The sequence below is a fragment of the Musca domestica genome, unplaced genomic scaffold (assembly GCF_030504385.1).
Source record: "Musca domestica strain aabys unplaced genomic scaffold, Musca_domestica.polishedcontigs.V.1.1 31, whole genome shotgun sequence".
NCBI lineage: Eukaryota > Metazoa > Arthropoda > Insecta > Diptera > Muscidae > Musca > Musca domestica.
Window position 1 is genome coordinate 6,127,842 of NW_026712309.1, and position 58,107 is coordinate 6,185,948.

Consider the following 58,107-nt stretch of genomic DNA (forward strand, 5'->3'; position numbering starts at 1 on the left):
AGAATTAAATAAAACTAAAATTCATTTGAAAAGTCTTCTAAATCTTACAACCGCACTTATAAACATTTACATCCATTTCCACTTGTTATGCTTTCGTCCAACCTGAACGAAGTAGCATAACCATGTAAGTTGGTTTTGTCTGTTACAACAAAAACCCCTTCGTCGACCGTGCCTTGTCTATTAATAGAACAATGTTGGCTTGTTTGTTCGGGATATCGTAGTATTTTGTTGTTGCAAAAATTGCTTATATCTAAAACGTGTCGTATACAGGGTGAGATAAAAAAAAACTGCAACAAATTCAAACGCCATAATTTTTACATTTTATTTTAATTTTGTTGAATGAAAGCAAAAATATCGGAAAAAGCATCAAATTTTAGAATAAGTTTAGATTTGTTCGAAATGGTCGCCTTTGACATGAATTTGGCCTTCAAACCGCCAATGAAACCGTGAAACGCTGCCCAAATGTTGATCTGTGGTATTTTTGATCATTCCCGGCGAAGCGCTTGCTTGAAGTGATCGACACTTTGGTATTTTTGCTTTCCAAAATGCTCCAGACGCATTTGTCCAACTGATTGGTATCCGGAGATTTTAGTGGCACTGGAAATGACGCGAGGAACCTAATTTTGTAACCATTCTTGAGTGGCGCGTGCTGAGTGCGATGGTGCTGAGTCCTGTTAGAATGTCCAAGTTCTGCGGCCAAATGTTTGCATGGCCAAGGCTTTAATACACTCTCCAGAATATTTTAGCGTTAATATTCGGCATTTATTCTGATGCGCTCATCGCCTGTTATGGCGGCCCACACCATCACAATGGCCGCCGCTTGAGATCTGGTGGCTAACCGAAGGTGTACATTTTCAGCTCACATCTATGGCAAGTAAACACGATCGTTTTGTTTGATTTCAAACTGCTGGACAACGAATGTTTTCTCATCGGAGAAAACCAAATTCGGCAGTTCACCACTTTCGCCCAAGCGAAGCAACTCTTTAGCTCTTTTGAGTCTATTTTCTTTCTGTTGCGGTGTAAGTTCTTGCACTTTTTATACCCTCAACCATACTATGGAGGGTATATTAACTTTGTCATTCCGTTTGTAACTGCTCGAAATACTCATGTCAGACCCAACAATGTATATATATTCTTGATCAGCGTGATCTCTCTGTCCGTCTGTCTGTCTGTTGTAATCAGCTATCTTTCGAAAGAATTGAGATAGAAGGCTAAAATTTTGCACACATTCTTATTTTTCCAGTAGGCAGGTTAAGTTCGTAAATGGGCCATGTAGGTCCACGTTTTCATATAGCCCCCCATATATAAGTACCTCCCGATATATTCGGTATTTTGATGATTTTAGCGACATTATTCACCCGAATTGTTTCAAATTTGGTATTTGAAGTTCGTAATGGATACTACAGCCTATGACAGAAAATTGTCTATGCAGGTCCACTTCTTCGTATAGCCCCCATATAACGGTACCTCCCGATATTCGGTATTTTGATGATTTTATCGTCATTGTTCACCGGAATTGTTTCAAATTACGTTTTTAGAATCCGTAATAGGATCTGTGACAGAAAATTGTCTATGCTGATCCAGGTCTTCGTATAGGCCCCATATGTCAGTACCTCTCTATATTCGGTATTTTGACCAGTTTAGGTACAATACCCACCGAAATTGTTTGAGATGCCGTATTTGACGTTCGCAATGGATGCTATAGCCTGTGACAGAAAATTGTCTATTCTGGTCCAGGTCTTCGCACAGCTCCGATATAATGGTACCTACCTATATACTATATTTTGATGTTTTTAGCTACATTATTCACCGTTTATTTCAGGTTTCGAATTTGAAAATGGTAATGGCTTATGACAAACAAGGCCTATGTAGGTCCACGTCGTATAGACCCCAATATAACGGCTATGCAGGGTTGCCCATATTCGACGGACCCATGACTTTTTGGGCCCATTCCAATCGACGAGGCTTGTCCGCAGGCAAAATTCTTTGCGTCAATTGAATTTTGTACGGGAACAAATGCGAATAATCCGTTGTAAAGTGCACCGAGCCATGCCCAACTGCTGAGAACGGCGTTTTTGGGATGTTCTTGGGGACCTCTCAACACTGGCTCGTACGGCAGCGATATTCTCGGCCGATCGCCTTGGTCGACTTTTATATGACCTCTTCGGATTAGAAAGAGCCTTGCCAGTCGAAAATTGTCCGTATAAACGCTTAATGGTGTTCTTAGAAGGCGCACTTCTCACATTTTTTAATGTTTTAAAAGCACGCTGAGTTTTCACAATTGACTTCTTCTGTTGAATGTAAATTTCAACTATTTCGCGTAGCGTGTATTGGTTCTTGTTAAAACTGCTTGGACTGACGCTTCAAACGCGGTATGTCATTAAGCGATGTGACATCTCTGTCAAAAGTTATGGCGTTGCCAGATGGGTCCGTCGAATATGGACAACCCTGTATTCGATATTTTTAAAATTTTAACAGAATTTTTAAGTACTCTATTTTTTGAAAATTTCCAAATTCGTCCCAAATGGTTGAGGGTATTCAAAGTTCGGCCCGGCCAAACTTACTGCTTTTTAACTTGTTGGAATTTCAATGGCTTTACCCCGAGCTCATTTTTCAATATTTGCCGAATAGAATATTGCATATGTTCTGCTCACGAGCCATTTTTCGGCCACTGGGACGCGGGTTTCGATCAAGTCGCTTCCTTACTTTTCGAACCATTTCCACTTCCTTGACGTCGGATTACGCTACCAGTATCATGGTAATGAGCGATGGTACGAGACACAAAAGATTTAGTCTCATTTAAACGCTGAAGTGCTCTAACGATAGCCACTTGTGATTTTCCAAATATAAAGAAAGCACATTATCACGCTTGAGTTCCATCACTAATAATTTTTTTTTTTTTTTTTTTTTTGGAAAATTCTCACCAAAATGCTCTTATTCGCTTGTGAAAAATATAATGAGCTGTCGGACGAGTGGCTTAAAAATGAAGTTGGTTGCAGTTTTTTCATCTCACCCTGTACTTCAAATAAATCTTCTTAAAGTAGGTAAGCCATACAAGACCCTTATAAGGTATATATATAGATTTAGCGAATTCCGTCTGTCTGCTGAAATTACTGTAGCGTCCAAAAAAATGAATAAGGTTGATAAAATTTTACTATTTTAGGTCTTTAGAACTTTGAAAATGGGACTATAGGTCCACATTTTAGAATAGCCCCCACATAACTGTGCCGGCAGATTAAAGGTCTTTTGGTTGTTTTCGTTTCAATTCTAAACCAAATTTGCTGCAAATTGGCAGTTTGTGTTCCGACTATGTGGAAAACATTCTTGCATAGAATATAGGTCCAAGATTTAAAATTCCAAATTTGAAGTAATTCAGGTGACAAATTTTGGCTAAAATCACTAAAATACCGAATATATGGAGGGGCTACACGAAGACGTGAACATGTGTAGGTCTTTTTCCGTCAAAGGATTTCGAGAAAAAGTGTGACACAATTCATCAAAATACCGAATATTGGACGGAACAGTTATATGAGGACTCATAGAATAGGATAGGACTCATATAACTGTTCATCCCTATATTCGGTATTTTGATGAATTGTGGACGGACATCGTTAGCTCGACTTAGAAATGTATACTGATCATGAATAAATATACTTTATGGGGTCTACGACGAATATTTATGGATGTTCACCTTTTCAAGGTGGAGGATATAAAAACAATTAAAATTATTGCATAGGGTAAGTGTACCAGTAGTCGGCACTTTTAGGATTTTCGCGTTTTTATTCGCTCACCATTCTGAGTGGAACATTTCAATTATTACAAAGTTAATTTATTCAGATTCGAAATTTTGTAAAGTTTTTGCAATAGTAAATAAAGTTTTAATAACTTTTTATTAAATTTCATAAATTTGTAGTTTTATTAAAACAATGCCTTTTTGCCAGTAGTCGGCACCACTTGCCAATTGTCAGTATGGCATTTTCCAACAGTCGGCATACCAATTTTTTTGTAAGAATAGTTAATAATAATAATTAATTAATTCATTAAAATATAATATTTTTGTTTAGTTAAACTGATTCGACGTCTTTATTGTACTTTTCTTAAGAATATGGATTGTTGAGGACCTTCACAGACAAAAATTTAATTTTTATTAGAATAAATCATCTTTTCTTAGCGAAATTGTACACAAAGATAGCTGACAATATATTTGAAGTAAACAAAATACATTTAGTTATAATAGTTTCATTTATTTGGCTTAAAAATAAAAAGTGCGGACTACTGGGACATGCCGAACTTAGGCACACTTACCCTATATCATTAAATTAAACAAGACCTAAAAGCCCAATAAGACTAATGTACTGTTCCAGACCCTGCAAGAATATACTAGTTTTGCAATTTTCTTCGATATCATAAAGGAAAAATCGGTTATCGTAGAAAAAAGTTTTACATTCTTGCAGTTCTGGAACAGACCAAAAGTCTTAAATCATTCATAAAAAACTAATTTTAAAATTGGAAAGTTCAATGTTTCTAATTGTAAAGTCCAACCTAGTCAATACCCTATGACAACCAATATAGGCCACTGCAAAATAAAATCATATGTTTTTGTTATTTGGAAAGCATACCACACATACACACGCATCTTGTGACAGCTGAAATTACTCCTAAAATTCTCTTGTATTTGTCTTTGTGTATTTCATTAATTCTTTGTAATACTTTTTTTAAATTAATTAGTTTGTAGTTAATACTTATCTTTAGTTACATTTTATATAATTTTTGCCGTTAACAATACAAGAAATTCTAATTTTCATATATATTTATACCAATGAACGGTAGGGGAAAAACGCAGAAAAAGAAATAGATCGTTAGCGTTTGACCTTAGTAGAACGTCAATTGCATCTCCAAAACTAAAAAGAAAGGAAAGATGCAAAACGCCAATGTCGCCCCAACTGTTCGAGATTTATCGGGTTCAATTAGTAATCCTTATCCTAGCACTAGTGCTGCCGCTAAATTGCCACCTAACATGCCCCAACCCACTGTCCCAATGCAACCAAAAGAAGTTAACCAACTTCTCAGAAGTTTGGTACAAGACAATTTGAACCATGTCCAGCAAATCTACAGGCAATGGTTGAAAAGAGCGTAAGTAAAGAAATGAAAAGGTTTACACTGTAGTGGATAAATTAAATGATGCGATTGTCCATTAGCAATCAAAGTGCACCACAAATGTCTCAACCAATTCCTACACTAAATCCTGAACCCTCTTCTCCGCCCCATCATAACCCGATTATAAACCATTCTATTACCCCATCCTTCATAAGTTCTTAAAATTGTCAAGATATAAGAATTGAACGATTTGGGATAAACTTCTCTGACAGACCCAATACTTTGTCAGTAGAAGACTTCAAATGCCTGTTAAAACATTTTCAAAAACTGTACAACCTTTCATGGGAAGACATATTGAATTAATACCATGTTTTAGTTTCAAGCCCTGCTAATGAATGGTTCTGGTTAGAATAAATGAATCACAATATGTCTACTTGGAAGTATGTGAAAGGATCAAAACCAAAAGAACATGTTTCGAAGAAATGCGAGATTTGTTAGAGCGAAAGCCAATGGGTCGATAAATTCGTTCTTCCATGACCTAAACGCTATGATCTAAACTAGAAAGGCCAGTTTCGGAAAATGATCTCCCTGACTAAGAAAAATGTGAGAAAGAATATTTCAGGTATTGGGTATTCGATTCGATGTATTATCGCATCATATTGAGAAGACATTCTTTCGACGCTATCCTAACACAATTACTACTCCTACTTACAGAAGTCAATTCAGCAATCAATATTCAATTGGTTTGTTAGAATTGCCAAACTCCCGGCCGCGGATTCAGGCCTTGTCTTTCTACACAAAAGAAACCTATTTTGTTTTAAGTGTGGCAAGCAGAAAACTATTACGCCTAAATGTACAAATTGTCGTTTGGGAAACTCGAGGAAGAACCTAGTTACAGCGGGAAACCACCGTTCTGTCGAGCAGCCCGCAGGCCAAAATACTCAACCGACTTAAAAAAACATAACAAAGAGAAACAAGTTTACCCTAACATACAACGTTACTTACCATTAGAGGTCTGGGAACAATGAAATAAATAAGGTCAAGAATGTTTGGAGAGGAGGTTAGGCTTGTTTGGGTTGTTTGAGGATCTTTAAAATATTAGTGTATTTGGATTAGAGGGTCAAGGATGGGTGGGCATAGTGGGGGAGCATTAAATATGAAGCTCCTGTGTCATAGGTGTATGTTTGTTTTCAGAGACTCTAAAAATATTTTTGTTGAGCCTTAGGCGTTTTATACCTATAAAATGTCAACCTAAGTAAACTACAAGTCTAATATATGTTCTGTTAAGATATTAAAATAAAGATCCTAGAAAGAAGCGGCCCAGGCGGGGAACATTTGAGAAATATTTTTGAAATTTTAGCCAGAAGCTGTTTGTCAATGGGTAATTTGATTTTAAATTTAAATGTAGGCATGGCTCAACCAGAAAGGTTTTGTTTATTTTACATTTTTTTTATTGTTGCAAAATCGTCAGGCAAAATCCCATTATTGTTGTTTTTATAAAAACAATGTTTGTTTATGAAAACAACAATAATGGGATTTTGCCTGACGATTTTGCAACAACAAAATACTATGGTATCCCAAACAAGCAAGCCAAACACTGTTCTATTAATAGACACAGGCACGGTCGACGAAGGGGTTTTTGTTGTAACAGACAAAACAAACTTACATGGTTATGTTACTTCGTTCAGGTTGAACGAAAGCATAACAAGTGGAGAAAGATGTAAATGTTTATAAGTGCGGTTGTAAGATTTAGAAGATTTTCCAAAAGAATTTTAGTTTTATGTAATTCTTTTGTTCCTCTTCTATTGAGCTTACGATCTCGTCACTTGGGTAAAAAATGTTTTTTGTCATAGAAGTTATTTTTTAAAATAACTTCTGGGGAGAATATCCCAGACAAAAAACAAGGGAACTGATGAGGATTGGTGGCTCTTTCCGAAACCTAGGTTTTCCCAGCCTTTCCCCCTGGTAAACATTACCATCGTTCTCCACTCATAAACAAACATTGTTTTTATAAAAACAACAATAATGGGATTTTGCCTGACGATTTTGCAACAATAAAATACTATGGTATCCCAAACAAGCAAGCCAAACACTGTTCTACTTTTTTTTTTAACAAAATTCTTATATTGGAAAAAAACCACAATACATGAATGGAATTTTGGGGTTATATCACAAAACTGAATAACGTAGGACCATATACTTTTTTTTTCCAAAAATGTACAATTTGTTGCGCATTAACGTTGAATATATTTGTTTATCTTGCAACTGAATTTGAAATAATTTCAAATTGTTGTATTTTTAATTCAAAACATACACAAAATGTGTGCATGTTTTTCACAAAATAGGTGCACCGGAGGCCTACACAAGGTCGGCCAAAAAGACTACTTTTGACAATAAGCTTAGTAGTTTTTATACTATTGTGATTTGACTGTCTTCGACGACGTGGACCTGCATAGGCAACTTTTGTCATAAGTTATTACAATATTTTAATGCGAAACTTGAAGAAAAATCTGTTTCGAATGTAGCTAAAATCATCAAAACACCGAATATAGGGGGTACCGTTATATGGGGGCTATACGAAGACGTGGACCTGCACAGACAATTTTCTGGCATGGGCTGAAGTATCCATTACGAACTTCACACGCGAAATTTGAAACAATCCCGGTAAATAATGTCGCTAAAATCATCAAAATACCGACTATCGGGTGGTACGGTATATGGGGGCTATACGAAGACGTGGACCTACATGGCCCATTTTCTGTTTTATGCTGCAGCATCTATTACGAACTTCAAATGCCAACTTTGAAACGATTCCGTTAAATAATGTCGCTAAAATCATCAAAATGCCGAATATCGGGGGGTACCGATATGTAGGGGTTATACGAAGACGTGGACCTACACAGATTATTTTCTGTCTTAGGCTGTAGTATCCATTACGAACTTCAAATGCCAAATTTGAAACAATTCCGGTGAATAATGTCGCTAAAATCATCAAAATACCGAATATCGAGAGGTACCGTTACATAGGGGCTATATGATAACATGGACCTACATGGCCCATTTTCGAACTTAACCTGCCTACTGGCAAAATATACATGTGTGCAAAATTTTAGCCTTCTATCTCAATTTGTTCGAAAGATAGCGTGATTACAACAGACAGACAGACAGACGGACATGGCTAATTCGTCTTAGAATTTTACGCTGATCAAGAATATATATACTTTGTTGGGTCTGACATGAGTATTTCGAGGAGTTACAAACGGAATGACAAAATTAATATACCCTCCATAGTATGGTGGAGGGTATAAAAACTGCAACCAACTTCAGACTGCTGTCATTTCTAAGACACTCGTCCGACAGCTGTTTAAATTAAAGAATAAATCTTTTGTATCTCGTACCATCGCTCCTTACCGTGATACTGGTAGCGCAGCCCGTCGCCAAGGAAGTGGACGGAAGAAAACAGCAACATCAGCAGAAATGGTTCGAACAGTAAAGAGGCGACTTGATCGAAACCCGCGCGTCGCAGTGGCCGAAAAATGGCTCGTGAGCTGAACATATCGCAATGTTCCATTCGGCAAATATTGAAAAATGAACTCGGGGTAAAGCCATTGGAATTCCAACAAGTTAAAAAGCAGTAAGTTCGGCCGGGCCGAAATTTTAATACCCTCCACCATTTGCAACGAATTTGGAAATTTTCAAAAAATAAAATCCTTAAAAAATTCTGTTAAAATTTTAAAAATACCGAATATAGCCGTTATATTGGGGTCTATACGACGTGGACATACATATGCATTGTTTGTCATAAGCCATTACCATATTCAAATTCGAAACTGGACCCGCACCGACAATTTTCTGTCACAGACTGTAGTTCCCATGACGAACTTCAAATACCAAATTTTAAACAATTCCGGTTAATAATGTCGCTAAAATCATCAAAATGCCGAACATAGCGAGGTGCCGTTATATGGGGGCTATACGAAGACGTGGAGCTGCACAGACAATTTTCAGTCTTAGGGTGTAGTATCCATTTGGGACTTCAAATACCAAATTTGAAACAATTCCGGTGAATAACGTCGCTAAAATCATCAAAATACCGAATATAGGGAGGTACCGTTATATTGGGGCTATACGAAGACGTGGACCTGCAAAGACAATTTTCTGTCTTAGGGTGTAGTATCCATTTGGAACTTCAAATACCAAATTTGAAACAATTCCGGTGAATAACGTCGCTAAAATCATCAAAATACCGAATATAGGGGGGTTACCGTTATATGGGAGCTATATGAAAACGTGGACCTACATGGCCCATTTACGAACTTAACCTGTCTACTGGAAAAATAAACATGTGTGCAAAATTTTAGCCATCTATCTCAATTCATTCGAAAGATAGCGTGATTACAACAGACAGACGGACAGACAGACAGACGGACAGACAGACAGACGGACATCGCTAAATCGACTTAGAATTTTACGCTGATCAAGAATATATATACTTTGTTGGGTCTGACATGAGTATTTCGAGGAGTTACAAATGGAATGACAAAGTTAATATACCCTCCATAGTATGGTGGAGGGTATAAAAAGTGCAAGAACTTACACCGCAACCGAAAGAAAAAAGACTCAAAAGAGTTAAAGAGTTGCTTCGCTTGGCCGAAAGTGGTGAACTACTGAATTTGGGTTTCTTCGATGAGAAAACATTCGTTGTCTAGCAGTTCGTAAACAAACAAAATGATCGTGTTTACTTGCCAAAGAGGTCAGCCGAAAATGTACACCTTCGGTTGCAAACCAGAACTCAAGCGCCGGCCATGGTGATGGTGTGGGCCGCCATAACAGCCGATGGTCGCCCTCCGCTCATATTAATCGACCGTGTCATCAGAATAAATGCCGAATATTATCACGAAAATATTCTGGAGGGTGTATTGAATGCCAAATATTATCGTGAAAATATTTACACTATTAAAGCCTTGGGCACTCAAACATTTTGGCCGCAGATCGTGGACATTCCAACAGGACTCAGCACCATCGCACTCAGCACGCGCCACCCAAGAATGTTTACAAAATGAGTTTCCTCGCTTCATTTCCAGCGCACAATGGCCACCAAAATCTTTGGATACCAATCCGTTGGACTATTATGTCTGGAGTATTTTGGTAAAGCAAGGTTGGCACCATGATAGAAGAATATAGGTAGACGCGTCGACACAGCTGCTGGGACAATGAACTGTCAAACCAATTTTGGAATTGAAAATGTTGAATGAAAAATTATTTAAATTTGTAAAAATTGTTGAAAAACGCGAATTATAATAGCCTCCGAATGACGTAGTATAAGAAAACATATAAAAATCTACTTATATTTGAAAAAACATTTAAATTTTTTGACATATCAATGCTCCCAAGTGTTGATGCATCTACCTGTATTCTTCTGCCATGGTTGGCACTAAAAAATATCAAAGTGTCGATCACCTCAAGCAAGCGTTTCGCCGGGAATGGGCCAAAATACCGCAGAGCAACATTCGGGCAGCGTGTGACGGTTTCATTGGCCGTTTGAATGCCATAATTCGTGCCAAAGGTGACCAATTCGAACAAATCCAAACGTATTTGTTGTAACTATTTATGTAGAGATGGCAACCATATCATTATTACACTTTCATATGTCATTGTTATTATTCTTTCATGTCATCTGCATAACATACATACACTCATACATTGTAATTTCATCATTCTCTTTGTACCATCTTCATGTGTACCGATTGACACCATTTTGTATTAGTATGTCTTAAGCTTTTGTTAAATAAAGTAATTCTTAAAATAAGCAAGCGTGCCGCATTTTTAACTCAACCATCGTTCCCACGAATACAACAATTTGGCGACGAGAGTAAAACAAGATTGATCAAATTAAAATTAGCCAAGTGCAAGGTTAATATTTCAACAAAGTATAAGACGATGGATTCCACACAATTCCAAGCCTTTTTGAAAACGCAGGAAGCGTTGGTTGGGCAACTGGCGAGATTAACAACAGGTGGTAGTGCGCCACAGGGAAATCAGGGCAGTAGCAGCAACAACAGCATCAACACAGCGTTAGTACCCAATTTTGATATGTTTGACACAACGAAGGAAACATACCAAAATTACATCGAAAGGTTTTCGAATTACATAACCATGAAAGGTGTGCATGAAAATAAGGCGTACTGTGCAATGTTACTCCTTAATTCAATCGGGTCGAAATATTTTAACATGGTTACTGCGTTGGCGGCACCAAAGCATACATCACAGCTGAAGTACGACGAGCTGCTAAAGATTTTGGGAGATCATTTGGCTCCTAAAAGAAGTGTATTGGTTGCTCAACACAAATTCTTATCGATTTACCAGAGAGAAGGACAGTCTGTAGCCGAATTTGTGGCATCTCTTCGTGCAGAGATTGATGCATGCGAATTTGTCTCCCCGTGCGAATGTGGAATTTCCATTGCTAATGTTTTTCTAAGGGCACAGTTTATCCGAGGTATACACGACAACGGTATTCGGGAACAACTTCTCCAAACAAGTTCTGCGGAATTCGAAGAAATTGTTTTAAAAGCATTGGCATTGGAGGCAGCTAAGGTGGATGCTAGGGAATTGTCACAAGTCAACAGTTCTGTTGACATAAACAAAATTTTCAGCAAAAACAAGCCCCACAAAGCGAAATTCAAAAGGCCTGAAACTGTACGATCAGGTAAAATCAATTATGCGCAATTAGGAATTGCCGGGTTATGTTTACATTGTGGTAAAAATAATCATTATGCGAGAGAATGTCGATCTAGTAAAAATCTTAAATGTAACTTATGCAGTAAACGTGGTCATGTGGCTAAAGTATGCATAGCTACTCTTTTGGCGGATGGTCCTAATGCCGGACAAAATAAAAAGTTTTCGAACACCACAAATCAAGTTCAAAGTGTAGATCCCGAGTACGGAATTTTTAAAATTGTGGATGTGTACCAGAATGAATATACAGATGCACAACGATACTATGCTGATATTTCTATAGAAGGCAAGGTGGTAAGATTCGAAGTCGATTCAGGATCTGGATATTCATTTTTACCCAGAAGCCAATTCGCAAAATTAAATATGGATGACAAAATAACTCCAACAAAAATAGTTTTCCGATCCTATACGCAGAATAAATTCATTCCGGATGGAAAAGTTCGGGTCAATATTAAATTCAAAAACAGTACAATAAATGATGATATTTATATCGTTCCAGATGAGTGTTCTGCTTTAATTGGACGGACGTGGATACGCCGTCTAGGCATCAATTTGAATGAACTAGATGAGTGTGATTCAAATCCTGAAATGATTAATGTCGTGGGAAGCACAAACGATGTGCAAGAATTTGTGACCGAATTTGCTAGTGTTTTTCAACAAAACATTGGGTGCATTCCCAATTATAAAGTCACTCTAAAATTGCGGGATAATGCTACTCCAGTGTACACAAAAGAGCGTCAAATTCCATATGCATTGACAGAGCGTGTCAATAAAGAGCTTGACGAACTGGAGAAAGCTTCTATAATTACAAAAATTGCAAACAGCGATTGGGGATCGCCATTAGTCGTAATTCCTAAGGCGGATGGTGGGGTACGTTTATGCGTCGACTACAAGGTGGGCGTAAATCAACGCCTAGTAGATGCACATTATCCAATTCGGAAAATCGATGAAATTTTCAACAGTCTAAGAGACTCTAAATTCTTTTGTCGTCTAGATTTATACAAGGCATATCTACATGTACCCGTCGATGATATGTCCAGCGAGATACAAACTATATCAACTCATAGAGGCACATATAAAATGAATCGCCTTTCCTTCGGGATTAAAACCGCACCCGCGGAGTTCAATAGAATAATAGATCAAATATTAAGGGAACCTCCTAAAACAGAATCGTACTTTGACGATATCGTTGTTCATGGTGCTACATTGGAAGAGTGCAAGTCCAATTTGAGAGCATGCTTGACACAATTGAGTAAATACGATCTGCATTTAAACATGGCAAAATGTAAATTCTTCGAAGAACAAATCGAGTTTTTGGGACACACCATACGACACAATAAGGTGCAAAAGTCCTTATCAAAAGTACAGGCTATTTTGGAAATGCCTAAACCTGAGTGCGTAGAAGACGTTCGCCGGTTCCTCGGAATGGTGACGTATTACTCAAGATTCATACCAAACTCAGCTACGATTACAACTCCATTACGACACCTATTGCGGAAGAATGCTGTCTTTAAATGGTCATCCAAATGCAATAAATCTTTTGAAACATTAAAAGCAGAAATCGCTAGTGATCGTGTACTAACACTTTTCAACCCCGATTTACCATTGCAGCTTGCATGTGACGCTAGTCCCACAGGGATAGCAGGAGTGTTGTCGCACATCATAAACGATGAAGAAAGACCCATAGCGTTCGCTTCGAGGTCGCTAACGTCGGCGGAGAAAAATTACTCTCAATTAGATAGAGAAGCGTTAGCTATTGTTTACGCTGTACAACACTTCCATGAATACGTCTACGGCAGACTATTCAAATTGATCACGGATAACCAGCCATTGTCAAGAATATTCCACCAACATTCGAAATTGCCTCAAATGACATCTTCGCGACTTCAGCGGTACGCAACATTTTTAACAGGTTATAACTATGAAGTCGTCACTAAGAGGAGCGAGGAAAACGTGAATGCGGATTGCCTATCTAGGGCACCATTGGAAATAGGTACTCAAACTTTAAATTTTCTTGATAATGAAGTGCATTCTATATGCGTATCAACTATTCAACAAATCAATTCTATAAAATTAAACTTCAACGCTCTTCGTGAAGCAACAAAAAGAGATGAAAAACTCTCGAAAATCATCAACACATTGCAAAAATCGGATATTGTTGACTCCGAATTCACAATTGATTGCAACATTTTATTTAGAGGAGCGAGGGTAGTCGTTCCAGCCACACTTCAACAATCTGTTTTGGAAGAACTCCATTACACACATATTGGCATCACAAAGATGAAACAATTGGCAAGACGATATGTGTATTGGACATCAATCGATAGAGATATCGAAAACTTTGTACGGAAATGTTCTGCTTGTGCAGAAGTGAAGAAGAGCCCTCCAAAAGTGGTCCTACACCCCTGGGAAGAACCTGAAACCAATTGGCAGCGTATTCACATTGATTACGCAGGACCGTATCAAGGGTATTTCTTTTTGGTAGTAGTAGATGCCAAATCAAAATGGGCTGAGGTCGGAGTATCTTCTTCTGCACCAACTTCATCATCAACAATTCAAATATTGGAAAATATGTTTTCAAGGAATGGTTTTCCAGATGTAGTCGTTTCTGACAACGCTACAATTTTCAAAAGTGAAGAATTCACAAAATTTTGTAGGCATCGCGGAATTTTCCAAAAATTTATTGCGCCAGGCCATCCTGCGACAAATGGCCTAGCCGAGAGAAACATCCAGACATTAAAACAACGTTTAACATCGATGTCAAATGACCCCGCGACAATGTCGACGAAAATTCGAGAAATTTTATTTAGATATCGGGCCACGCCTCTCCGAAATGGAAAAACCCCTTCAGAAATGTATTTAGGAAGGCAAATAAAGATTCAATTAGATGCACTAAAACCACTGAAATTAACATCAACCAAATCTACAATAACATCGGCAAGAAAATTAAGTGAGGGAGACCGAGTGCAAGCGCGATACTACACAGCCAACAAATCGATTTGGAAATTCGGTGTGGTAGCTAAGAAGCTAGGTAATCTTCATTATATAATCAAGCTTGACAATGGATTTGTCTTCAAACGCCACATAAACCAGCTCCGTTTATCTAATACGCCAATTCCAAAGACTGTGGAAAATTCACCTTCCGATTCGCCTTCAAACAACACTCAACAAATGGGTATACCATTTTTCCAGCAACCAGTAATAAGCTCATACGTACCACCAGATGGAAGCGAAGTTCCTCCAGATTTGGAATGCACAGATCCTACAACATCATCTTCAGCATCGCCCTCAAGGAACGGACAACATACCGAAGAGCTGTCAAACTCCAATGAAGAGTCTGAAGTTGCAGACACCCCAAGTCGTCGAACATCTGCAAGGCAACGTAGACCCCCCCAGTATTTTGGCGATTATATTCGACATTAAAATATGTTCCGTTTAAGTGAGGGAGAACTGTTGTAACTATTTATGTAGAGATGGCAACCATATCATTATTACACTTTCATATGTCATTGTTATTATTCTTTCATGTCATCTGCATAACATACATACACTCATACATTGTAATTTCATCATTCTCTTTGTACCATCTTCATGTGTACCGATTGACACCATTTTGTATTAGTATGTCTTAAGCTTTTGTTAAATAAAGTAATTCTTAAAATAAGCAAGCGTGCCGCATTTTTAACTCAACCATCGTTCCCACGAATACAACAGTATTCTAAAATTTGATACGAAATTCGACATTTTTTTGCTTTCATTCAATAAATATAAAAAAATTATGGCGTTTGACCTTGTTGCGGTTTTTTTATCTCATCCTGGATATCCCTTATCCCGTCCGATATCGGATACTTTGAAGCTTTCCGGCCATACGTTATTCTCAGGTGATATGCATGATACAAAAACCGATACGATTTTGAAGGGGGTTTTCCCATGCTCGATATTAAACAGATCTCAAATCTCGTTACCGTTGTTTTCGAATCGGTCTTTTTTTTCTTGTGTTGAAAGGTAAATAATTTAGTGTGGACGTTAATGGTTGTTAAAGAATATATTATATAAGGAGTTTTGTACTCATAATTTGTTTTTGTGGCTTCCCATCGATTGAGAAGTGTTGGAAGGGTTAAAATAATTTTGTGATAAATTGAAATCTCTTTAACACATGTTTTTTTGAAATAGAATTACAGAAAATGTTACATATTTAAATTGCCATAACTCCGAAAAACATTGATGTACTCCTTTATCAAATGCGGGATGATATCACGACATTTTTAGCGAGGACATCCACTCTCATTCGCACCAATTTGGTCTTCAACCGTACTCGTGGTCTGTTCCAGAACTGCAAGAATGTAAAAGATTCTACTATGATAACCGATTTTCCCCTTATGATATCAAAAAAAATTGCAAAACTTGGAGATTCTTTCGGATTAACCCTGATAATTGACCAATCACAATAAATGTAAGGTATGTTTTTATATTCAAATATATTATGATTAGACAATTATCAGAGATTTCGTATGTGGACGTACTATTGCATTGAAAATTATTATACCATGTTATTACCGCAGAGGAAAATAAATAATCGATTAATCGAAATCTGATCTTTATAGCCCTACACATTTAACCACAAATACGATTCGTCGCCGTTCGTTATTAGTTTTAGAAGCCGTCCGCTTAAAATTCTCGTCGGCTTTGTTCTCTCAAATCCAACAGAAAAAATACCAGCCTCAAATACTGATATTACAAATTATTTCGATATTAAACGAAAAGTTTCATTAAAAACCATGTAAGTAAAACATATTTGGAGCAATGACAACTATATCTTCGGCTTTTCACGGAAAAACGCCCGTGAATTCGTGAAAATTCGATTGATCGCAGAAGGAAAAAAGTTATTGGAAAATATTTGACGTGTGTGTATATAATGTATGACCTGAACTTGCAAGAAACTGAAAGAAAAAAGGTGGATTGTTGCCCCAAAATTATATGCATCTATTATGTGTACACTAGAAATGTTTAATCCGAAAATCAAGAAATTAATGACAATGACAAAACTTTGTTGTGAACTTTTGTGCGTAATTTAACCCTGGCACTGATGCAAGTTTTTGGCCGTTTTACTTGGTTTTCGCGTTACGTTTTTCTCGTTTATTCTTCCAAGATGGCCGTTCGTAACAGTTTATGTGCCTCTGCTCCGAATGCTTGCTTTCTTTAGTTAGAGTACACGGGTCGGTCGTGTTATGTTATGTTGCAATTTGTTTGCAAGAGCAAATTGTCTCCGTGGTGTTTCTTGTCCTCCAAGTTTAACAGATGCATCTTTTCCTACTCTATTCTGTGAACCTTGTATATTTGCTGTATATTTGCAAATATAAAAGAAATCTTATAATTGTTATGTTTGGGAAGTGGTTTGATTGTTTTATTAGTGTCCGTCATCCGTGTATTTGATAAGTTTTTATTATTGTTGTTTTCTCTTATATTGTTGGGGGAATTGATAAAATTCGACTTTTTGCCTTTTTTCTGTCGTAACGACGATGACACATCGCCTCGCGTCAATTTTATATAGACTGTAGGTCTGTCTGTATATTTATATGTGATCTGTTTGTGCAAATACGTATGTACACTAGACTGGGTGAATGTAAGCGAGTGTATGTGTGTTTGCGTACAAGGGTACCACTACGCCGTGTACCCATCATGTTAACAAACGAACTGAAAGCGAGCAACCAAACCAGCCAACAAACAATATGCCAACATCCACTTAGCCATCTATTTTCCGTTGTTATTTACCCCCCAACTTCCCCACCCGGGGACGAAACATCTTTCTCATGGAATGCTGGTTGTTTTGTTTTGATTTGGTTAGCGTCTCTGTTGTCATCGATTTTCCAAGTGATGTTTACGTACAACATTCTGTGTATTGTAATATTTTCATTAGATTCCATGCTATTATTAATTAGCAATACCTCATATCTACAGTGTCAGCAAAAATAACATATTTCCATTGGTAAACCCTCTACAGTGTAATATGGGGGGTATAAAAAGTTTGCCATTACGTATGTAACACCTACAAATATTCGGTAGAAACTCCATAATATTATATATTTTCGTTTTCAGTGTAAATTTTTAAGTCGATATAAGAATGCCCGTTTGCATTTTGTTTAGAATGGTTGGAATTGACAACGTACTATATCGATCCAAGTTTTCGTCTAGTCTCTTTATGGTTTAAAATAAAACTCGTTCGAATATTGTATCCTGATACTGTTATTTATAATATAATATTTATTTTCCATAGTGATGCGAAACTTTTTTGGAAAACAATTTGAAAATAGTAAACAAGTAAAAAAAACCTGTAAGTTCGGACGGGCCGATCTTTGAATACCCTCCACCATATGGTGCTATACGAACACGTGGACCTGTACAGACAATTTTCTGTCATAGGCTGTAGTATCCATTACGAAATTCAGACAACAAATTTGAAACAATACCGGTGAATAAGGTCGCTAAATTCATCAAAATACCGAATATCGGAAGGTACCATTATATGAGGGCTATGCGAAGACGTGGACTTGCACAATTTTCTGTCATAGGCTGTAGTATCCATTACGTACTTCAATCACCAAATTTGAAACAATTCCGTTGAATAATGTCGCTAAAATCATCAAAGTATCGAATATCGGGAGGTACCGTTATATGGGGGCTATATGAGGACGTGGACTTGCACAGACAATTTTCTGTCATAAGCTGTAGCATCCGATACGAACCTTAAATACCAAATTGGAAACAATTCCGTTAATAATGTCGCTAAAATCATCAAAATATCGGGAAGTACCGTTATATGAGGGCTATTCGAAGAAGTGGTCCTGCACAGACAATTTACTGCTGTAGTCTGCTTGTACCCAAATAGCAAATTTGAAACATTTCCGGTGAATATTGTCACTTAAATCACCATAATACCGAACATTTTCAATACTAAAAGTCAATTCGTTATAGTGTTAAGTTCGATTAAAATAACATGAGTAGCAAGTTTTGATTATATTATTTTAGTATATCATTAGATGAAGGGTTATCTTCAGCCACAAATTAAACCCACAATACAACCAATGTTCGTCTTCTATGAGGTTAGACTCTCTATCGATGCATCCTGGTGTTTTTTGTTTTCCTTTTTTAATTCACATAAAACTCCTCAATATTCCATTATGATTGAGGGTATAAAATATATATCGGCCGGCTGAACATAACTCCGTTTTTACTTGTTTTAATCCTACAAGTCATTCTTCACACACAAAGAATTCATCGTAGATTCATGTCAAAGTAAAATTACTAAATTCCAAGAACAAGCGGTGTACAATGTCATTATTTGCACAGTTGAACATAAATGCAAAAGCAGATATTTTCCAATAAGTAATTTCAAAATATTTTTTCTAAAATCAAGTCCGTTGACTAAATCTGTACGATTCTTGCTAATTTCAAAATTCTACTTTCGTGAATGTTCCAAAGATGTTCTGGAGTGAGTGAGGAGGGATTGACATGCCAATTTAGTAGGTGCAGCGTGTTGTGAGGGACTATATCACAACACGGCAGACGTTTCGTTTATCTTCGTCAATTCGTGCCCAACAATTTATGAAAACTGGTTTGTCCAGGCCGGCGACGTTCTTCAGCTCCAATGGATGAGGGGTGGATGCCGAGGACGGCATTCGTACTGTAATTGTTGATGGCATCGTGACTGTATCAGTATGAATGTCACTCAGACCTGTCTGATAGGCTTCTTGATCTAGATGCTCTCTTAGCTCTAGATCATGTATGTCCTTAACACTCCTGGATGGGGGAAATTTATCCACCATATGATGGATGACTCCCGCGATAAAACCCGAGCAGGTACGGCAACGAAAGCCTATGGCTGCGCACGGGGAGGACTTTCGCCTCTTCATGTTGATGTGGACCACTGGTGTCATGAGGAGGCACCCTGTCGTAGTTCTCAGGGCAGAATTTCACACTATCACAAATAACTTTTTTCTGGCAATTTCTCACCAAAATGCTTTTGTACGCTTGTAAACAATATAATGAGCTGTCATTGGTATAATTTTAACAGCTGTCGGACGAGTAGTTTAGAAATGACAGCAGTCTGAAGTTCGTTGCAGTTTTTTCATCTCACCCTGTATATTCGCAGACCTCTCTGGGGATGTATAGCTGACCACAGACCTACCTATCGTGTTATAAGAGACCAGCAAGGTCTCCTCGTCCGTACCCCTTGAGGACCTTGTTCCTACTTTATTTTCATCGCAGATATCTGTGGCTTGCGCGGACGACTTGAACATGCTGTTAAATGTTACTAATAGGGTAGTTCGTGTTCTCATCTCCACAGACCATATGGTAAAGAGTGTGGCCGTTGAATTAGTGGCGGATATGTTCATATTCCAATTTTCGTGTCTCCCCTCGCTGAAAATATTCAGTATAGATTCAGTCTTGGGAGTTCTAATTTGGAAAAATGCATAACAGGGAATTGCGCATAACTGAAATGGCAACACATAACAATATCCGTTCAAAATCAGTCAATTATCTACTATGCATCTTTTGCATTATCAATAAAACTTTTACAACAGTAGATTTTGATTGTCTTATCATTGAAAAGATTTAATAGGGCCAAATAAGTCAGGACGCATTTCAATACTTTAGCCACCATCTAGTAAAGTTGTATTTTTTATCGTATAATTCTAGCTGAGAAGTGAGTGAAACGCAGCCACCGCACCACTATCACTTACGAATGCAATGCGAATATTGTCTGTTCCCTTTTTCCCCATTATTATTTCTCTGTTTTAGTTATTGTTTATACGTCGTCTTCGGAAGTCGACCCTGTTTTTCAAGCGCGCGTGTTGAACATTTCGTATATTATGACTGTATTCACACCCAATTGTTGTTAAAACAGCTTCGAGTATATCGCAAAATATCCATCGAAAAGAAACAGCATAAAAATAATTGTAAATACCTTAAAAAGTGTGGAATGTTGCAAATTTCGTATTGAAATAATGAAGCATTAAATCAAAGTTAAAACCGCTTTGGTCATTACATACTGGTCTTGTTTGTCAATTTATTTTTAAGGAAAACCTCAATTCCATCACATGTTTTCCGTAATCACGCAAAGATAATTTTATGTGCGAAACGAATGAAAAAGTCGGCTTTGTTTTTACCCAAGTGCAAGGTCTCGGTCAATATAATTTAGGTCTCAAAAAAAAAAAAAAAAAAAAAAAGAATACACATATGTGTATGGCGCACGAAATAAATTAATAAGAAATAAATGTTTGGCATTTCTTCTTTAAACAGTTATACCCTAGTCCGTTTTACATTTATTCTTAGATCGATTAAAAAAATTAAACATTTTTTATGATATGCCACAAAATCTAAACTTAGCCATTCTGATTTTTAATAATTATCATAAAACTTTTCGAACATATATTTTAATGTAAATGCGAATTAAATGAATAACTGAATTTACAATTCAAAAATACGCCCACTCATCATACGGAGCGATGCGGCGACAAAAATATATCAATTTTTTTTTGTTTTTTGAATAATCAATGACTGAACTAGATTTTTGCAAAATTTGATTTTGATTGCAAAATAAAGGACATGTGGCATTTCATGGACCATGGTGCAGCATAAAATAACAAATTGAAACCCAAAGGAAGTCTTATAAATCTCTTTTCCCAATAACGCGCATGTCCATTAACCACCCTCCAATAACAGTTGTCGCATTTGTCTACGTCACAGCTTATCGGTATACATATATTCATGCTAATGATTCCTTTTTTAAATCGATTATGAAGTTGTAACATTTTCTCGGCGAAATTGCGAGAAGCTACAGAGAGACATTACCGTTGACTAGGTAATTTAGCTGAACAAACTGTATTACGACTTTAATAAGCCACTTGCATAGTTTTTTTCTGCTTTTTAAAAATGACCACCACCTACTATAGTTGGTTTATACCCATTTAGTTTATTAAAAAGTAAAAACGCTTTCCATTAGTGCTTGCTTTATTATCGCCCATTTACTTTTTTCAACACATTGAGTTGGAGATACTAAGTTAAGTTTTTTTTTTAATCTAATCTCGCTTTGATTCTGAATATAGATTATGTTTGTTTTGTTTTGCTAGCCACATTCATTGCTGGCAGTTTTATTTGTGCTTTTTCTTAATGTTTGGGCAATAAAGTCGGTCCCTACGGTAGTGGTGAACCGACTGGTTGTTTGGTTATTCGTTTCCTGGATGGTGGTTTGGTTTGGTTTGGTTTGTTGGTGGTGTTCATGAGAGAGGGCTAACAAAAGAGAAAAATGTGAACGCAACAACAATAGCAAAGCACGTTCTTATGGTCTAATAGAATGCGCTGTCATTGCTGTATACTTGTACTCTCTGACAATATTTTGGAGATTTTTTCTTATGACTCATTCATTAATCGTCGTCTGCCAGCTGAGCTCAGAGATTAAAACGCCAGTAAATATTTTGCAAAACAAGAATTAAAACACAGTTTTTTTGTTGTCATTTTTTTATTCTGTATCTGTTTCAACCAATATTATTTAGTTTGTGCAGACAGACTGCCTAAATAACTCGTCAGCGCGATATGAAATAATCAAAATTTATTGAAATTCGATTTGTGTATTACGGATGGTCGTGTAAAAATATCTATGTGACATCAGCACCTGTCTCCATAATTTGATTCACCACCACTTAATAAGTTTTCATGGTATTTTTATAGATCCGAAGAGAAAGAAAATAATACAAAATAAAATCACACAAAAGAAAAGAAAAATAAAGTCTGTTTGGTGACAATTTTTTATGGTTGTGTTTTTTAAGCCGCTATGTTTGAAATGAAAAACGACTAAAACAATGAAAAATCAGTTCTCCTACTTCGCATTTGCTGTCGTCTCATGGGAAGAGTAGAGATAGGCGTTTAAATGCTAACAATGCGATAGATCCTATGGTGAAAACGAAAGCAGGCATAAAGTTATAATTTGGCGAATCTAAAAAATAAATTCTGGACAAAAAAAGTTTTTGATTTGTTCATGTACTTTGGTTCCTTCTTTAAATAATTTTAATATAAATGCAAAAATCTTAAACATTTTTACATGGAAGCTTATTACAAGCACTGACTATTCCAAAAAGTTTGTTGAGATAAATGGAACTAAATCGATACGTATTAAATTTATATCGAGATATACAAGAACATATCGGAATATAAGAAAATAAACTGAACTGTGACAACGTGTGTAACACATCGCTTGCTGCTAGAAAGTTTTCATTGGCCAAATTTACCAATTGTAAAGGTAGGTCAGACAAATTGATGACTACCTGTTAATAGCAATTTTTTATACCCTACACCACATAGTGGTAAGGGTATTATGTCTTGTGCATTTGTTTGTAACATGGAGAAGGGAACAAGATAGATCCATAGTTCCTTTTGGTGGAATCACAATTTGAGTCGATTTATTCATGTCCTTCTGTCCATGCATTTTTGCAAAAAATGCAGGTCGCAGTTATTATTCGATTGAGATGAAAATTTCCAAATAACATTGGTATGGCTCAAGGACGAACCCTATTGAAATTGGTGAAAATCGGTACAAATTTGGATATAGCTCCTACGGCCGATTTCAGGTTTATTGTGCCCCAAATGGCTAATATCTGTCCAAATGGAGTGAAATTTGGCATTTCCTACCGAATTCAGCGTACAAGCGTGTACTTTAAACTTTCGGTTTAGATATAGCTATATCTCCCATATATATATGATTCATCCGATTTGGTGTTTAAGTTCCTCAAATTCGTAAAATGCACTATACAAAAATAACATTTGGTACCAGATATCAGATGCAGCCAAGAAATAGCTGTTTTCAATTTTATAAAGATTGGTTCAGATTTGGATATAGCTCCCATATATATCATTATTCGATTTCAGGTTTATTGTGCACCAAATGGCTAATATTAGTCTAAATGGTGTGAATTTTCGCATTTCAACCGAGTTTAGCATATATATTTTTTATCCGATTTGGTGTTTAAGTCTCCTACTTTCGGAATATGCACTCTATCATAATGATATTTTGCACGAGATATGGCATAGAGCTCAAAAATTGCAATATAAACCTTTCTTTTAGGACTGCTCTACTAAATATGCATAGTGGTGTAGGGTATCATATAGTCGGCTCCGCCCGACTTTTGAGCTTCCCTTACTGGTTACATAGTATAATATAAAATCAGGCACTGTGATGAAATGAAGTTCCTAGTGTGGTTTAAGGATGCACAACTAGACTGGAATGGTTGCTAGCTGCTTGACTCAAATGACAACTTTCTCTACTCCTTTATTTAACTAAAAATATTTAATGAGACATTGAGTTCCAGCTCAGCTTTCCCCGTCTTCTGAGAAAGTCGTTCGATCGATCGAACTCTTCTTCCTTCTAAATAAATAAAAATAAGAATAACAATAATGAAATGATAAATATGTTACATTTTCGTTCATATGTTTAATAGACTATATTTACTTTTCTATTGTTATTATTTCAGATATCCCAAAAGTGCTGTGCACTAAGGAATATATACAAAGAATAATTTGACATTTCTAAAATTGTGACATTTATCAGTGAGGAATAACACAACTCCTACTTTAACTGAGAACAGCATGAAAATGGTGTTGTCGCAACGGCAGCGCGAGGAGCTGTAAGTTTTAAACAAATAAACCAATTATACGTGTTTCAATAATAATAATAATATTGACATTGTATAATTTTAGTAACCAAGCGATTGCCGATTATTTAGGCAGTAATGGATATTCAGAGTCTTTGGAAGCTTTCCGCAAAGAAGCCGATCTCAGTGGTGAAACCGAAAAGAAGTTTTGTGGTCTGCTGGAGAAGAAGTGGACATCTGTTATACGTTTACAAAAGAAAGTATTGGACCTTGAGGCTAAACTTGCTGAAACCCAAAAAGAAGTTATAGAGGGTGCTCCAACAAAAGTTGACCGTAAACCAGGCGAATGGATACCCAGACCACCTGAAAAGTTTTCACTATCAGGACATCGTGCCAGCATAACACGAGTAATAGACGTCAGCTAACAATTGCAATCAAATTCTTTGCTAATGTAGTCCCATTTTAGGTAATATTTCATCCAATCTTCAGTCTAATGGTATCAGCATCCGAAGATGCGGTCATTAAAATATGGGACTTCGAAACTGGAGAATATGAACGCAGTCTCAAAGGTCACACAAATTCCGTGCAGGATATAGCATTCGATGCTCAAGGAAAACTGCTTGGTATGTTGCTGAAATACTATGGGTGCATTGTATAGAAAAAATGAATACTATATCTTATATTTCGACAGCATCTTGCAGTGCTGATTTGTCCATAAAATTATGGGATTTCCAGCAGAGTTATGAATGTGTCAAAACAATGCATGGACATGATCACAATGTATCATCTGTAGCTTTTGTGCCAGCTGGTGACTACGTGCTTTCAGCGTCACGTGACAGAACCATTAAAATGTGGGAAGTCGCCACAGGGTACGTCCTAAAGAGAGGTATATCCCTTGGAGCAGTTATAAATTGTTATTACGTTTACATTATAGATATTGTGTTAAAACGTTTGTGGGCCACAGAGAATGGGTACGTATGGTACGCGTTCACATGGAAGGTAACTTGTTTGCGTCATGCTCAATTGATCACACAGTTCGTGTTTGGTCGATAAATTCAAAAGACTGCAAAGTAAGTTTATATCAAGATTTATTCTCTTGGGTTCAGTTTCTTTGAAAATTTTATTTTTTTTTAAAGGTTGAGTTGCGCGACCATGATCACACAGTTGAGTGCATTGCTTGGGCACCAGAGGCTGCTTCGTCTGCAATAAATGAAGCTGCAGGAGCAGACAACAAGAAAGGTCACCATCAAGGACCATTCTTAGCATCTGGATCAAGGGACAAAACCATACGCGTAAGTTACTGATCTTCGCAATATAATTATGTATCATATTATTATTCATACCTTACTACACAATGTGGTGAATGTACCATACACCTCGAAATGTTGGTCTTTGATCACATTCTAATATATCGATTGTCATATCTACACGAGAAGCGACCGATTTAGCATTTTGTAAGGTGATTGCAATATTTTTAGGGGATGAAATAAACCATTGTATAATTTGGAAGATATAATAATTTAAAAAAGCAAGCGTACTGCATTGTCTGTAATTAACATTACCAAATTTAACTGTATAACAAGTTAAAAAGTATCAGTCGGTTTCGCCGATAGATGTATACCCTCAGCCAATGTTCGATGATTTAAATATATTTTGACTTTTGTTGTGATGATCCAATATAAATATTACGACGTGCCAGAATCGGACTATATTGTTTACTTAGTTCACTTTATGGTGATATGTGATAATTTTCAGAAAACCGTAAAATGTCTGGTACCACGACAGATATGGTCGATCCAAGAATTCCATTTTCATACATCATCTAATGCAGATAAAAATATTGGTATGGGCAAAATTACAAGAAAATCTAACATTTAAATCCAATATTAAGCAAAATCATAAATTTCGATAAATGCCATATTCATCGCAGGTTTCCGGTTGAAAGAAATATTTAGATATAGTAAGTTGTAAAGAATCGCTGACTTGTTTCGCAAGTTATATCAGATAAAAGTTATGAAAATTGTGATATGTGGTTGGTACCAGGGATACGCAGATATAGATCATCTTCAAAACAGATCTTTTGTTGGCAAAAATGTTTGTATGTGTGACATGTGAAGAGAGTTGGATGCTTATTTTGCCTTTTTGAGCGTTTTGTTTTTCAAAATCTTGAACCCTGTGTGGGGCAGGTATCAAAAGGAGTGCTCCAATCTCTATCATTTTTATAACAGATCTTGTGTTGATGTACCAAATCTGGAATTGAATTGGCCGTTGTGCTTTATGGATATTCAAAACTTTGAGCCTCTGTGGGGGGGGGGGGGGTTCCAGAGGGAGAGGACCGATATATCCCATCTTCCCAACAGATCTTGTGTTATGTTTGTATGTGTGAAATACAAAGAGGTACCAGAAGGAATGGTCTGATCTCTACCATCTTTATAACAGATCCTGTGTTGATAGATATATTCAGATCTACAAAGTCTAAATGGAACCGAATGTTAAATTCGCGTTTTATGAGCTTAATGGATATTTAAAATGTCGATCTTTTGTGGGGGGAGTTACCAGTAGGAGTGGGCCGACGTACTCCATCTTAACACCAGAGCTTGGGTTAATATAAATATTGAGATGTGTGAAATTTCAAAACAATCGGCCTCTTACATCACATTTTATAAGAGTTGTAACTATTTACAACTCCCTTTGTGGGGGAGGCACTTGATGGAGTGGACCGATATTATCCATTTTTGTACCTGACTTAGAACTTTCGCAAATATTAGGAGTGGCAAAGTTATAGCAAAATCGGATTATCGGATCGGATTTTGAAAATTTCGACCATTTGTGGGGGAGGTACCAGAAGGAGTGGGCCGGTATATTCCACTTTAGCACCAGAGCTTGGGTTAATATAAATATAGGGATGTGTGGAATTTCAAGACAATCGGCCTCTCACAGCACATTTTATAAGAGTTTTAATTATTCAAAATGTTGACCCTTTGTTGGGGAGGAACCGGAAACCGATATTATACACGTTTTCACCTGACCTAGAACTGTGACAAATATTTGGATTTGAAAAGTTTTTCTGTGCAAAAATATATTTCTTTTGAAAATTTCGACCATTTGTGGGGGAGGTACCAGAAGAAGTGGGCTGGTATATTTCACTTTCGCACCAGAGCTTGGGTTAATATAAATATAGGGATGTGTGGAATTTCAAGACAATCGGCCTCTCACAGCACATTTTATAAGAGTTTTAATTATTCAAAATGTTGACCCTTTGTTGGGGAGGAACCGGAAACCGATATTATACACGTTTTCACCTGACCTAGAACTGTGACAAATATTTGGATTTGAAAAGTTGGAGCAAAATCTGATTGTCGCTTCTCTTTCTGTGCAGAAAATATATATTTTTTTTTAATGTCGATCTTTTTTGGGAAATGTACCAGAAGGAGTGGACCGATTTGCCCATCTCCGAACTCGATCTCAGTTTGACAAAAAAATATTACGGTGTTCCAAGTTTAGACCAAATCGGATACTCCCTTCGAGAGTTACCGTGCGCACCAGCCAGACAGGCGGACGGACGGACATCGCTAGATCGACTCCAAATGTTCTGAAACTGATTTGGTCCAAAAAGACCTAGGGTCTAAAACCGTTATTTCGACTAGGCACGTTTTGACCGTATCAAATGGGAATTCGGTAGTTAATGATGTCATCAAGTATTATCGGAAAATGCAAATTTTTATTGTTAGCGACAAGATTAAAGTAGATACAATGTTGTAGCGGAGACAAAATCTTATAAAGTAAAGGCCACAGTTACATAACCCTAACTTTATAAATTTTTGTCAGAAACTTGAAAACAAACATTTAAGCAACAAACAACTGTATAAGATTTCCACATATTCCTGTCACATTTGAACTCTTTGTAATGTTTACTATTTTCCCTATTTCCAGGTCTGGGACGTGAGTGTTGGAATATGCTTATTTGTACTCACTGGACATGACAACTGGGTGCGGGAATTGGCTTTCCATCCTGGTGGTAAATATTTAATATCAGCCAGTGACGACAAAACCATACGAATTTGGGATTTACGCAACAAACGATGCACGAAAACTCTAACCGCGCATCAACATTTCTGCACTTCAGTTGGTAAGTACATGTGCATTTCGCATTACGATTCATAAATGAATCACAATCACTTATTCGCTTTTTGTTTCATTTATTTTTTCAGATTTCCACAAAACACATCCATATGTCATTTCGGGTAGCGTAGATACAACGGTTAAGGTTTGGGAATGTCGTTAAGCCAATAGTAATTAAAATTAATAAAGGGTAAGAGATAGGGACAGATATATTTTTGGCTGATCGGCTGATTTATGTGCTCCCTATGTCAGGAGATGAAAATAAAATAATACATATATTGTTTAAGAGCTACAATTTACTTCAATTAATGCAGATAAAATACACACACACACACAACCTATACATAAATATATATTTATTGATTATACTTTAATTTCAAAAACCAATTTAAGAATCTTGTGATTCATCTCTATTTAATATAGATTACCAACTAAAATTACGTTTAAACAAAGCAACCACAAAAACATGGCAAACGCAATTGTTGCTTTAGAAAGTGCAAAATTCTCACATTTTTCTTTAGGCGTAAAATCTGTTCGTGAGGCAAAAACGACAATTTGCCGACACCCGTTAGAACGTTGATATAGAATATACAGCAATTCTCGACATTTTCGAAATTAGAAAGTGGGAAGTGTCGGCAGATTTGTTTCAAACCATTTTCTCTTATTTTGTAAGTATTGAGTAGAACTCTAATCGAATGTTATGTGTACGCCTTTTAATTGTAATTGTAAACAACACACACTTTAAGTTTCGCTTGCTGGATTATTATTTTTAATTATTATTTCTATATATATGTATACATACACATACAATCATTATTAGAATTATGATTTTATACAAAATGAAAAAAAAAAAAGAAAAGAAAATAAAACTTAATGAAAATGTGTCTCTATAATAAATTCAAGTTCAAGTAGAAGTTTTAAGTTAATCTTAATTTGTACTTTAAACAGTAGGACTTTTTTATTTAAGACGAGTTATATTTACATTACTTATAAAGAGCTAATAATTAAATAACAACAAAGAAAAAGAGAAGAAGCAGAAGAAAAAACTAAATCTTGTGTACACGACAACTGATTTATGTTATATTGTAAAATCGACACTGTATAATTTTTGTGTGTTTTCATCCCAACTTTAATACAAAACTCGCTCACTGCAAGCACATGCAAGTAACTGAACTCCCACAGCCAACCGCAGCCAGTCGACCTGAGATAAACAATGACGTCCGTTCCACGTAGAATCAAATTATGCTCAATGACTATGTGAATACAAATTTGTTTTATATGTTTTTTTTTTTTTTTTTAACAATTGTAGAAATCCAATTACAATAATTCTTTATTTTCTTTCGAATTCTGTGCATCCGATTTAATTTCCCTTGAGAATGTTTTATATTATTTTCTATTTTTTTTTCTTGTGCCCACATTATTTGCATTAAAATTTAGCACAACATAAATATAAATCTCGAAATCATTGAAATTCAAACATGTATTAACAATAGTTATATGTTCTAATTACATAATTAATCTTGAGAATTAAACGGAAACAGTATCAACTACAACAACAACAAAATTGTGAAAATATAATCTTACTTGGCTAAACAAATCTTAACCCTTTTGTAGTTTTATTAATAGACACAGACACATTTTCATATTGTTTGTCGTAAATAATGTAAATTTGTCTACATTATTGGTTATCCAAAAACAAAACAAACAAAAAACTGGATTTATTGATTATTAGCTGCTTTCTTTAGTTGCTGACATTTTGTCATAGTTAAAATATTTATCACAAAAAAGATGAAAAACAAGAAGAAAATCTCAAATGGAAATCATGCACATACATATATTATGAAATGCTTAAGAAAACTATTCCACCAATTCTATTGACCGAAGAAAATAAACAAAACAATTATAAACTACCAAAATGATGAAATTTCAAAAGAAACAGTAATTATGAGGCTTTATTATGGAAATCTATAAATTGTAGTGAAAACAATTACTGTTTCCAAATACATATAATTTTATTTCACACAGAGATATGAGAAAAAAAAAAAACTAAATATGTAGACATTGTCATGGCGTCATTTATCCGAATAAAATATAAACAAATCTTAAATCCATTCTTGATTTCTTTGCGTTCAAAAGTATATATTTAATGTTTGCAATATAAGAACAATATACATTCATTCGAAATAAAAACAAAATTGAGACGAGGGAGTTTTTTTTTTGGTGGGGGGGGGGGGGGGGTTTAGGGTACAATACATAACTGAATGGGCTGAAGGAACTTTCTTTTGTTGAAACTTCAAAAGAATTTGGAGTGTAGTCTACAATAACTATTAATATGGGTTAGTGTAGTGATTCAACAAAGAAATTAGAAAGGAACACCAATTGTACAGGGTGAGATAAAAAAACTGCAAGAAAGTCAAAGGCCATAATTTTTAAATTTTATTGAATGAAAACAAAAATGTCGGAAATAGAATAACATTTTAAAATAAGTTTAGATTTGTTCGAATTGGTCACCTTTGAGACGAATTATGGCCTTCAAATGGTCAATGAAACCGTCACACGCTGCCCGAATGTTGCTCTGCTGTATTTTGGCCCATTCCCGGCGAAGCGCTTGTTTCCAAAATACTCCAGACACAATAGTCCAACGGATTAGTTTACGGAGATGTTTGGTGGTCATTGTGCGCTAGAAATGAAGCGAGGAATCTCATTTTGTAGCCATGTGCTGGATGTGATGATGCTGAGTCTTGTTGGAATGTCCAATGTCTGCGTGCCCAAGGCTTTAATAATACATACAATATTACGGTGTAAGTTCTTGCACTTTTTGGAATTTCAATGGCTTTACACCGAGCTCATTTTTCAATAATTGCCGAATGGAATATTGCTCACGAGCCATTTTTCGGCCACAGCGTCGCGGGTTTCGATCAAGTCGCTTCTTTACTTTTCGAACCATTTCTGCTGATGTTGCTTTTTCTTCCGTCTACTTCCTTGACGTCGGGCTACGCTACCAGTATCACGGTAACGAGCGATGGTACGAGACACAAAAGACTTATTCACATTTAAATCCTGAAGTGCTCTAATGATACCCACTTGTGATTTTCCAGCCAATATATAAAGAAATCACACTATCACGCTTGAATTCCGTCACGAATAACTTTTTTTCTGGAAAATTCTCACCAAAATGCTATTGTACGCTTGTAAGCAATATAATAAGCTGTCACTAGAATAATTTTAATAGCTTTCGGACGAGTGACTTAGAAATGACAGCAGTCTGAAGTTGGTTGCAGTTTTTTCATCTCACCCGGTATATGCTAGCGTAAGCTTAGGAGCAAAAGATTGGGATGGATTGTCATAAGTGAATTTTGTCACAAACAACCTTCGTCTAACTGCATGCGATTAAATAATTCAGGGCACTCATGCCCAAATCAACCACAGTGCAGATACCCCCGTCCTTGCTGACAACCGGAGCTCTCAAAAACATTCCTCCCAATTTGCTTCGGATGTGCTTCTAAACTTCCAGCCACTGGATATTTTAGCGCGATTGCAAGCAACAAAAGTGAGCTGAGACTATGGGAAGCTGGTGGATGGCGCTCTTCACGTTTTGGTCATACTCAGATCCTAATTAGTCGGAATATCTTAGGTAAAGGTAATAGGATTGGTGATCACGTGTCCACCTTTTTCTACTTCAATTATACTGATGTTACCATACCTGATTGGGATGCTTGGGATTGATGGAGGTACCGGTGCTGGCGTATAAGCTTAATGACAATTGTATCGTTTTTCAGGCGGAGATTCTTCCAAGGCAGCCGAAATGGTAAAAGAACTCTGCAATAGCACAGCAGGACTGAATATGTCGATAGTCAAGCGGTCCTCAAAGCTATCATGTCAAGTGTATTAAATCGAGAGCCACTCTTGACTTCAAGAAAGTCCCCATTGAAACAAGAGGGCGCATTAAGCTTTGTTAAGTTCCAGGAAACAGCAATATAGTAGGGAATGAAGTGGCTGATGAAATAGCTCGACGCGGATCCCAGTCGATTGAAGAAACAATTAAATCACTAATAAGCTATTACGTTAGCTGCTTCAAAAAATCTCTCATCGAGGAAGGTCGCACTTGGAAACCAATTACGAAAAGAGGAATATGTTTCCTTCTATCACTTAGTAGGTTTGATCTTATAATCTTGGTGACTGGTCACTGCAGTATCACAGAGACTGCAAAATCAGGAAAATATTTATTTTTTGATCCATGTCCTTAATATTTTGTGATCCCTTTTAAAAACAATAAGCTTATTTTCTGTCCCTCTACAAAACTGTCAAAATTTTCGACCTGTAGCGTGGTTACAAATTAAGATGGGCATTTGGACAGACACACGTAGCTAGATCAACTCAGTTTGGCGAGATTTAAAACATCCTCAGTATAGAACCAATATTTCGAGGTGTTATAAACCTTATGGTCAAAAGGAACTTGTTATACCCTCAAGACATAGGAAATAAAAAGTCTCAAATCGAAAAAAATCTCGAAAATTTCAACTAATTTTCTCAAGATGCGTGCAACCAAAAACTATATGCTCTGCTGTTTCAGGTACTCTGCAAATATCTCAGTGTTTCTCGCGTGTATGAGAGGTCAGTACGCGATTGATTGTTTTTTTTAGTGTATCCTTGGCACACCAGCGATTGCTTAATTACTTTATCAATTCTTCTTAATTTTATCTACAACGATTGGTGAGGTGCTTGTGAATTGTTGTTGTGTTCTTATGTACTTAGGTGCACCTGTAATAGATCGAAGAAAGCTCGATTGTCTTCTTTATAATTTACTTATATAAGAGGTACTAACTGTTACTCAGAGCTGTCTAAAGGGCCATCGAGAGAAGAATGTATACCGATTAACGAATTTAGATTAGCATTTTTTTATTTACGTGATGTGTTGCTTCCATATAAGTCTTCGGCCCAAGTGTATTACGATATATTTTATGGTATCATTTTGCGAGTCTTTTTTATCGTGGGCAAGATTCGGGTCTTAGAGCACTGATACTATCCATTTTGTCAGGAAATGTTCAAGAAGATTTACGTGGTTTTGTATTTTTCCTACTCTTTCATAGAATCCTTGTATAATCTAATAAAATCAGTGTCACCAGCAAATGTTGATGTTAGAGCTTCACGTAAAGATATGAATCTAAAATGATACCCAATTGGACTCCAGCAATTCATTTTTTTTTCAATCTTGAAAGTACATCTTTCGATTTTAAGTCAAATTGATCGTTGTCATCAATATTAGCATTACAATATGTGTTTTTTCAAAAGTAAAATTATGGACTAGGATAATTTCTCTCTAATCAGAGAATGCTACTCGAATCTACTTTTGCCTTAAAAAATATAACATACCTTTTAGGCCAAACAATGGTATGCTACTACTTATTAATTAGTTTACAAGCTTGAAATGTATATATTTTTTTAAATCGCTAGGTAACCGTGTCTTCGCATACTTAAATGCAAAGGTAATAAATGGTCATTATTGGTTATGATTTTATTTTAATTACGTATATGTTTTATATATCAAATGTCTATATTCCGTTTAACGCTTTCAACATTATCTACTTTGTCGTCTAGTATAGACGACTCAGATATTGTAACATTGTCGTGTCTCAATTTATTTTCTGGTGAGTTAGGATTTTCACTATTCGTTCTATCATCCGTATTACCATCATCCGATTGTTTGTTATCAACAGCAGCTTCTGCTTCCCCTTCCTTTGAGGATAATGAGGTTGGTTCGCCATCATTTTCGTTATTAGTGGTCTGGTTGTCTTCGTTGTCATCACTGCAATCGCTAGAAGTGTTATCGTCTTCATTACATTTTGTCGCATCGCCAGAAGGTTTCTGTTGCCTAGCTTTTTTCGCTCTTTGCTTCTTCTTAAGGCGTTTTGCTCTTTTCTTTGCAGTTTTCTCCTCGGCTTTACGTCGATTTTCCTCTATTTTCTGTTGATATTCGTCGTCTAATTGCTCTTGCAGGCTTTTTTGCTGAATCATTTTTTGTCGAGCATATTCCTTGCGACGCAAATGACGGTACACATGAAACTCTCCGGAGCCTGCACCCGCACTGGAACCCATAACATTGCGCACGAACGTAGGAACGCTGGCCATATAGTCTTTTTCTCTGCGGTGTTCAGGAATGACGACTGGCTTGTCCTATGAGAAGAGAGTACGTATCATTGTTATTACTAGTTTTAACGTTTGTTAGTATTTAATCGGAATCTACAATTAAACTTCAGGCTGCTTAATTCGTAGCATTTTTCAATACTTACTGGATTTTTCATAAGTTTTTCAAGTTTTAAACGTTGCAAATCAATGGCAGATTTTATCATTGGCTTCGGTTTCTTTTCACCATCGCTGTCGTTGTCGGATTTGGAATCCTTTCTTTCCGGCTCTTTTACCAAATTTTTAATAAGTGACATCTTAACAATTACCCAGTTTTTTTCTAGAAATAAAGCAAAAAGTTATTTTAATGAAAAAGTTTACATACAAAATAGCTCAAATATTCTATGAATTATTGCTGTTTGCTTTTAGGTCTACAATTTCGTCCAATGCAAAATGGTTGTCTTTTTGATTGTCGCGTTCCGAGACATAGATCATCAAGGGCCCCCCTAAGGCTCGGTCAGAATTCTGTGGATAGGTCCTAATTATTTAAAAATAGGATCTGAATTTTGGAGGACTAGCGCGAGTGGACTGGATTCAACCACATATTTCGTCGCATCACAAACGCATAGAAGCGTGTGATTTTAGATTCGGGAAGTACACCGTTATTCAAATAAACCAAATACAATGAATGAGAACTGATTTATTATTCAAATAAACACCTCAATCAATTATCACACGAATTCTTATATTTATTTTATTCAATTTTTCTCAACGAAAACAATAATAAAAACACACACCGCTTCCCGTTTTTCGATGCACTTTCAATAGGCACAATGTAATTAACGGGATATGGCAACACGGTGTAAAACGAAAAACCAGGCATGACAAAATAAAAAATAAATATGGAATCAAAACAGAAAACATAACAATAATAAGGGATTTATAAACAAGAGAGTTTGGAATAAGGGATCTAAAAGTTCCAAAGGCAATGTAAAGTGAATCGATATCACCGAATTTTGTATTTATAAACTTTATTCCATCACGAACAACAATCCTTAAATTTTATAACCTTCGCCTTTGGACAAAACGCAAATAGAGCAGCCATAGGCCTACGGGCAGATTCCTACACCAGCTAAGGGACTGAATCTCCTCTTTATTGGTTGATTTTTAGTGTGTAGCTGAACTAATCGGAGACGCTTGAGCTTCACATTGTTATCCATTCTGTCTTTGTTAGTCTTACACTGGAAATACACCAGACACTAACGGAACTCTAGGCGCTTATAACTCGCATTTTTTTTTTTAAATTATTCATTTGACATCTCATTGTCAAAAGTTATATTTATAAATCCATTGTACATACACAAATGTAGTGAAATGTGACAAGGTAAATTACAGAAAATGACAAAGGTTATTTGAAATGACTGTCTTCTTAATTTTAACATGGTTGTCCTCATGGTACAATGAAGAGAAGGTAGGTCAACTTTGAAAAAATTGCACTACCTGTTTGGCTTGTAATGTCAGAATTAGTATCAAAACAATAAAAAATCAAACAACTTGTTGCATTTATTTTGAATAAATAATTGAAAACCGTGAAAAACGAAACCAGTTCATCCATATGAAGAGCTGGATATTATTATTTGAAATAAGGCTCCCTATATTGTACCAGGTGTGTATCCATGGTAGAAGAATATAGGTAGACGCATCGACACAGCTGCTGGGACAATTAACTGTCACACCAATTTTGGAATTGAAAATTTTGAATGAAAAATTATTTAAATTTGCAAAAATTGTTGAAAAACGCGGATTTTAATAATCTCCGAATGACGTCGTATAAGAAAATATGTAAAAATCAACTTATATTTGAAAAAAATATTTAAAATTTTTTGACATATGAATGCTCCCAAGCGTTGATGCATTTACCTGAATTCTTCTGCCATTTGTGTATCTTAACACGCAAGTGCTTTGTTCTAGTATATGCAAGAAACTAGTAGTTTTGCATTTCGATATCATAAAGGGAAAATCGGTGTTGGACAAATTCCAGAGGAGAAGATTTCAAGTCTCCAATTCTCGGTCAGATGTGAAAAGGGACAATATCGACCCAATTCTTCCAGTATCTCCAATTGTATTTAAATTTCGTAGATCCCAATATTCTACTAAAAAAAAAACATATAGAACGGACCACTCCTGATGGTACCTTCCCGCAGGTCAAAATTTTGAATAACAATGACGCCAATAAAAGGCAAATTCCTCCCTCCCTAAATTGTGGAGAGAGAGTTGTCTTCAAATTTCACACATCTCAATATTTCTGCCATGGTACAATAAATAAAGGTAACTTCATTTCAAATTAGCATTCCCAGCTCTACATTTTCTGTAACTTACCTTGTCAAATTTCAATGCATAAAAAAAGTTCCCATCTCTGATTTTATGTGTATACAATGGATTTATGAATATATATATTTACAATGAGATGTTTTCAAACGTATAAATTCGAAAAAAAAATTGTAAACATATGATTACATGACTTTACCTTCTTAGTTCTACCATGAATTCTGCCAACACGAGATCTGTAGTGGGATTCTCTAAGTCATTATTTGAGTTACCGACAAAAATCGGTAACTTTAAAACCCAAATTTTTGATATAAAAAAGAAGTCAGAGTTGACAACATTGGTATCTATCGGTAGGTCTTAACGACTACTTGAGTTAGAGAATTTCACTACTAATGTGGTTATTTCTTCTGGTATCTTCATCACAACAGGTGAAAATTTTGTAAACCAATAAACCTCACACAATGTTAAATATTAATCCTATTCTTTTCAAACTTTGCTCATCCCAGTACTTGTGCACACTCAAAATCTGATGTAAAGATGGAATGCAGGTCCGGTTGGAAAATTTTACAATCCCTGTCACAAAAATTATAATAGTCACATGCTTGAGATCATCATTTACGGTCTTCTTCGGATTTAAATAGATTTTAGACTTAATTCTACCAAGCTACTAGTTTTGTTTTGAATTATATTTCTGGTTTGTTTCAGAACCTGCAAGAATCTACTAATTTTGCAATTTTCTTCGATATCATAAAGCGAAAACCGGTTATCATAGTAAAAACTTTTAGATTCTTGCCTTTCTGGAACAGACTATTCGACTCTTATTTTATTATTTTAGGGAGACCTGAAATAGATCAAATTATCTCAGTGTATGTTACTGTGTAATTAATATCTGTTGTATACGTTACGTATTCAGTAACTACTAAACTACTATCGATGTAAGCATATGTAATAAACACCATCACTCAGTTGTTATGAGTTACCTGAAGGCAACAGTTGTTTTACTAGCAGACCGGGATATATAACAATTATGGCGACGAGTGAACCAAAACCGCGTGGCAATTTTCAAATGGAGCCATTTGATGAAAAGGCTACAACCTGGAATCGTTGGGTGAAAAGATTTGAGACGGCGTTGGCGATTTTTGGTACGAGCGAGGCGATGAAGGCTAAATATCTATTACATTTCATGGGTACAGAGGCTTATAATAAGCTATGTGACAAGGCTTTACCCTTGATACCAGAGGAATTGCAGTATGATAATATTTGTGAATTGCTGGAGAAGCATTATAACCCTAAACCCAATGAAATATTTTTGAACTTTAAATTCCACTCACGTAAGCAAGAACCTACAGAATCCGCCGCAGAATATTTAGTGGCTTTGAGGCATCTAGCAACGGGCTGTGGATTTGGTGAATACCTGGACAAAGCACTGAGGAACCAGTTTGTGTACGGCATAGGGAACAGAAAGATTCAAGGCCGGTTATTGGAAAAGGACGATTTAACATTAGATGATGCAATACATTTGGCAAACATGTTTGAACAAGCTGAAAAGGGGTTCCAGGAAATGAATAAGCAGCAAGAAGCCGTTGACATGGTGAATATGAGAAAGACAAAAGAGAGGGAGAAAAGAGTCAGAGAGACAGAACAAAGAGCGAGATCGAAACTGAATACAAACTGTGACAGATGTGGCAGCAGTAAGCATAATTCAAACGATTGCCGTCACATAAATTCTGTATGCAATTTTTGCAGAAAGAGAGGCCACTTAAGGCGTGTGTGTTTTAAAGCAAGATCTACAATGAAACAAATATCTGACGGCGAAGTCAGTGGAAAGGAGGACTCAGAGCAAGAAGTGTGTAAGATGGAAAGTAATGGACAGAGCCCCAGCATACGGGATAAAATTCTATGTACATTGGAAGTAAATGATCGTAATATCACATTTGAAGTTGACACGGGAGCGCCGGTCACCATCATAAGTCTTGCCGATGCGTACAAATATTTTTCGAAGAAAATACGAATTCATGAACCAGATTTGGAACTCTATAGTTATTGCAAGACGCCTATAGATTGCGCGGGATACATATGGGTGAAAGTAAGAGCCAAAGACATAACAAAAGTCAAAATGTATTTAGTACGGGCCAATCGGAAACCATTGCTGGGAAGAGAGTGGCTGCGGTTAGTTAAATTGGACTGGCTGAAGATGTTAAAAGGAAAGAGTGTGTCATCGGTAAGCGTAAACAAAATTCAGGAGTCGGCGAATTTGGAAGGTCAGTTAAGGAGTATCTTGGAGAAATATCCAAATTTATTTTCGAAGTCAGTGGGCAAAATTAGGGGGTTTCAGGCGCGTTTGAATATTAAAACCGATGCTGTCCCGAAATGTATGAAGGCGCGACGAGTACCTTTTCCACTGTTGCAGAGAGTGGAAGATGAATTAGATGACCAAGTAAAAGCTGGATTATTGGAAAAAGTGGAACGTAGCGAGTGGGCTACACCAATCGTGGTGGTCAGAAAGAAAGATGACAAGATACGAATTTGTGGAGACTACAAGATAACGATCAATCCGGTCTTAGTGGTGGACAAGCACCCATTGCCTACAGTCGACGAATTGTTTAGTACAATGGCAGGCGGTGAAAAATATTCGAAGATTGACTTGTCCAAGGCATATCTGCAGTTAGAAGTACATCCAGATGACCAAAAGTTCTTAACCCTGAGCACACACAAAGGATTATTTCAACCAACAAGATTAATGTTTGGCGTTGCTAGCGCCCCGTCTCAGTGGCAAAGATTAATGGAGCAGTTATTAGCGGATATACCGGGTGTTAAGGTGTTCCTGGATGACATTAAAATAACAGCCAAGGATGAGAGGACACACTTAGACCGGTTAGAAGAGGTGTTAAAAAGATTAGACCGATACAATATGCGAATAAATCTTGCTAAGTCGGAATTTCTGCGAGAGAGTATTGAGTATTGTGGTTATGTGATTGATCGACAAGGAATTCGTAAGATACCAGCCAAGATTAAGGCTATTCAAGAAATGAGATATCCGGCAACCAAGGACGAAGTTCGATCATTTTTGGGACTAGTGAATTATTATGGTCGTTTTATAAAAAATTTGAGCTCTATAGTTTACCCTCTAAATCGATTACTGCACAAAGAAGTTCCATTTAATTTTGATGCTAAATGTAAATGGGCTTTCGAAGAAGTAAAGAGACAAGTGGGATCAGAGGTGGTGCTGACACATTATGATCCAAGAAAAAAATTAACATTGGCAGTGGATGCGAGCCCTACGGGTGTGGGAGCCGTATTGAGTCACGAATTTGGCGATGGAACGGAAAGACCTATACAGTTTGCATCGCAAACTTTAAATGCAACACAGAGACGGTATAGCCAAGTAGACAAGGAGGCATACGCAGTAATATTCGGGGTAAAAAAGTTTTTCCAATATGTATATGGAAGGGAATTTACTTTAATTACCGACAATAAAGCAATATCACAGATTTTTGCGCCTGACAAGGGATTACCGGTATTGTCTGCAACGCGTATGCAACATTACGCAGTATTCCTGGAATCTTTTGATTACAAGATTCGTTTGCGTAAATCTAAGGAGAATGGGAATGCAGATGCGCTATCGAGGCTTCCTGTAAATGAATGCAGCAAAACAATCAGCGAGATTGATCAAATTGAAATGGAATTAATTGAGAATTTGCCAATCACCGTCAAGGAATTAGGACAAGCCACAAAAAAAGATGCGGAAGTAAGACGTTTAGTAGACAGTTTGTCATATGGCCGGAAGTGTGATCCTGCCGACAGTTTTGGAATCGACCCATCCGAATTTAGCTTGCAACAAGGATGCTTATTAAGAGGCATAAGAGTGTATGTGCCAAAACCGCTGAGAACTAGAATAATACAAGAATTACATTCGGGACATTTTGGTGTATCAAAAATGAAGTCACTTGCCAGAGCGTATTGTTGGTGGAAAAATTTAGATAAGGACATTGAAAAAGCGGTTGCTGACTGTTATGAATGCCAGATCGGGCGACCAGATGTAAAGAAAGAACCGGTTCATTGCTGGTTACCTCCGAAGAAAGTTTTCGAAAGGGTGCATGTGGATTACGCTGGTCCCTTTTTGGGCAAATATTTTTTTGTACTGGTGGATGCTTTTAGTAAATGGCCGGAGGTAAGGATAGTTCGAGACATTACCACGGAGACAACAATCGAAGTATGTAGAAGTATATTTGCGCAATTTGGAATACCAAACATTCTAGTCAGCGACCACGGGACGCAGTTCAAAAGCGCGAAATTTCAAGAGTTTTTAAAACAAAATGGTATCATGCATAAGTTGGGGGCACCGTACCACCCTGCAACGAATGGTCAAGCAGAACGTTTTATACAAACTTTCAAGACCAAGTTGAAGGCAATGCCTCGTAAGGAGGAGTTACAGCGGAAAATTGATCAAATTTTATTGGCATATCGACGAGCAATTCACCCGGTCACGAATAAATCACCAGCTATGACAATGTTTGGGCGACAAATACAAAGCAGATTGGACCTCCTACTGCCCAACAATGAAGTCCGAGACCCCGAAAGACAAAAAACTACAAGAGAGTTAGCAGTAGGAGACGCTGTAATGGCTCGGGATTATATGGATAAGCTTAAGTGGAAGCCTGGAATAGTAAGAGAGAGAATTGGTGATTTGCATTACAAAGTGAGGCTGGAAGATGGTAGGTGTTGGAACAGACACATTGATCAATTGAGAAAGATTAATGGCAGAGTAATGCTGGATAGCGAAGTTGAGGAAACACATAGTGCTAGTTATGAGCCATCAGATTTGACTTTGGAGAAGAGAGAGAACCCTACAAGTATGAGTAATGCGGAACGAGAAGCAACAGACGAATGCGTGATGTCAGACAATCGAGATCAGTCCTTCGCAACGCCCCCAAGTTCTCCGGGGTCAGCATTCATCGGATTTGAAGAGCCAGCAGGGAATGGCGAGGCAGTCAACATAAGAACGAATCCTAGGAGGAATATACGGCGACCTCATCGACTAAATGATTATGTTATCGATACGGATTGAAAGGTATTAGTGTTCGGAGTTTTTAGCTAATAGTATTTTATTGAATTCATTTTATTATTTTTGTTATAAGAGAGGGGAGAGGTGTTGTATACGTTACGTATTCAGTAACTACTAAACTACTATCGATGTAAGCATATGTAATAAACACCATCACTCAGTTGTTATGAGTTACCTGAAGGCAACAGTTGTTTTACTAGCAGACCGGGATATATAACAATATCGATTGGAACAATTATCAATCGATACTTCCTTTCAAATAAAGTATCGATATTTACGGCATTGCCATCGATGCTTTGTCAGCTCTATGAGGACACATGAGATTTAAGAATAATTGAATTTCGGTAAAATTGTGCTCAATTGATATAATTTAAATAAATAATTTTTTTTATCAAGAAGAAAAAAATAACAGATGTGAACGGAAAATATATAAGTGTTTGATTCGACGTTCAGAAAAAATCTTTTTGACATTTCAATTTTACCAATAAGAAATTCCGTGAGAAGTTGTGTAACATCCATTCATCGGCCAAAGAGCTTCGAAGCGACGACATTCAAATTAGTTGCGATTAAAAATTGAAAAGATTAACTGTAATAGAATGGCTTTGGAAAACGACAATAAAAACAATGGAACATCTCAAACAGATAAGAAAGCAATGAACAATCAATCTCCAGTTGTCGAGGCTACCAAAGGAGAACAATCAAACGATTTGAAAAAAAAAGGTTGGTACATCAAATAATGTTCAAACATACACATTCAGCATTAAATTAGAATGTATGTCGTGCCTATATATAAATTCAGGTGAATGGACTTAGTGATGCATCTTCAGAATTCAAGAAATTTATGATGGCTTCTATCAATTTAAAGTAATTCTTCGTGTCCATAAAGAACATGTCGCCCAATAATAATGTAAGATTTGGAAAAAAACAATCACATAACAATTACGTAATTTTTAGTCAGCTATCTTGCCCATTGTTGTACAAACTGAGCTATCTGCTGGCTGTTTTAGATGTTGGACTTCTCAATATTGATTATAGCCCTAGATAGTCGTCCATTGTGAAGAGTGGTATGTCGTCGAGGCATGTTAAATTCATGTACATATGTGAGCTTGCATATGCCGGCATACCATTTCATTCAATAGTTGTTGTTTTAACCTACAATTAACACGTGCATCGCCTAGGTACATATTTCTACATGCTGCCACTTTCTTTACCAGCACTTGATTAAAAGTTGTGAAACTTGTAGCGTTAAAACATCTAGCGTAATATCATTGTAAAGTTAATTAATGCCATTGCTTTTATTCTATGCATTTTTGTGTGGGTCTTCGGCTACAAATTGGAGCAATTTTACATAACAATATTATCGGGTGATACCAATATGGGACGGTTTGACTTCCAGGTTATCATATACAACAATTTCAATTACACTTGCCACCGGCGAATGAGCATGCCAAGCAATTGTGCTCTCAATTTACAAATCTCTATGGGAACTCTCTTAAAAACATTCAATAAATACAAGTTTGTATACATAGTCGATATATACATATATTTACACGTGACTTGTGTGGAGAGGGGGTTGTTATGTTGGTTTTTGTTTTCGTTTTATTTTGTATATGATGCGTAAACTGATCAAATAGTATAGTGAGACTTATGAGCATGTTTTGGGATCACGAATCAATATGGATAGGGAAGGGATAATAAAATGCTAAACTATTTCTACATCTTTTATTTCCATGTTACGTACCTACTTAATATTTAAACTACATTGTAGTTGATATTTTTATTTTTGGATGAAAGAACAAAAAAAGATTTGCCCGAGAATTGCCAATTGTTTTCAATTTCCATTCCTTTTACCTCTCTCTCCATCAAACACGAACTTGGCGCAGCTAAAATTATCTCCCTAATATACATTGGGACAAATGTAACACTTATTTAATGCATGAATTACAACAAATTTCATTTTTTAAGAAAATTCCTATTAGTGATGAAACTTCAATAAAACAAGTACAAAAGCTATTTGGAACGAATTTGGCAATTCTCAAAAACAATAAATTCCGTTAAAAATTCTGATAAAATCTTAAAAATACAGAATGTAGCCGTTATATTAGGGTCTATACGACGACATGGACCTGCATTGATCATAAGCCATTACAATATTCAAATGCGAAACTTAAAAAAATCGGTTAATAATGTAGCTAAAATCATCAAATTATCGAATATTGGGAGTTACCGTTATATGGGGGCTATACTAAGACATGGACCTGCACAGACAATTTTCTGTCTTAGGCTGTAGAATTCATTACGAACTTTAAATACCAAATTTGAAACAATTCGAATAAATAATGTCCTAAATCATCGTCTTTTAATAATAATATTATATCAATCGTTAATAAAGCTAATGGTGTTTTAGGATTCATAAAACGGTGGCCTAAGGGATTCTCTGATCCGTATGTTACCAAACAATTATTTTTATCACTTGTTCGGCCTATACTAGAATATGCTGCAGTCGTATGGGATCCTAATTATGCCATTTACTGTAATGAAATTGAATCGGTGCAAAAACAGTCTCTGCTGTTTGCGCTGAAAGATTTTCATTGGACAGTGACTTTGCATTGCCGCCCTATACTAGCAGACTAAAATTAATTCTATTGCCTAATTAGACGTATTATGTTCAATACTATAATGGCGTATAAAATCTTAATGGTAACGTGCATTCGAACTCCCTTATTTCTTCTTTCAGAATTATAAATCTCATTTAGATTAAGCAGGTATTGTCAGTTATCACTCTATTGGTGAAAAGTAGAATGTGTCTTGACTTCAATTCTTTGTTTGATATTGTAGATTTTGGTACTATTGACATAATTGGTCTGTTCCAGAACTGCAATAATGTACATTTTTGTACTACGATAACCGATTTTCGCTTTATGATATCGACAAAAAATGTAAAAATAGTAGATTCTGGATAATTATGAATAATTATGTATTTAAATGAGTAGCAATAGATTTTCTACAGCTGGTATTTCAATGCCTACGCGATCCCTACGTAATGGGGAGGTCGAAAAATAAATAAATAGGACTTCCTCATTTTACATTGCTGCAAACCCCTTTTTCACTTGTTCAGGATGTTTGCCAGAATATAAAGTGGGTGAATATAATTTTTTTCTACGGCCGCTTCAATTATTCCCTTTTACGCATTGAAGATGGAACTCAAGTATAAAATAAATAATATGTTAATATACCAGTGTTGATAAATCATTTGAAATATATTTTCCTAGAAGTCAAACAAAATTATTATCTTAAGATGATATATACGAAAAATTGCAAAATCGTTTATTATTTCAATACTTTCTAATTGAAGCCAAATAGCTAATACATTGGCCAATTACACCTAAGTCTGTTTTTACACGGTCTTTTTGTACACGGTTTTGATATAACACGGTTTGAAAATTGAATATTTTTAATTTATTTACACGATTTTATTCCATTTAGCACGATTTGAAATTTTATGTACTTAAATTTTTTTGTCAAATTTAATTTTTGCGAAGTATGTTCATATCACAAAAAAGTATTTATGAAAGAAAAAAGTCTGAAACCATCAATAGTTTGCGAACACTAGCTTAAAGATTTAAGTGAATTCCCCTTTAGCGCGTACAAACAATTTTTACTGATCAAAGCAAATGTGAATAGCCTATGTGCATACAATAAAATTTACTGGTCAGAGCAATTGAAACGTGTCAATATTTTGTGAACTGTTAATGCAATAAGACGTGTTTGGTAAAGAAAAAAATAAAAATTCTTGTTTTTCACTAATTTTTATAGGTTTTAGAGATTAGGAACAAATCACCCATTTTTGTATAAGATCAATGTCTTTTTTACACGGTTTTTTTTTACACGGCTTCTTCTGGAACCAATCTACCGTGTAAAAACAGACTTAGGTGTATAATCAAATAACATCCACGTTGCTTTAAAGACATAACACATTTCAACATATTTTTTCTTAGAATATACAAATCTACAAAGAGGCCAAACTAAGCTATAAAATGAAATTTTACTTGAAAAAAATTACAAATATAATTCTGAATAGGAGTTATTTTGTAATATTTAAATAGATTCCAGTTTACCCTAAGATTTAGCTACTTGATTATAATTTATATTTGAAAACGTAGTTTACTTGGTTAGGTGTGACAACGCATTTTAGAGGATATTTAAAAAAGTTCACTGTTTTTATACCCTCAACCATAGTATGGAGGGTATATTAAGTTTGTCATTCCGTTTGTAACACCTCGAAATATGTATTTTAGACCCCACAAAGTATATATATTCTTGATCAGCACAAAATTCTTAGTCGATTTAGCGATGTCTGTCCGTCTGTGGAAATCACTTTAGCTTCCGAACGAATTGAAGAAGATTGATACAATTTTACTCAAATGTATATTATGTCTGCAGGACTTTTGGTATTGAAAATGAGCCATGTAGGTCTACCTTTTGGTATAGCACCCATATAACGGTACCTCTCTATATTCGGTATTTCGTCGATTTTAGCGACAATATTCATAGGAATTGTTTCAAATTTGGTATTTGAGGTTCGAAATGGATACTAAAGCCTAAGATAGAAAATTGTCTGTGCAGGTCCACGTCTTCGTATAGCCCACATATAACGGTACCCTACAATATTCGGTACTTTGTTGATTTTAGCGACATTATTCACCGGAATTCTTTCAAATTTGGTATTTGACGTTCGTGATGGATGCTACAGCCTATAACAGGAGATTGTCTGGGCAGGTCCGCGACTTCGTATAGCCCCCATATAACGGTACCTCCCGATATTCGGTATTTTGATGGTTTAACGACATTATTTATCGGAATTGTTTTAAATTTGATTTTTAAAGTTCGTAATGGATTCTGCAGCCTACAGAAAATTGTCTGTGCAGGTCCATGTCTTTGTATAGCCCCCATATAACGGTACCCCACAATATTCTGTACTTTGTTGATTTTAGCGACATTATTCACCGGAATTTTTTCAAATTTGGTATTTGACGTTCGTGATGGATGCTACAGCATATAACAGTAGATTGTCTGGGCAGGTCCACGGCTTCTATAGCCCCCATATAACGGTACCTTCCGATATTCGGTATTCTAATGATTTAGCGACATTATTAACCGGAATTGTTTCAAATTTGGTATTTGAAGTTCGTAATGGATACTACAGCCTAAGACAGAGAATTGTCTGTGCAGGTCCATTTCTTCGTATAGTTTCGCATTTGAATATTGTAATGGCTTATGACCTATGCAGGTCCATGTCGTCGTATAGACCCCAATATAATGGCTACATTCGGTATTTTTTAGATTTTAACAGAATTTTTAACGGATTTTATTTTATTTTATTTTTTTTTTTTTTTTGAGAATTGCTTAATTCGTTCCAAATAATGGAGGGTATTCAAAGTTCGACCCGGCCGAACTTAAAGCTTTTTTTACTTGTTTTATTAAAGTTTTGTCACTAATTAATACTTGATTCTGGTTTGGTGTTTGATGTGCATGTGAATTCTTTAGTGTCCAAAGTTAACTTTATTTTAAAGAAGTTGTACTGCTTGGACATAGTTTTGCCTAAGAAGATTAGAATTTAGTTGGTACATGCATTAATAATGCCTCACTTTTTATATTGTATTGAGATTTTTGGGGGTAGCTACGGTTTTGTTTTTCGTAAGTTAAAACTATTGTTTCATAGAGTAATGCGATATGTTTTTTGTGTCAAACGTCGTGATCATATATCTCCTTCTGTGAAAGAGTTTCTTGGTTGTTCGTTTGAGTGTTTTGTGAATTTAAGGTCAATGTTGTTCTTCTACAAACATTTTAAATTGAGGACATCTTCTACTCTTTTGGACCTTTTTAAGTTTTCGAGATCTGTAAGGAACCTGCAAATTGTTATACCACGCTTGACTCCTCTGTTGGAAAAATCCTTCTATGTAAGAATTGCTCGCATTTTCAACAATCTGCCACCTAATCTTAAGACATTCAATTCTTCCCTAAAATGTTATAGGCGTAAATTATATGCTCATTTCAATATTGTTTAAAATATATAGTTTTCTTGTGTTAATTTGTTTTTTTCCTTGCATAGTTGATTTATCTAAATCTTCAATGAATTGTGATTTTTGCTAATCTTTTTTTTTTGTTATTTTTTTAATGTTATTTTTAAGATTAAGGATGTTATGAATAGTTTTGAGTAGTCATGTATAGGAGTTCTTGGAACCATCAATCAATTGTTAATTTTATTCATTTTTTTGTTAATTTGTTTTAGTGTTTAATTTTAAGTAATTCTTTTAGGATTAAGGATATTATAATAAGGCTAGGTTTCTGTACCAATTGAAAATAAATAAAAATAAATAAATAAAATAATATGAATTTTCGAAAAAAATGTAATTTGTTGTAATTCATATTCTCGGGCAAATTTTTTTTTTTTTGTTTTTTTTTTTTTTTTTTTTGTCCAACAATATAGCAATTCCAATATTGAATTTTAAATATTAAGTAGGTACGTAACATGCAAATAGAAGATGTAGAAACAGTTTAGCATTTTATTATCCCTTCCCTATCCATATTGATTCGTGATCCCAAAACATGTATACAAACTTGTATTTATTGAATGTTGTTAAGAGAGTTCCCATAGAGATTTGTAAATTGAGAGCACAATTGCTTGGCATGCTCATTCGCCGGTGGCAAGTGTAATTGAAATTGTTGTATATGATAACCTGGAAGTCAAACCGTCCCATATTGGTATCACCCGATAATATTGTTATGTAAAATGGCTCCAATTTTTAGCCGAAGACCCACACAAAAATGCATAGAATAAAAGCAATGGCATTAATTAACTTTACAATGATACTACGCTAGATGTTTTAACGCTATAATAGATTTATTTTTTATTTTAATCGCAAAGATTTTTGCCTGGAACACACTACAGTCGTTGCTAAGTTTGTAGGATTAACGTATATTAAGGATATAACAGAAGACCCCAGTACCCTCCCACATTCCATCTTAGAACCGTATGCATAGAAAGCTATACCAAATCAGAGACTTCTAAAGGACAAGTCAAAATATTGACACTAAGTAGATTTACCTCTGCTATTACGGCATCATAACAACATACACCCCAATGTTAAATAGTTTTAAAAGTAAATGCAATTTTCAATTAATTGGAAGCAACAATGGAATTCAAGTTTGATTCGAAATTTTTGGTTTACAGAAAATTTTATCCGTAAAACTGGCCTGTAATTGTGCTTTTTATGCTAACATGTTTCTATTGAGAGAAGCGCCTCTACATATTTTTCCATGATGCATTTAGTCTAGTCTTTACCATTTTATGTTTTGGATATACCGCATAAAGGTGTCAAGTGTGTGGATGACAAGTCGAAGTTCAACAGTGGTGATATGTAGTCATTAGAATTGACTTCTCCTCTTATACATTCCACACCACCTAAGATCGCAGAGTGTCAAAAAGATTTACTGCCCCATTGATAAAATTCTCTGAGACGTGCCCTTCGACCTGATTGTCTGTTTCTCTAGTTGAAGGCTTAAGGAACTTAATCAAAGTAAGGTATCTAGTGCGGCCTGGGATGTGTTCCTGAATCCACTTATGATCGTTAACTATGTGGCCTTTGAACTTTGTCAATGCCTCATCTATAGGATGATTTACTTGAAGATTGCCACCACACAATTAGAAACACAATAATTTAGGTTCTCTCTTCATCTTGCATTCAAGTTTTTCTAATTTATCGGTTTTTATAGTAACATATTTCCATTCTTGCCGGTTCCGAATCGGATCAGATATTACTTTGTATTCATTAATAAATTAATAATTTTACAACTAATATTTTGTAGGAAAAAATTCGAAAAATGGATCTAAATCGGATAAAGTGGTCAATGGCCATAACGTAGACAATAAAGCAGAAGTGACATCCAATGGTTCTACAGATACAAATGCCAATGATGTCACAGACGTTGAAAAGAAGGAGGAGGTATCTGTTCCCGAAGGAGAGGAAACGTACGAAGAGGACATAAATTTGGATGCCTTACATGACAATGGCATTACAGTGAACATTCAAAGTCCTGGTGCGGAAATGTGGTCAGTTCAATTATCCAGCATGGAACTCGTCCAAGAAATCCACCAATTACTTATGGATAGGGAAGACACTTGTCATCGCACTTGTTTCACATTGCAATTAGATGGTGCAACTTTGGATAACTTTGCTGAATTGAAAACGATTGAAGGTTTGAAAAATGGGTCAACCATAAAAGTTGTTGAGGAGCCATACACCATGCGGGAGGCAAGAATTCATGTTCGTCATGTGCGTGATTTGCTGAAGAGTATGGACCTAGCTGACGCATACAATGGCGTTGAATGTAACTCGCTGACATTCTTGCACTCCATCACACAGGGAGACTTGCTCGAAAAGAAAAAATCTCGTCCTGATTCCGTTGACTGCACGCCACCAGAATACATTATGCCGGGCGTGAAGGAAGCACCTTTGCAGCCATTGCAGCCCGGAGTGAATAAAAACTCGAAGGGACCACAAGCTTTGAAAGTTCTCACAACATCCGCATGGAATCCACCTCCTGGTCCCCGTAAGCTACATGGAGACCTGATGTATTTATATGTGGTTACAATGGAAGACAAACGTTTTCACATATCCGCTTGCCCCAAAGGCTTTTACATCAACCAATCGACTGACGATGTATTCAATCCGAAACCAGACAATCCCAGTCATTTAAGTCACTCCTTAATAGATCTGCTTTCGCAAATATCACCTTCATTCAAACGTGCCTTCCAACAAATGCAGAAGAAACGTACCCTACGTCATGCATTTGAGAGGGTAGCAACGCCTTATCAAGTGTACCAATGGACAGCACCTCAATTGGAGCACACAATTGACGCCATACGCGCAGAAGATGCTTTCTCTTCGAAATTGGGGTAGGACCTTAAATATAACACATTATTTTTCCTTGCAAATGCTGTTTTCAACTTATCTCTTTCAGATATGAGGAACATATTCCCGGACAAACTAGGGATTGGAATGAAGAACTCCAGACCACCAGGGAACTGCCCAGAAAAACGTTGCCAGAACGTCTGTTGCGTGAACGCGCTATTTTTAAGGTTCATGGTGACTTTGTTATTGCTGCTACTAGGGGAGCCATGGCAGTAATTGATGGCAATGTTCTAGCCATCAATCCAGGAGAAGATCCCAAGATGCAGATGTTTATTTGGAATAATATTTTCTTTTCGCTTGGCTTCGATGTGCGTGACCACTACAAGGAGTTGGGAGGCGATGTTGCAGCATTTGTAGCACCGCGCAACGATTTACATGGCGTACGCGTATACAGCGCCGTCGACGTTGAGGGATTGTACACATTGGGTACCGTGGTGGTGGACTATCGGGGATATCGGGTAACTGCTCAATCGATTATTCCTGGAATTTTGGAACGAGACCAAGAACAATCAGTAGTATATGGAAGCATTGATTTCGGCAAGACTGTACTCTCCCATCCCAAATATTTGGAGTTGCTCCGCAAAGCTGGAAAACATTTGAAAATCTTACCGCATTCTGTTCTGAATGAAAGAGACGAACCCGTCGAGTTATGTTCGTCGGTAGAATGTAAGGGTATAATAGGCAATGACGGCCGCCACTACATTTTAGATTTGTTGCGAACTTTCCCACCAGACGTTAACTTCCTAAAATTGGACATTGAATTATGTCCCGAACTGAAAGCCATGGGTTTCCCCATTGAACATAAGCACAAATTGTCTTGCTTGCGCCAGGAATTGCTGGAAGCATTTATTGAAGATCGTTATGTTAGTTTTATAAGAAATGCTGCTCAGCACTTGCAGCAACTGAATGCAAATAAGAAATCTCAAGAAAAGGAAGCAACAGCTTCCATCACAGAGAAGGAAGAAGAAACCAAAAACGAAACACAAAGTGAAAACGATCAAAAGAAAGACGACAGTGAAAATAAATTGTCGAGCAATGAAGCTATTGAAAACGCCTACGATGCAATCAAAGAGGCTCAATCAAGTGTGGCAACTGCTGATGAAACACAAGCATCCGAAGTCGTTAAACGAGCTTGCGCTGCTGTTGGTTCTCTAAAGGAGAAAGAATTCGACTTTCGTTTTAACCCAGATGTCTTCTCACCCGGCATACGCCACGTGGATGACAAAGAAGGTAGTAACTCATTGGCTAAGCAAAAGAAATTGGTGCAAGAAGCTGCAGAATTTTTGGTTTTGAAACAGATCCCTGCCTTCATAAAAGAACACATGAGCCACACATCGCCTCCTATGGACGGCACTAGTGTTACTGAAGCTCTCCATAGTCATGGCATCAATGTACGCTATTTGGGTAAAGTAATTACAATGCTGGCCGAAGTGCCTCGCATGGAATATTTGCATCGCATTTCGGTTATGGAATTAATTATTCGCGCTACCAAACACATTTACTATGCGTATATGCAGAATACCGATGCCATGCATCTGTCGGCTGCAATAAGTCACTTTTTGAACTGCTTCCTTTCGTCTGGCCCCGCGAACCCCAACACCGGCTCCGAGGAATTAAATAAGAACAATAACAACAACGCCAGTACTAAGCGCGGAAAGAACAAAAACAAAACAACCGGTAAAAACAGCCAAAAGAATGGCCAGGCAACAAACAATGATAACAACGATTGGGCTCTTATGACACCAAAGACTTTGTGGCAACAAATCAAAAAAGAGGCCAAATCTTATTGGGACTTTGACATTGGCTGTGATTCCATAGAAACTGCCATCGAAAAATACTCACTACAAAGAGTGAGCATACTTCGTGCCTTCTGCCTGAAAGTGGGCATACAAATATTACTTCGTGAATACAATTTTGAGTCACGCAATAAATCCACATTCACGGAAGAGGACGTTCTTAATGTATTCCCCATTGTAAAGCACATCAACCCTCGGGCATCCGATGCTTATAACTTCTATATGTCGGGTCAATCGAAGATCCAGCAGGGCCTTTTCAAAGAAGGCTACGAGCTGATAAGCGAGGCCTTAAATTTGTTGAATAATGTTTTCGGAGCTATGCATTCAGAGAATCGCTCTTGCCTTCGTATGCTGGCACGACTTAGCTATTTGTTGGGCGATGCCCAAGAAGCCCTGGCCATACAACAAAGAGCAGTTATTATGAGTGAACGTGTTAACGGCATCGATAATCCATGCACTATCTTAGAATATGTAAGTGACGGCCAAAATTATGTTTTCAGTTGAACAAAGTCATTTTTACCTCACATATACTTCCTCTTTTTTAGACACATTTATCCCTTTACTGCTTTGCTAATGGCCAAGTGAGCACATCTTTAAAATTACTGTATCGTGCTAGATATTTGCTGGTGTTGATATGTGGTGAAGATCATCCGGAAGTTGCACTTATCGATGTAAGTTTAAAAGAAATGTAGAAAGAGGGATGGGTCTACAATATTAATGATTTAAAACTTAATGAGGGGACTTTAGCGTCAGTACGATGCAAAAGTTCCTTGTGAATAGATGTTCACATTTTATTTATTGCACAGTTCTCTGTGTCATATATGTTTTCAAATACGTTAGTTACTTCAAACATGGATCAGAACGATTACGCTTTGATTTAGTTCGCTAAGCATATCTTGTTGGTAAGCTAATTCTAAACTACAACTTTTTTCTTTCCAGAGTAATATCAGCTTGATTTTGCACGCCGTCGGTCAGTATGAACTGTCTCTACGTTTTATTGAACATGCTTTAAAACTTAATTTGAAATACTACGGAAACAAGTCGATGCATGTAGCTGTTAGCTATCATCTGGTGGCCAGGACACAATCATGCATGGGAGATTTCCGTTCTGCCTTAAATAATGAAAAAGAAACATATGCCATTTATAAGTCACAAGTAGGTTTAAAACTAAGTTGAAACTTGTTTGTTTATTAATTTGTTTACAAATCTTAATTAGCTGGGCGAGACTCATGAAAAGACTCGTGAATCGGCCGAATGTCTGCGACTTCTTACACAACAAGCAGTGCTTTTGCAACGTAAAATGAATGACATATATTCTAATGGAAAACTCACAACGGGGCTGCCTCCAATCCATATACAACCACCCACAATGGGATCTGTGTTGGATATGCTCAATACCATAAATGGTGTTTTATTTGTTCAAATAAGGTAATAGAAATATGATATGATTCAGCATCTTTAAGCATTACATTTGTTATCTTTTTATAGCCAAAAGGATATTGCCCAAGTTAAAAATGAAATTGAGAAGCGTTTGAAGGACACAAATGAGGTAAATGAGACAACTGAGGCGCTTAAGAAATTGGCCGTTAATGCTGCGACTGATAATGATGCCAACTCCCAGACAACATTGACGAATGGCAGCGATGCAACGAGCACCGCAGCGGATGAACAGACTCCGACTGCATCTAGTTGAATTTCCACAAAGAAAACATTCAGCCAGACTAATTGTAATCCTAAATTTATAACTAATTATATCTACCCATATTCCTTGAATAATGGAAAGTGTTTGCTGTAAAGTCTTCGGATGTGAGAAGATTGTTTTGAACATGAGGAGTTCCATTCACAGTCGTCGAAAACACCAACTACATCATATACCCACATCTGCATACGAACATAAATATATTGTTAATTAGATTAATGTTACAACAATAGGGCCGGGCGATATCCAAATGAAGATGTTGCCTACACAAGAACAACTACTACTTTTAAATCACATTTGGTTTGTGTGCTACCTACCAGAATGAGAAGAAAGCTCCAAATCCACACATATATTATTGTTTTTTTTTTTATTTGATTTCTTTTATGAGAGCTTATTGCTCTTCAATTTTGTTTACAGAATAAGAAAAAGATTTTTCTTCAAAATAATGAGTTGTTTTATTATCATCTTTTATTTAGCCATCTTTAGATTTAATCTCAATAAGCATTGCTACTTGTTTACAAAGCTATTAAAACTACAGAAATGATGACGCACTGGCAGCATTGTATTTAAACCAAACCCATTTTTTATACATTGCAATAAAAAAACGTACGAAAATAATAAAAATAAAACTGAAAATAGATGTAGTTTTTAACAAAATTTTCTATTTCTTTTATAATTGAATCAATTTTATTCTGTAATTGTCATTTTTATAAAATTGGCGATTGTATTCGCAATCCGTGGCAACTAGAGTGTGTTCAATTTGTTTTGTGGACAATGAATAAATTATAATGTAACATTTTATTATATTTTGTTGAGTTGAATTCGTCTATATATGCAAATATATAATATAAAAAAAATATTTTAAAAATTGGAATCAATTGTCTTCGCCTTTAATTGCAAGGAATTCGCAGTTTTTACCAAACTTTTGCGATTTACACATGGTAAATTTTTTTCGAATGCAACTATGATTCACAAATATTTTCTAGCAGTCTAATAAAACCAGTGGATTTCAACCGTCAATTTGATTGCGTATGCACTGGATTGCAGATGTAACGTGTAGGCAATGGAATTGACGCAGTAAGCCCATTTCCACTCTTTTAATTAAATATGTAAAATATATTTTTTAAATCGAGTGTATCTTAGGAAGCGTTGTTCTGTTGAAAACAAATATTGCCCATATCCTCCTATTTAATCTTTGTGAACAAAAATTCGTTCAATATGCCCAATAATGTAAAGGCCACCCCATGATCCAATGTATGCAATTTTGCTTTTACATAAGGAGCTAACACTGCCACTCTTCTTCCAAAATCCGTACGTAATTGTTGCAACATTACCATGATTTTCAAAGTGAAGGTGCATATACATAAAAGCCCTTTTTACTGGCTTAAGTCGTCGGCTGTCTTCTTCGTAAAAGAACAAAAGAGTTTTAGGTTGACTCAGTTCAATTTCGACCAATAATTTATACTTGGAACGTAGGATGTTCCTTTGTTAGTCAGTAAAAAAGCCTTTTAAATTGAGAATACATAAAGCGCTTTGCTGACAGGTTTTTTTTTTTTGTAAAGAACAAAGCAGCGCAGGGTGATCAAGTATAAAGTTGAAGGTTGACCTAGTTCGATTTGGCCCTTCGACTTAAGCCAGTCAAAAAAGCGTTTTATGGATTGTCACCTTAAGGGGGAGAGTACATAAAAGGTTTTTTTTTAACTGGCTTAAGTCATTGGCTGGCTGCTTTTAGGGCAACAAAGGAGTTTTAAGTTATTTTCGAACACTTTTTGCAGGATTAACCTACTTTAAGAGGATCTTTTGAAGTATAAATATTGGATACGACAATTTTAATCCAAATCCAGTGGGTTTATCCATTTATACGACACCAATCGGAGGTTGTTATGATTTGCATTTTTCAACAAATTTTTACAACTTTAAATAATTTTTCATTCAAAATTGATTGTAGTACCCATTACGATCTTCAAATACGAAATTAGAAACAATTCCGACGAATATTAAGAAAGTTAAGTCTTGCAAGCATATGTTTACCATTTTTTCAAAATTATTTATTTGACAACATCCCATTGTCAAAATTTATATTTATAAATGCATCGTAAACACCGAAATCGGAGAACCTTTGACTTCTTAATTTTACGATGGATATAAGAACTGCATACGCAAATTTTTGTCACAGGCTGTACTACCCATTACGAACCATGAAACAATTCCGGTGAATAATTTCGCTAAAATCATTTAAATACCGTTATATGGGACTATACGAAAACGTATGGGCATAAGATGTCGTGGTTATGGCTATACAAAGACGTGGAACTGCATACGAAAATTGTTTGTCATATGCTGTACCAGCCATTACGAACCATGAAATAATTTCGCTAAAATCATTTAAATACCGTTATATGGGGCTATGCGAAAAAAAAAAAAAAAAAAAAATATATATATATATATATATATATATATATATATATATATATATATAAATTGTGAATTTCCTTTTTCATATTTGGTAAATGGCGTCGCCAATTTAATACATTTAGAGCAATGCGTGTTGGTACTTTTATATTACTCGTGCGTTTTAAACTTTTCCAACAAGATTTCGTCACTCCATACCAGAATGGCATACGGTACGGCAAAATAGTACAACTAGTAGATTCTTGAATACCCAGAAAGTTAACAATGTTGTCATAAATGTACATACGATGTGGTTCATACATTCGATAAGATTGTTACTGATTCATTTTGTTTTTATCAAGTAAGTCATAAAAAGGTGTTCCAATGTGTTGACCTTCTTTTGCAATTACTTTATAGAAACCGTTATTGAATTTTATTAGCCGTAATAATAAAAGCATGGAGAGTCTGAGATTCCACTATTAGTAAACATGGCTAACCACCTGGTATTAAGCGATTTTAATGTCCAACAGGAGTTTTGTTATTCTGTCCTAGGTAGTAACCAAATGGGATCAGCGTTGCCATAGCCGTTAGTTGCTATGCTTACCCAACATGTAATGAATTTAGCAGCCCACCAGTTCTCTTACATCAGATTATCTTTTCATAATCGTCCGAATTCAGAGAGCCGGCTTATCTTTTCAAAGATTCATGATTTTAAAATCCGGATTTTAAAGCGACGAAACGGTAAGTCATATTACAATGATAATAAGGTAGGGCTATGATACCAATGATTTTAATTTTTTTATTTTCTTGGCTTAATATGTCATCTTTATTTGTTTATGTATGTGTTTTCTTTTCAATAACAAAAAATTGTTTAGAAAACATTCAAATTCGGGTGTTTTCAAAATCTTTATTTATTTGAATGCATCGACAAAATCTAGAGTTTTTGTAGCGAAATAATCCTTTAGTACATGATTTTGAAAAGAAATGTTGACCTTTCATTCAGTTATCGCGGTTTTCAATTATTTATTCAAAATAAATGCAATAAGTTGTTTGATTTTTTATTATTTTGATATTAATTCTGACATTACAAGCCAAACAGGTAGACCTCTATACTTGCAATTTTTTCAAAGTT

At 36.1% G+C, this 58,107-nt stretch overlaps 4 protein-coding genes across 10 annotated transcripts; 3 read left to right on the forward strand and 1 right to left on the reverse strand.

Annotated features, from left to right (window-relative positions):
* The first annotated feature begins 16,471 nt into the window (after positions 1-16,471).
* On the forward strand, positions 16,472-30,201 carry LOC101888864 (lissencephaly-1 homolog). Of its 5 annotated transcripts, none has more exons than XM_005175441.4 (9): positions 16,472-16,612; positions 24,357-24,509; positions 24,583-24,883; positions 24,943-25,099; positions 25,168-25,345; positions 25,411-25,546; positions 25,613-25,768; positions 28,410-28,605; positions 28,688-30,201. In XM_005175441.4, exons 2-9 carry the CDS (start codon positions 24,472-24,474, stop codon positions 28,759-28,761), a joined length of 1,236 nt encoding a protein of 411 aa, XP_005175498.1. In that variant the 5' UTR covers positions 16,472-16,612; positions 24,357-24,471; the 3' UTR covers positions 28,762-30,201. The 5 variants fall into 5 exon arrangements, with proteins under 5 accessions (XP_005175498.1, XP_058981071.1, XP_058981068.1 ...); XM_059125088.1 differs by lacking the exon at positions 16,472-16,612 and adding an exon at positions 20,772-20,789; XM_059125085.1 differs by lacking the exon at positions 16,472-16,612 and adding an exon at positions 22,195-22,298.
* A 3,893-nt stretch (positions 30,202-34,094) lies between these two features.
* Positions 34,095-35,610, reverse strand: LOC101889510 (PRKR-interacting protein 1 homolog). Of its 3 annotated transcripts, none has more exons than XM_005175447.4 (3): positions 35,519-35,610; positions 34,889-35,061; positions 34,095-34,772 (listed from the first exon to the last, which is right to left on the reverse strand). In XM_005175447.4, exons 2-3 carry the CDS (start codon positions 35,036-35,038, stop codon positions 34,143-34,145), a joined length of 780 nt encoding a protein of 259 aa, XP_005175504.1. In that variant the 5' UTR covers positions 35,039-35,061; positions 35,519-35,610; the 3' UTR covers positions 34,095-34,142. The 3 variants fall into 3 exon arrangements, with proteins under 3 accessions (XP_005175504.1, XP_005175503.1, XP_011292100.1); XM_005175446.4 differs by having other exon boundaries at positions 35,441-35,575; XM_011293798.3 differs by lacking the exon at positions 35,519-35,610 and adding an exon at positions 35,157-35,295.
* A 2,368-nt stretch (positions 35,611-37,978) lies between these two features.
* On the forward strand, positions 37,979-42,294 carry LOC131803623 (uncharacterized protein K02A2.6-like). The gene is made up of 2 exons (XM_059125016.1): positions 37,979-42,120; positions 42,188-42,294. Exon 1 carries the CDS (start codon positions 38,077-38,079, stop codon positions 42,115-42,117), a length of 4,041 nt encoding a protein of 1,346 aa, XP_058980999.1. The 5' UTR covers positions 37,979-38,076; the 3' UTR covers positions 42,118-42,120; positions 42,188-42,294.
* Positions 42,295-42,405: 111 nt separating this feature from the next.
* On the forward strand, positions 42,406-55,458 carry LOC101889786 (protein clueless). Its single transcript, XM_005175448.4, has 7 exons — positions 42,406-42,834; positions 49,984-51,073; positions 51,139-53,356; positions 53,431-53,556; positions 53,825-54,040; positions 54,102-54,313; positions 54,374-55,458. Exons 1-7 carry the CDS (start codon positions 42,711-42,713, stop codon positions 54,576-54,578), a joined length of 4,191 nt encoding a protein of 1,396 aa, XP_005175505.1. The 5' UTR covers positions 42,406-42,710; the 3' UTR covers positions 54,579-55,458.
* Positions 55,459-58,107: the final 2,649 nt, after the last annotated feature.

Bases quoted from the DNA above. Each gene is read 5' to 3' on its own strand.
- LOC101888864 (XM_005175441.4), top strand. From the start codon at position 24,472: ATGAAAATGGTGTTGTCGCAACGGCAGCGCGAGGAGCT. The intron at 24,510-24,582 runs GTAAGTTTTAAA...GTATAATTTTAG, and splicing joins CAACGGCAGCGCGAGGAGCT to TAACCAAGCGATTGCCGATT. The intron at 25,547-25,612 runs GTAAGTTTATAT...TTTTTTTTAAAG, and splicing joins TAAATTCAAAAGACTGCAAA to GTTGAGTTGCGCGACCATGA.
- LOC101889510 (XM_005175447.4), bottom strand. From the start codon at position 35,038: ATGTCACTTATTAAAAATTTGGTAAAAGAGCCGGAAAGAAAGGATTCC. The intron at 34,773-34,888 runs GTAAGTATTGAA...CTCTTCTCATAG, and splicing joins AAAAACTTATGAAAAATCCA to GACAAGCCAGTCGTCATTCC.
- LOC131803623 (XM_059125016.1), top strand. From the start codon at position 38,077: ATGGCGACGAGTGAACCAAAACCGCGTGGCAATTTTCAAATGGAGCCA.
- LOC101889786 (XM_005175448.4), top strand. From the start codon at position 42,711: ATGGCTTTGGAAAACGACAATAAAAACAATGGAACATCTCAAACAGAT. The intron at 42,835-49,983 runs GTTGGTACATCA...AATATTTTGTAG, and splicing joins AAACGATTTGAAAAAAAAAG to GAAAAAATTCGAAAAATGGA. The intron at 51,074-51,138 runs GTAGGACCTTAA...TATCTCTTTCAG, and splicing joins GCTTTCTCTTCGAAATTGGG to ATATGAGGAACATATTCCCG.